General features: G+C 36.6%; 1 protein-coding gene across 3 annotated transcripts; it reads right to left on the reverse strand.

Moving 5' to 3' along the window:
- Positions 1 to 13,014: 13,014 nt before the first annotated feature.
- On the reverse strand, positions 13,015 to 49,792 carry SNX16 (sorting nexin 16). Of its 3 annotated transcripts, none has more exons than XM_068525642.1 (8): positions 49,655 to 49,792; positions 47,474 to 47,948; positions 41,678 to 41,764; positions 34,237 to 34,385; positions 19,040 to 19,109; positions 14,968 to 15,104; positions 14,328 to 14,447; positions 13,015 to 13,589 (listed from the first exon to the last, which is right to left on the reverse strand). In XM_068525642.1, the coding sequence occupies exons 2-8, from the start codon at positions 47,846 to 47,848 to the stop codon at positions 13,493 to 13,495; spliced, it is 1,035 nt and encodes a 344-aa protein (XP_068381743.1). In that variant the 5' UTR covers positions 47,849 to 47,948; positions 49,655 to 49,792; the 3' UTR covers positions 13,015 to 13,492. The 3 variants fall into 3 exon arrangements, with proteins under 3 accessions (XP_068381743.1, XP_068381744.1, XP_068381745.1); XM_068525643.1 differs by lacking the exon at positions 49,655 to 49,792 and adding an exon at positions 49,429 to 49,645; XM_068525644.1 differs by lacking the exon at positions 49,655 to 49,792 and adding an exon at positions 48,420 to 48,460.
- Positions 49,793 to 72,089: the final 22,297 nt, after the last annotated feature.

The following is a 72,089-nucleotide window of genomic DNA, read 5'->3' on the forward strand; positions in this document are numbered from 1 at the left end:
CCTCAAACGGAAGATATGGAGAAAAGAGGAAGAGTTTTATTTTTTCAAAATAAGGTGACAAAAAGTTTTCAAACATACCACTTTTAGAAAACTAGCTGTAAAAGGAATTAAAGCACAAGAAAAGTTTTGATAAAGGAATAAAGAGAATGTGCAAAAATGAAAAGGGTGATATTGGGAGTAGAATTATTAAAAATGTTTAGAGACAGGCACCTTTCAACATTGTGTAGCTGGCATCCTAAGTGAAACATAGGTAAACTAATAGAAATGGATACATTGCAAAGTTTATTACAACTAAAAAATAGTTGATAATGACTTTTAGCATTTCAGATATAAAAATGGGTAAGGCAAGGGTCAATTTTATGTTCTTACTTTATGAAGATAAAGGTAAAAATTCCCCAAAAATTCTACGGTAAATGAAATACATTCCTCTGTAGGCTATTTGAGATCTAGCTGGGATGAGTTCACTCATTCGGATAGTACATTTTCTTAGATGAGATAGTCTCTCAAGATAAATCTCCTTAGGATGTATCTCCTTTAGGTCTGGCAAACCCGTAAAACAACAGCCAGACGCCGAGATCTTCAATTTGCAGCCTCTCTGACATCTCCTCTGATAGTTTTTTCCTCCGCAGAATGCGAGGCTATCAAGTGCTACCACGCATCGTTCCCACTAGGCGGCACTCCAAGCTCATCGTCAAGCCGCGGATAAGCCGCCGGCTAAAATCTGCCATAGGCAGCTCGGTTCGTGGAAAATCGCTAATAGTTTGCATTTCATTCATTGAAACTTTGGAACTGATATATGCTTCTTTATAAGCTAGGCAACAAGGCATGCCATATGGTTTAACTGAGCCTGAAAGTAAGTCGTCTTTGGAATCCCTCCTCCTGCTTCATCTCACGCTCTGGGGCATCTTGCGCACCAGTAAGGTGAGGCTGCCAGTGACAGCATCAAGTTTGCAGTGATGCCTGGGGTGGCCCTCTCTTCCCCGAGCACCGGTGGCTTGGTACTGTGCTAACTGGGAGATGCTTTGGTTGACTGCTTCTCAAGGAATTGATAAGACCCAACAACCTTGCTCAGCCATGCACGCAATAGAGGTAACTTCTCTAACAAGCAGCTCAGAGGAGCAGGGTTTTCCCTGCTCACTCGCACAAAGGAACCAGGACTGCATGATTGCAGCAGCGCCTGAGGGGCTCAACAGTCCAGTAAATTCGGAGAAACAGCTCTCCTTATCTATGAGCTTCCAGGCATTGGAATGGGCACCGATCTTCAAAGACTTCAGGGAGGAGGATAGGACGCGTGCAGCCAGGCTCAGGCTGGAAGTCGTTGACTCCTGTTTGTTGGTATTAAAATGGGACACATGACCCTTCTTCACCAACCTCTTCTGTCACCATGAGCCTACAAGGTAGAACTGGAACCTGGAATCAGGGACAAAATTGAGAACTCTCCCTCCAGTAGCTGTGGGAAAGTTAACACATAGACAATGGCTATGGTCTATCATCCATGTCGTCTTTATGGATATAACCCAACACAGGAGAGGTTTGTATGCAATAAAGCAGCACTAGACTGGAAGCCAAAAAGACTTGTTTTCCACGACGCTCTACCACTCAAGTCACTGCATTCAGGTAATCTTTCTGGTTTGACTTTTTACCTGTAAGATGAGGGATTTGAAGCAGAAGACTTGACAGGCTCCTTCAGGCATAAACATTCTAGGACTGGAATCTAGGGAAGCAGAGTCTGTCTGCAAACTTCCATGCCACAACCGCTGCAGGAGAGCTGTCTAAATCACAGTCGCTTCTGGGGGAAAGGCAGCTTTGTTACCTATGGGATTTGTGCCCGAGGATCAGTTTAAACCAGGTAATTTCTAAAGTACTTCTAGTTATAATAGACTCTCTGAATCTATATTACTTGTGAGTTGTTGAGAAAGTATTAATTGGCTGAGGTCCAAATACCTTATTTTTAATTTCCAAGATTGGTCCCAATCCTTTCACATGCCACAAATATCCATATAGCCTCTGGCATGCATATGATTAGTGTCTACATGGGGAATGGACTTAAATGTACAGCCCAAAGCAGTAAGTACTCCACTAGAGGAATGTACAAGGTACTAGGGGTTCAGCTTCCTGGGCATCCCAGTGGCAATATGCCATGCAGAGCTGGAAGATGGCATGTCTGGAGTTGAGGACTCACAGAGGGCTCACCGTGTCTGGAGTTGAGGGCCTGGAGAAGTAGCTGGGTCAGGAAGGGCCTTGTTCATTGCAGCACATGTCAAGAACAGGCTCTACCACGCAAACGGCCAGTACTGTTTGCGGATTAAATGCCTGAACTCATACAGATTACAAAGCGTTGCGTAACTGAGAGCAATATCTAAAAAGTTTCTGCAATATTTCCCTAGACAGAATCTAAGGCCAGCATAGATTTTGTCTTTGTTGCTGTCATTTTTCCAGAAATTCCATGGACATGGGCAGGAATCTCAAATTGGTTAAATTTAAGGAAATTCTTCTTTCTGTATCTCAAAATACAAATTTCTTAGACTACATCTCTTCTCATCCCAGCAGAAGCTTGTGAAAAAAGAATGGAATAACGTTATTCAAATAATATTTATTTTCAAACATTTTTAAGTTGAAAACGCCCTATGTAATAAAATAAGGAACCTACTAAGGCACAAGGCATACAGTCTGTTTAGTCATGATGACCATTCTGTACCGTGAAAATAAATTTAGGAAGTGACTTCCATATCAGATTTTATGCCTTGACAGTGCACTAAATCAATATTATTCCTCTGACATATTTGAAAGGTGAGACTAAACCAAAAGAAAAATGCTTCCAAGAATAAGTCTGAGGGAATTTGATGTCTGACAACAAATAGATCAACTTCCTTCATTTCCCTATTTCTTTGTGTCCTTAAATAATATGCTCTATTTGCCTTATGCATTTACACTGGACAATTCATTTTAACTTTCAGTGTTTATAGAACAATTTGTAAGCATCACTCATGAAACAAAACTTATTGGAAAAACAGCAGAAGCAGGAAGTTGAGATATCTTAAGTTTTGGCTTTATGCTTCTATTGAAAGAAAATGTGGAGATAATGTTGTGTGTGAAGGTAAGGGGGTAGGAAAGCAGAACACTCCAGAAGCTGAAAAAGGCTAATATAACTCTAGGAAATGAGAAGCAGAGTGATAGATGACCTTGAGAGGTGAGCTCCAACTGATTGTCAACTTGGGTGCATTAAACGTGTATTTCCATGAAAATATCTATTCACACAGAGATCCCACTATCACCAAGTAAAACTATAAAAGGTAGGAATATGGATAGTCCAGGACTGCAGGTAGCTTTCTCTTCTCCTCTTAAGTCTCCAGACTGTGACTGAATTGTGACCTTTTTATAACACAGCTTGGTGGGCACTGGGTGAGGCAGAAATGCCTGACTGACACACAGCTTTACCTGTGCACAGAAGAGCATGCTTAGCACCTATGCCACACCCATGCTGCCCCGGGGCTATGGTGATATTTCCAGGCCATGGGAGATGCCAGGTCCACAGCTGCACACTTGACACACCCTTTCACATGTCCTCCTTTCAACAAACCAAATTGGTGAACACTATCATTATCTCCATTTTAAATGAGCACTGAGGCTCAGAGAGGCAAAGTAACTTGCTCCACTTGGTAAGAAGCAGAGCCAAAACTCAAACTTAAGTCTGTTAAATTTTAAAGTATATTCTTAACTAGTATTGGATTAAGAGGTAAGTGAACTTGGAAGGTTCTGGGGCTCCAAGAACTGGAGAAAATTAGGAAATATTTTGTAGATATGAAATGTTCAGAAAAGTAAACCCAACAGGTTTTTACAAAATACTTTGAGGAAGACATTGTAAATATATCCATGTTATCTATATCAACCTTTATCGAGGAATTAATGTATTACCTAGCTAAAAAGTGAAAGACATTTCTAAATGTATTTATGTCTTTCAGCACATACAATAAAAGTCTTATTTTGAACATAAAGTTGTTCATATACTATAAAAATAGTTTCTCCAAGACCCTACTAAATAAATCATTGAGTTTCTGAAGGATTGAAGTCTGACACAGTGAATTATCAGCCTCCTAGACGGAAAGCCCCTCTGCTTTTGTCTGTCCCAGCTTTGTCCACTGTATTCGTATTTGTCTGGTCTTCTTTCCTTCATTTCCGGGGCATGAGCCCAAATGTTGTAACTTGTTCTTCTTTTATCATGCATACTTTAATTATTTCAACTATAGGCCATCTCTCACTTCTTCCTCTGTCTTCCAATTCCTGTTCATTTTATCACAAGGAAATCATTAATCTATTCTAAGCAAAAACACAGCCCTCATTTTGATTAATGAGCATAAATTTAGAGCCGGTGATTGATAGCCTTTTGTGAAACATGAATGCATGAAGACACTAAAAATAGAATTAATTGTCAGATAATTATGGCACTGAAAGGGGTTACCTTGTATGGCAGTAGGTGGGCCTTTAGGGCTGACATGGCTTCACTCTAGCTAATGTACAGAAGGCAGGGAGGGAGCCAGTGGTTACTTTGCTTCCGTGACCTTGCGCCCCATGTGTGCTGCGTGAGTCACCAAACTAGAGGTTGGCCTCCATGAGAAACCTGGGAGAATTTGGAGAGCCATTTTTGTATCCTTATGGCAAATCTTTTGCACTGTTTGTTGGCTTTGGTGGGCTATTTAGTTGAGGTGGTCAGAGTTGTCATTTTTGAGCAGACTACAAATCTGTATCATCTCTTTGTGTTTGGCCTGGCTCTCTTTGAAGTCTCCCATTAGATTCTTTACAAAAGTCTCCACTTAGGTTCATCTGTACCATTATTCTAGATTCCACACATATGGAATAGAGACGTAGACATACAGAACGGACATGTGGACACAGTGGGGGGAAGAGGAAGGTGGGACGAATTGGGAGATTAGTTTTGACATAAATACACTACCATGTGTAAAATAGATAGCTAGTGGGAACCTGCTGTATAGCATAGCGAGCTCAGCTCGGTGTTCTGCGACGACCTAGATGGGTGGGATGGCGGGGTGGGCAGTGGGAGGGAGGTCCAAGAGCGAGGGGATATAGGTGTACATACAGTTGCTTCAGTTCATTGTACAGCAGAAACTAACACAACATTGTAAAGCAATTTTACTCCAATAAAAAAAGTCTCCACGTACCTTTCATCTCTAATCAAACTGTTTCCCTCAAGCCCTGTATGTCCACATAAATATTTGTTGTTAAATTATTCTTGTTTAATCACCAGTTCAAAACCATTTTGCCCCATTGCAAACATTTTACCCCATTGCAAACATTTTACAGATTTCCATTATCTTATAGATTAAAAAAGCATTTTAAGCTTAATTTGATAAACCGTCGCCTACGAAATGGGTCACGTGGAAGTATGGTCAGAACAAAAACCATTTGTAAACCAGACAGAGCCTATTCAAGCCTTCAAAATGTGAAATATAGGGTAAATGATGGAATAACATGGTTAATGAATGACATTCGGTCTGTCCACCAATATCAGTTTAATGAAGGATTTCCACTGTATTTCAGGTTTACGGGTATGCACCTGAATGGCCAACAATGATGGTACACAGGGTTGGATGTCAGAGTCTGTTCATTTATAAGTGCCTACTATGTGATAGACTGAGTTTTCACACTCCATTTAGGCCTCCACAGTGCTATAGTTTGAATGGCACTATCTTTCTTTTACAGGAGACAGGTAGGTTGAGGAATTTGCCATGAGTCAAACACACCGTAGATGGTGGTGTTAAACACACATCAGTTACCATTAGTTTAAAAATAATTTTAAAAAACTACAAAGTAATGCATGCTTAATGTAGAAAAGTGAGAGAATACAGATTCATGAAAAGAAGGAAATAAAATTCCTTTGTAATTCCATCAAGTAGATAACCATGGCTATGATTTTACATATTTATTCTTTATTTAATCTTTATTTATTCTTATATTTTACATATTTATTCTTTCTGTATACCAATGCATAAATGTATACCTTTTTTCCTTATAAAAGTGAGACCATACTGTCTTGAAATCTGCTTCTTTCAAGTAGTGGTATTTCATGTACATCTTTAAATCTTCTGCAACCTTGCTTTATTGGGTACAAAAGAGTCTACCTTCTTATCTATTATAAAATACTTAATAAATCACCTTAGCAGTGGAAATTTTGGTTGAAGTGTTTGAGATAAATGCGACGCATATCCCTTAAGCAAGATCTTTAAATATCACATATATTTCCTTGGTTTAAGTTCCTAGAAATGTAATTCCTAGGTTGAAGGCTATGAACATTTTTAATAGTTTTGCTGTATGTAGTCAGATCAGCTCCAGAAATATTATTCTTAAACCAATTCCCACTGCCACCAGCAATACACAGACTTCATTTCTCCAACTCTAGTAAAAATACCATTAAAAAAATATATACATATACATATATATAGCAACTATTTTTGATTAGTGAGGTCAAACTTTTCTCATTTTATTATATATTTGAATTTCTTCTTTTTCTTAACCTTTGCTTTAAATACTAAATATTAAAATTAGCCCAAAACAAGACAAAACTGTGATATTGTGCCATTATTGTATCCCCTCTGAAGGAAGAAGAAAAACATGATCTTCTCTGATAACAAATTACTTTTGGGATGAAAAACAAATTAACTGAATGAGACACCTGGGCCCATTAGGTATATTTCCGTGATGCTTGTCACCATAGTACACATGGAGTCATGCATTTCTGGTCTTCATTTTAGTACTGAAACATATGAGTCCCTGATAGGTTTTAGACTAATGTACAATGGGCAAGGGATATGAAAAACAATTAATCCTAATTAACCTGACTTGAGTTCCACAAGGCACACCGTTCCCCTGAATTTTGGAGGATTGTTTCCAAATGCCTGCTGGAGAGCTCCACTTGGATAACCTATAGTATTTCAAACTCAGCGTGTCCCAAACTGAATCTACGCCCCCCTCCCTAAACCTTCCCCTCCCTGCGTCACTCTCTTCCTCAGTTGGTAGCACAACAATCCACAGAGAGTGTCAATCCCCAAGACTTAGATTTTCCTTTCAAATACCTCTATTTTCTCTACTAGTTCCCTAATTTAGGTCTTTAATTATTCAATAAATATTTTTGAGCACCTACTATGTGCCATATCTTTCTAAGCTTGGTAGTGGTGGGGGCAGGCAAGGGTTAGAAGAAAGTAGACAAAGCTTCAGAGCTTCCTTTTGGAGGAAGCTCTGAAACAGACAATAAGAAAGTAAGAAATCTGCAGTTGAAGTGACTGTCTTGAGGACTATTTGAGGTTGCCTAAAAAGATAACATTTAACTTAAAATTTGGAGAAGAGCCAGACAGTTAGGATTCTGGATACAGCATTCTAGACAGGGGATATGGAAAGGTTAGGTGGCAGAAGACCTTAACAGACTCAAGGAACAGAAAGGTGGCCATGCGGGCTGGTGTTAGGGAGAGGAGTTGGCAGGGTAAAACCATGTTTGGAGGCCACATAAAGGAGTTTGAATGTTACAATACTAAACATGATAGGAAATCTTTGAAAGTTTTTAAGTACAGATAAAAACATTATGTGATTTACATTTTTCAAAAAGAACACTATGGCAACTATGGGAGACTAGATTATAGTGGGGCAAAGATGGAAGCAGGGAGATCAGTTGATAGATTCTCACAGTAGTTCACCTGAGATATTTTTGTGGTTTGGACCAGGGAGATGGCAGTGGAGATGAAGAGAATTGGATAAATTCAAGGTATAAGGTAAGCCATCTCCTCGCCACCCCCAAACTTAGAATACATAATTTACCCGCTGAAGTTTTCCATCTTCTCTAGAGAATGTGCTCATTGACACCCATGATACGCTGGATGCTCGTGGCTGGTTGGATCCTTCTTAGAACACCTGCACACTCCTGTTCCCTCCTAAGAGGGCTGTGTGATTACCAAGCATCAGTTTTGTTTCCAAAATTGTATCAGCTGTACTTAGACTAATTTTAAATAAATTTATTAATAGTATATAAAACAGTGAAATAGGAGAATAAATTATCATTTCGAGGAAAAACTAGGTCAGATGATACTTGGTAAAAGTGTATGTAAGATAGCAGTACAGGATTGAAAAAGAAAACCGTAAGAAATGTGCTTCCTGTCGCAGATTCCTTCATACATGTCTTCATTCTGCAGAAACCAAAGTTAAGATTTAGAAAATGCATTAGGGATATGGCTTAGCAAGAGAGAGAACCAGAAACTCTCACTAGTGAAACTATACTAAAGAAAAGCCTTGAACCTCTATTAGAACATTGGTAAATGAATATACACTTATGTGCATTAAGTTAAAATAATATGTTTAAGATGTGTATCATAGTATGTGTCTCTGATCTATCACATCAGGTAAGTGGACTTCTGCATTTTGTAGCTATAACTAATGTACGGGATAAGGGAAAAAGAATTATGGATAATTATACTTGTCACCTGCATAGGCTGGAGCTGACTCTTCGGCTTGGTGTGCCCTTCACATTCCACTTTAAGAAGCAGCTAAAGCACTAGACTTCTAATGCTTGCCAGTCTTCGCCCCCCTTTCCATTCCTCTCATTCTCATAATTCATCAAGAATATCACCACATCTACCTCAATGCCGCACCACATAGAGATCATAAAAAATCGTATCACTCTGAACTCCTTGAAGGGATCATGTGCCTGTCAATAATTTTTATAACCCAGAGCAGACACACAGTAGATACTCAGTGTTTGTTGAATGAACAAATGAAAGAATATGCTATATTTTTTAAGGCTATCTACTTTTATCTTTTGAACTGAGAAAAATCTTTGCAAGCATTTAATGATGTCATATTCATTCCATACTGTTATGGACTGAATGTTCGTGTCCCCCCCAAATTCCTACGTTGAAGCCCTAGCTCCCGAGTGTGGCTGTATATGGAAATGGAGCCTCTAAGAGAGTAATTAAGGTTAAATGAGGTCACATGGGTGGGGCCCTGATCCAATGGGACTACTGTCCTTTCGAGAGATACCAGAGAGCTTGCTCTCCACACGCACGTGCACTAAGGAAGGGCCACGTGAGCACACAGCGAGAAGCTGTCTGCAACCAGGGAGAGGCTTCAGCAGATACCAACCCTGCTGGCACCTTGATCTTGGCACCCAGCCTCCAGAACTGTGAGAGAGTAAATTTATTGTCTAAGCCATCCAGTTTGTGGTATTTTGTTATAGTAGCCCCACCAGACTAATACCTATATGTAGAATACTAGATTTTCTCTTTCATATTTGATTTGTCAAAAGCAGCCTCAAATGTAAAGTGACCTTGGATATGTCTAATAGATGCTTCTCTCCCCTTTAGCTTTCAAAAAGTTTTTTTTCTCCTTTATTTTTCTTTGCCAATATACAACATCATCACAGGAAGAAAGGCCTTTTATTTTCTCTTTAAGCTTATAATCCACAATCCAAATTTAAGATAGCTTTTATCTTGGTACAATTAACAAAAAACTATAATTTAGAGTGGTTTAACAAGTGGCTAGTCTCTGTGATTCTCTTACTCTTCCCCCATGCTTGTCACACCTCATGTTTGCAAGATGGCTTTCATAGTACCTCTGGATACCATCTGAGGTCAAAACAAGAGGAAGGGGGGAGAGGATGGGTCAGTAGCATGTTTACCTTCTTACAGGAAAAGCAAGAGATTTCCCAGAAGCTACCAGCAGACTTCCACTTGTGTTACTGGCCATAATGTGTCACAGGCTCAAACCTAGCTGCAAGGGGAGCTGAGAAAACAAGTATTAAGTTTCTCCAATTCTTATTTTGGAGGTGGCAAAGGAGATGAGGAATGCAAGCATCTGTCAGGTTTGTCAATGAATGGTGTGTGCTATAGAGGGAACCGGAAGACTGGACTGGCAGATCAGCTCATTCTAGAAGAGTCTTCCTGTCATGAGATTAATCACCACAAGGTGGGCTTTATATTTCACACTGTAGCAAAGGACTTTAGCCACCATCTGACTAACACTAATGCCTCTTTGATTACAATTAGCTGGGCTGCTAACATTACACTAGGGTATTTGAAGTCTGTACCTAGTCTTCCCTGTATCTAAAACACTACCTTTCATCTATTGAGTATACATTGGCTGTATTTTTTTTTTATTGTTGTTTGTTTTGTGTGGAGATATTAACACTGTTCTACTTTCCCATCAGTGATAAATATAAGAAAGTGGCAAGTAGGGTCTGCTCTAATTTGAGGCAATGGTTAAAGCCATAATTTGAGTTTATTGTGTTCTGGCCGAGAACCTACCAATAGCTTACCACTAGCCAGCATTTCTAAATTTGCATTTCATGTTCACTGATTTTACTAAAGGCATCTTTTAAAATAATTTGTATAATTACTGGCATCACTTCATGATGCAGTAACTGTTTTAGTACAGGCTATGACAAGTTCTTACCTAATGTAGTCTAAAACATCATTAAAATCTGAGACTTTACCAGAACAAAAATACATCTGTTCTAATTGAAGAACTTAAATAGGGAAGAAAATTGGAGTTAAGAGAAAATAAGAGGGAAAAATAGTCATCTTTACTATACAAAACGATAACTTATAAGGTTCTATACAGTAGCTACAGGTGAACCACAATTTGGCTTAGAGCTCCCCAGAAAACAAAACAAAAAAGAGAATGACAGTAATACAGTCTTTAAGATAAAAACAAATCAGTTGTTTAGGAGACGCACAGGTTTTACTGGAACTGAGACCTACGAGAATTTTCTCCCATGAGTTCTCATAAATGGTACACAATGTGATAGAGAATGCATCAGCTTTAAAAACACATGTATTGAAAATACAAGTTTTGATGATTGTTTTTGCTAGTAGAAGCTAACAGCATAGAAGCAAATTGCAATGGAGTAAAGCTAATTCTATGAAGAATCAAAATGTGGATCAAATATGTAGCTCTTTGAAAGTCTCCTAGAATATAAAACTTAGATTCCTTTCTCTTTCTAGTTGGGAATACAAACTTGTTTTAACAACATCTAAAACTTCCTCTATTCCTATAAGTAATACAAATCCATTTCAAAACCAGACTAATTATTCTTAGACCTAAGGCCACTGTTCCTTTCTAATCTCACAGACAGGTGAAGTAGACTACATGATTTATCTGAGGACCATGGTTTTCTGAATAAATGTGCTTTAAATGGCTAATCTTAGTAGATAGAACACATTCTAAAATGCTGAATTTTATGGTTGTACTTTTTAATACGTGGACTTAATTTTCAAAAGGTTAAGTTAAAAGATTATCCACAAAATCCTGTTTCAGTTATGTTCAAATTTTTAATCAATACTGGTTACATTTGAAATGCACTGCATCTATTTACAAAGACTTAAAATGATCAGTAATATAAAGTGTAAACTTAAAAAGAAAATCACAGACTCATTCCACATCTGTGAAATGCAGCAGTTAACTGTAATTAAATTTACAATAATCGTAAGGGATAGGAAGACGAACATAGAAACTGGAGGAGAAGAATAGTGTTCAAGATCTGAACAACACAGTTACTGTTGTACTGAAAAAATAATTTATTAAATGAGTATAACACTGGGAATAAGATGCATTATAAAAGTAAATTCTAAATATAAACAATAGTGGTTTCCCTAATTAACAAGAGTTTTTCTTCACCCATTCAAAGTTTTAAATACAATCTTCTGAAAGGCCAGATTTTGAAAGTGTAGGGTTCACTTTAAAACAGACATGTATGTAGCACTACAATATCTGGAATTTATCATCTTGTTTTATTAGACTAAAAATGATATTGATTAATTTAAATGATTGTTCTTTTTTAAACCTTTTTAAAGCCTAGAATAATATTTTGAAATGAACAAGTAGACCATTTTATTATACTCTTTCTGTCTCCCCGGACAGCACACACATTTCTAATACAGTTTGTGGAAAATATTGAGATAGAGCATACCTGTCCATTTTGATGAAGACTTTAAAAAATTTTGGTACTTTGGTAAAAAGCAGTCTCCTTTTTAGATCAAAGGTTGACAACAGCCATTGTATCTATTAATCTACATCCGTAGAATTTTAAACAACCACATCTTAATATGTACATCAAGATACTGATAAGCTTTTAGCTAGTGAAAGAAAAAAACGGAGACTGTTATTCTTTCCCCAATAAGTTTCCTTCAGTTTTTAGAAAGCATATGCAGTTCAATATACCAACTGGGATTTCAAAACGCCAACATTATTACAGTGCTTATTAACAGCAATATGCAAAACAATAGAAATGTAAAATAAATAACTTCATACTATAAAAATGAAACAAGGCACTTTCAACAACTATATGCAAAGCTGAGATAAACATTTTTTTCATAACGCGGACTCAAAGACTCTAGGAGACTTCTGTAAAGAGTGAAATAGTGAAGGCACTACATAATTCTTTTTCCTAACTCCACTTACTAAAGAAATTCACCAATTAAACTTGGCACAAAAGAGTTTAATTGTCATAAAGTGCATCACTTGGCTAAATATATTAAGAAGAAAATCAGCATCAATACATTATAGCAACATATTCACATATACAGAAATAAAAATGCAATGCCAGGAGTTGACATAGGAACTTTGCAGGATATATGGCTTTTTCTCTTTTATTTTTTTGTATAACTGCCTATTTGCTTACAATCTATATTTTCAAAAGGGTATGCCTTGATTAGCAAAAAGAGGTAGTGTTCTGACAAAGGCAAACCCACTGATTCTATAGGTAGAGATTTAAGATAAAGATTATGTGGAAAATATACAAGTATAACATATAATACACTGGTACAACATTTATTTTAGTATTTTGATATTAGTGAATTTGCTTTTAAAATCAAGGCTATTTTATCACTTTAGCTATGTTATTACAGCTCTTTCAAAGAGTTTTCCTTTGGTACTAGAAAGTTTTCTTCTTTTAAATAGTAACATTCCAGATAAGCAACTTTTATTTAGAGATGATAAACATGTCAACATTTAAAACTCAATTCATCTTTACCATTTATTTAAACCATTAATGAAAATATATCATGTCTGAGACACAAGGAAGTATATAACCAACAGACAGCAACATGCAATTTATGTCCACTTAACTAATGTAACTGGTGATTTAAACACACACACACACACACACACAAAGTGTGCACACCCACGTTAGTCTGGAGCAATATATTGGCAAAACAACAAAATAATTTATGCACAGTATTTCAGGATGTGGGCCTTGATGACAGAACTCTAGATTTTTTTTAGTGTGTTAAATACAAAGTTTGGCTAAAAGACAATGTAAAGCAACAGTGAATATAGTTCCTATACCAATAACTTAAATTTTTCTTTATGTAAACTTTATACATGTGCAATCTTGCTGTTTTCTGTAAATGCTTCAGTCTCTTTTTTTTTTTAAATATCTGCTACTCTATTCTAAATTTGCAGGAACGTAAAAATGGAAGGAACCACTTGAGATGCATTAGTCGTCTTCCACATTATATGCCACTTCTGCCACTTCTATGTCTGATATGGAATTTTCAGGTTCACTAAAACTTGAGCATTGCTTATTATCAGCTCTGCAAAAAAAAGAGAAACACAATGAAGAGACTGGATGCACGCTATTTCACTTCACTATTACCTTAAAAATTTTTAAAGTCATGTAAAGAATATTTAAATATTTAATGGAAAAATATTTAATGAAAAAGAACATTTAAATATTCAATCAGAAATTTAATATTTTAAAGTTGTCATTGCCAGATAACACCTTTGGAGATATATTTTTAACTCTTTCAGTTCTCTGAACTACCACTTTTCAATAAGAATCTAGTTTGTAATGACCTTTAACCAACAGAAAATTTGTTCTCATAATTATAGCTTAACCACTATCACTAATGTATTAATGGTGACCTTGGATTTATATGTAATAAAAATTCTATGTGTGTTCAAATATACCATCTTTTCATCATTCCTATTAGGTAGACAGGGTGGTTGCTATTACAGTGTCCCACTTTTTGCATGGAAAAGACTGACATTGAGAGAGATTAATTTGTCAAGGTTACAAAATTAATGAATTAACTGAGTCACAGCCCAGTTAATTCAGACATATCTTCAAAATAAGTAATGAAATTTATAGGCTGGATGACAAAGACTCATTTTTAGGGACAGCCTAGAATATCTATAGTCTTCCTCTGTTTGCTCATCAGATTCATGATACAATAACACTGAGTTCATAAAAACATACTCTACAGAGTATTATGACTGTTTCTCTCCAATTATTCAGATGGTTAGGCTATAATAAACCAAACATTATATACCTAGATTCTTCATCTAAGACATCTTGATCAACCTCAAGTGCAGAGGACTCCACCTTTAGGATCTGTTCACCTTCTGTTCCTGACACGAGCAGTGATTCTTCAGGTTCTAAACATAAGTTCCTAAAGGTAAAGTACAGCAACAAGTTATTTTCTATGAATAAAATAGGTATATATTTATTGTTCTGAATGCATGTAGCTTTAGTAGCCTTCAGCTGTTCTAAGTGTAGTCATATACCTAATAAACTGTTGACTCTGGGTGTCAACAGTGAAATCAGTACTTATGATTAATTTAAAATGATTTTAACATCAATTCGATATATGCTGACAAGAAGGCAAACTAGAACTTTCATATGTGAAAAGTTGGCATAAATGCCTAGAAACAAAGATACTATTTAAACAGATTAAAATAATGTTTGTCTTGGTGAACAGCTAGAGCTTTATTTTCCTGATATTTCCCGTCCTTCAAATTTTCAGGCTTCTAAATAAATAATCAAACAGACAATTTTCCCAATCTACAAGGATGTACACCATGAGTCTAAGACTTTTGGAGTCATAAATTTCCTAAATTGTAACGTACAAAGGGCATTTAGCCCAGAGTATCGAGCTGAATTAGACTGAAAATGCAAGCATCACAACACACCTGATTCTGTTTTCTAGCGTGTCTATAAGAAGTTGCTTCTCACAGAGCAGTTTCTTCAGTGATTCCAACTCTTTTTGTTTTTCAAGTAGTTCTTTTTGAAAACGGTAGTTTGTCTCTTCTAAAGTTTCACAGAAAGCCTTAAAAACAAACAAACAGCAAATAAAAAACATGCAGAAAGAGAATAACATTAATTACTTACGCAGTACCTTTCTCAAGGGCATAACTGAAGAGTCAAAGAACGTAGGTAACCAAAATAATGTGTATACAACCCAGATGATTTGTTCTCCACCCTCATCTTTTTAGGTCTCTGCTACTTTAGTACCTACTGGGGAACTTATAAATAAATATAAGTCCCTTTTCTTGAGAATTATTAAGTAGTAAGCCAGGGTGCCTGAAATGAATATGTGATATCTCTCTAGTGTATAACTGGGAAAAAAGTTACTAATAACCACTGTTTTAGCTTCTATTCTCCTTAGCCTATTTTTGCCCAGTCCTAGATGATTATACTTTAAAGAAAAAAAAATAAAAAAAAGAAAACTGCGGCTATTGATTCCATTTGTATTAGCTCAGAAGACACATCCTATAATAACGATTTCCTTCATAGTGCCTTCAATATTATTTTCCCTTGCTTATCCTTTTACTATATTCACTCAAAGACATTCTATCCTTTATACCCAGGAAGCTAAATACTACTGAAATAGATTAAAACAAAAACCAAAATCATATTGCCATGAAGAATGATGTCATGAAAAAAATCTGGGTCACTTACCTTGATGAGGCTTTCAGTGTTGCTGATCAATTCTTTTAATTGTTCCTAGTTATCTATCGTTCCCTGTCTCCTTTGTGACTACGTTAAAACTTCACCCCTGGCAAATCCCCTACAATATGTTACTACTGGTGAGCCCAAGCCCAGCAGATGATCTTTATTCCTATACCAGAAAAAAAAAGTTACTCTCCCAGAATCCTAACTACATTTGCATTCCGTTCTTGTCCTCAAGAACATGTGCCTCTTCAAGTTAAGCCCAATCTCCTTTGGAAGCCTGCCCTATCCCATACACTCTCTCTTAAATTTTCAACCTTTCCCTCTCTTTTGGCCCTTAGGTTTATTTAATCAATTTGACTGAAGTTGATTAAGCAAACCCTAAAAATCTCTCCACATAAAAACAAAGTCATATCTACCACTCCCTTGATAGGAGTCTCTCTAGCTACTAACTCATCTTGTTCTTTTCAAAATAAAAAAGATTTCCAGGAAAAAAGTTTTTATCATCCAAATTTAGCCTCCCCATTCATGGCTAAAATCATTAGTTTTACTCTCTTTTCTCTACTAATTATACCCAGGCAAATGCTAACAATGACTTCTAACTGTCAAACCCAAAGTACTGTTTTTCTCAACTTCATAGCATGTCACTACTGACTTAAAAAGTAAAAAAAAAAAAAAAAAAAAAATTTAATGGAATCCTCTTTTATTGTCCTCTGTGAAACTTCCTGGTTCCCCTAACTTTACAGTTACTTCTTAGATTTCTACTTGTTCTTTGCATGTGGGCATTCATCAGAGTTTTGTCCTTGATTATATATTCTCTTGCTCTGTATCTCATCCTTGGGCAATTACTGTTATCACTTCAACTATAACCTATACTATTTGCTATCGACTTCCAATTGTTTTTTCTGTTCATCTCCAGCCCAGACCTTTCCTGAGTACACAGATATCATTCATATGCCTATTGGTCCCCTTCAACTGTATGTACCAATGGTAAGTCAAAATGCACTCCCAACGGAATATCTGCTCTACCACCTCACCATCAAAGCCACCAGGCAAACATCTTAGATCACTGCATTTCGCTACTTTCTATGACCCAGGTAACCCAGTCTTTCCCACTTTCCCCTTCTCCTCCTCCCCCACTGCCTCATCAACATCTCGCTATACTCATCTACTCTATACTCATTTCTACTGTGCAGTATTGGCATAAGGCTAGGTAATGCGATCAGTGAAAGAGAAGAGTGCAGAAGCAAACCCTTCCTTTCATGTTCATTTGACTTTTGATAAAGGTGCCAATACAATTCAACACAGGGTACCGACACATTTTAATATCTATAGAAACTTAAGATCCTCACTTCACACCTTATACAAAATTAGCTCAGTATGGATGTAAGAGTTAAAACTATAAAACTTCTAGAAAAAAAAAATAGGAGAAAATCCTGGTGGCCCTGTGTTAGGCAAAGAGTTCTTATGATACAATACCAAAAGCATAAGCCATAAAGGATGTGATAAAATGACCTTCATTATAATTAAAAACATTAGCACTTCAAAAGGTACCATTAAGAAGATAAAAAGACACATAACAGACTATGAGAAAATATTTGCAAATCATATATTTGATAAAGGACCTGTATCCAAAATAACGAATTCTTACAACTCAGTAAGACAAACAACCCAACTAAAAAAATAAGCCAAAGGCTCAAACAGACAATTCGTCAGAGAAAACATACAAATGGCAAAAAAGCACATGAAAAAGCGATTAACATAAAAATCATTACGGGTATACAAATTAAAACTATAATGAAATACCATTTCACACCTACAAGAATGGCCATAATCCAACAGACAGATAATATCAAATGTTTGTGAGGACATGGAGAGACTGGAACTCTCATACACTACTGGTGGGAATGTAAAATGGCATAGCCACTTGGGAAAACTCTTTGTAAGTCTCTTAAAAAAGTTAAACATAATTTACCATATAGCCAAACATTCTATTCTTAGGGATCAACCCAAGAGAAATGAAAACATATGTCCACAAAAAGCCTTCTCTGAAATTGTTCATAGCAGCATTATTCATAATAACACAAAATTGGAAACAATCCAAATATCCCTCAGCTGGTGACTGGATAAACAAAATGTGGTATATGTGCACAACAGAAAACCATTCAATAATAAAAGTAATGAAATACTGAGAGAGACTATAACATGGATGATGCTCAGAAACATTATGTTAAGTGAATGAAACTAGATGCAAAGATTATATATACTGTATACTATTGCATATTGTATATACTATGCATATACAATATTATGCATATTGTATATATGAGATTATATATATATAGGCACACATATACACTTATATGCACATATATATACACACACACAGTATGATTCTATTTATATGAAATATCCAGAAAAGACAAATTTGCAGAGACTGAGAGCAGATCAGTAGTTGTCTGGGGCTGGGAGTGTGGAATGGCTGCAAAATGGCTTGTAGAATTTTTTTTGAGGTGATGGAATTTTCTAAAACTGCATTATGGTAATGGAGACACAACCCTACAAATTTACTGAAAGTTATTAAATTGTACATTTACAATGAAATATCAAATAGCAAATTTTATGGATGAAAATTTTACTTCAATAAAGCTGTTTAAAAAAAAGCTATCGCATTCCTCTAACACAAAGAACTGACTCAGTTTAACTGAAAACATTACAAATCTACCAATTAAATCTGTTCCATTTAAACACTATTAAACATTTGGAAGAAAAACTTGCATAAATCCTAGCTAATCCTAGCTGAATCTAGCCAATTGCTTCAAGAAGTAGGCTACTTTAACACGTCAAGTAGCGTAATTTGAGTAGCCTTAAGCTTGAGCTGAATTGATAACAAGACAATGACTTCTACTTCTGAAGATTGGTTTTTTAAATTTGATTTTAACTGTAGGTTCTTTACTTTGATACTTAGATGGAAGAAAACTCAGCATGCAAATGTTACTTTTAAATGTAAAATAAATTTCCAAGTAATTTTCTTTTTTCTGAAACGGTATAAATAAAGAGAATAAATGTAGAATTTAATTTTAGGGCTTCATAGACTATAGGACATGTATGAATTTTTATTTTTTCACTGAATTACGTTCATGTATTTCAATGAAAGAAAGCTTTGACTCAAACATTAAAAGCTTTCTGTGCAAAACTACCATGGTCTGAAATTATAACTCTGCTGTTTATTGTTCCATTCAAGAAACAATGTAGTTATTGTATGGTATTATTTGTTCCTCTTTTTCATGTGATATGTAATACAGCACTTACCCTGCTTTCTTCTAGGCTATCAAATGGACCTGGTGGATCATCCAGACAAAGAAATTCTCTCACTGCAAGGCTTTCAAAGGAAAAAAAAATTAGCTGGGGTACAAATAAGTTTACAAAAGATAGCAAGATAGCAGAAAGCAAAAGTTACTCTGAAGCTAGCTATAGTGTTTTAAGCAAGTTGGTTCTGCTGATAAATGAAAATAAGCAAGATGGCGTATGTGTTTTCACACAAGTAACAAAATACAAATATAAAATCTATAGAAGATACAAAGATTTTAGGTTATTTCTAAGATCTTATGAACATAAATAGATTGTGAATTTATCTTCCATATAAACTACACGACATAAAACATAAATCAGAAATGGTATAGGAAACCAAAGTAAATGGTGAAAAGACAGTATTATTTTCAAAGAAATATTAATTTGAACTAGTCTAAAAAAGTCATTATCTTTTTATGAAGAAATACAATTTCTAATTTATACTTCGTTTGTTTCTTCTTCAGGAGATGATTCTAAAGTAACTAAAAAGTATTTACTATGAAACAAGTTAAAGATTTTTCTTGCAATCATGTTTATTATATTAATTTACTTAAGTATTTTCCCTAGAGAATTCAAGAGAAAGAATTCTGATCATCCCATTTCTGAATTACCACGAAGTTCATAATAATGAACTAATATGATATTGTTATACTTTTCAATTATCAGAAACAGGTTAAGAAGGTAGAAAACTGAACTTCCTTGTTACAAAATACTCCTCTTTCTAAAAAGTAATCTTGGATTGAGAGACAGCTCTATATGTATGTTAAAACAAAAATGTGGAGACTTAAAGGATGATGATGAAGGGAGGGGGTGATAAGGAGATAAATGGGATTTTTAGTAAAATCTTTCCAAAGGAAAAAATGAATATAGAGAAGTGGTGTTAAGAAAGTAATCCAGAAGATCCCAAAAATAGAAAAAAGAGGAGCAAGTTTCTGGATTATAAAATCTTGATAATATAGATAATAAAAAAACATAACACTCAGGGAAACTGAGATAAAACTTGAGTATTCATAATCATGAAATAATAGAGATGGAAGAGATCATAAATGTGATCTAGTAGAACTATCCATAGTATGCTGCTTATATTATCGCTTTTACATGTTCAGCCAAGAATATGTCTAAACACCTCCAGAAATAGGGACTATAATCATCTCTTAAGATAAACCATCCTAAGTTTGAATAACACAGACAACTAGAAAATTATTTCTTCACTGAGCTGGATTTTTCTCACTGAAGCTTCTATTCATGAGTCTTAGTTTGGCTTTCTGGGGCCCTTCCAGGTAAGTCTAAGTCTTCTTTCACATGATAACCCTAAAAATATGTCAAGAATGTTATGTTTACTCTAACCTTATACCTCTAACAAGCAATACTAACACACTGACATTTCCTTTTCTTTTTTCATGTAACAAAATTTACTGAGTACTTAAAGCCTATATGGTCTTCTGCATTCATGGAGCCAACATTTTTTTCCAGTTTTACTGAAATATAATTGACAATTAAAAATTATATATATTTAAGGTACATAACTTGACTTGATATATAAATACATTATGAAATATGAAGTACAATCAAACTAATTAACATATCTATCACCTCACATGGTTACCATGTCTAACATTTTCAAAGTACATTACACACACAGGGCTTTCACATATCCTACTTTATTCAATTTCCACAACAATCATGTGAGGTGAGGATAGGCATTATACCTCCATTTTACAAGTGATAATAAAGTTCAGAGAGGTAAAATGACCCGCCCAAGGTCATCAGTGCAAGTGGTAGAGCTGGACCTTAAATCTGTCTTCTGAGTATAAATATGTGCCTTTTTCTCCTTTAAACTCTTTTCTCTTATGTTTTGGTTCATTTGGATTCTTTCCCCTTGCTGATCACTTCTTTCTGACCACATTCAATTTTTCTGTATCTTTCTCTAATCAAAGTCTCTAGAATACTGCAGTTGGTCTAATAGTATAGAGAAGAACAGGACCACCATACGTTCTTTTGGTTTAGATATTGTACTTTCTATCCACCCACTATTTATATAGGAAAACCAACTATTAGGCAGAATGAGGCACAAGAAATAAACTGATCTTGGGATTGACAGGTCAAAAGTTTGGATGAAACGCTGAGAGAACACCCTTTAAGGATGAAAAGGAAAGTGTTAAGAAGTTTATGGAAGAGTCTTTTTAATACTTTCAGTGTATGACAACTTAATGTGTGACATTATTTCTTACAAGTTTATACTCAGATTTCCTCATTCATTAGTAACATTTTTATGTTCACCATTACTCTAATTATTGGAATGCTGCTGCTAGGAAAGAAAAAGGGGGTAAAGGGATATATGTATTTCTTTTTATACCTTTGGTTTATAGCAGAAATTCTTTTTATACCTTTGGTTTATAGCCCAAGATCCACAGTGATGTTGACAATGTACCTAGTTGTAGGAAAGTTTTTTTAGAGTAGTTATTCCATTTCATTCTCCTTCCCTAAAAATCTTTATGATTTATGGCTCACTAGAGTTCTACTCAAATGAAATCCAATGGATTCTCTAAATTTTTTTTCACTACAGTTCCAAGGTTATATTCCATGCCCTACTTTGTTTAATCTGTAGCATAAGAATGAAATTTAAAACTGGCACTACAACTGTGATTTACAAAACACTTTTTTCAGGGGTTCACTACATTTCTTCTGTTTCAATAGGACTCAGTTGATGGAAAAAGAAAGTTAATACTCTTAAGCTCTTTTCCCATCCAAGGAAAGGGACACACAAGAATGTCTTGGCAGATGGTAGTGTTTGAGAAGACAATTTCTTTCTCAAAAATTCGGGTACCTTTTCTCCCCCCTAGAAAAGGAAGCCTTTACCCCTTCTTGAGAATCACTGACTAGAGAACTTTATTTAGATTTGATAAATATTTGACTGCCTACGTGTGCCATGGCTCTGCTCAGTGATTTCTTATATATTATCAATGTACAATTTATAAACAAATCAAGTAAATTCAAATAAAGTATAAGTACCGAAGAGTCTATATTATTAAATGGTCTATGGATTAAATAGAAGTCAATTAAAAAAAATTATTATTTATTTACTTGTTATCACTTGTTCAATACAACCCCCTAATCTCTCTTCTGTATTTGATCTTTAATACTTTTGTTTCCATTTGACCATGATAATGAAGGTAAGAAAAACATCAGAATTAGGAGAGAAACCCATCTAAGAGAAAATCCAACAATCTGGAACTGAAAAGTATGGAAAGACTATCTTTCTGTTCTCTTTATCACGTAGAGTAACTTCTTACTGTGGTTGGGAAATCTCTATTTTAAAATTGTGATCAGTTGTTGACTTAACTTGCCTGAATATAAGGAAACCAGAGATGGTACCCTCCAGCATTGTTTTTATCAGAGCAAATTTGCCCTATAGCTTAAACTCTTCCTTTGAGTCTCTTGAAAAAGTTTCCTTTAAAAGAGTTTTACTGTAATTTTTCTTAAAAAACTATTTCATCCAGTGAATCTTCACCTTTTATTTCATAATATACCTTCCTTTTTTTCTTTCATGGGTATGTATTTGTATTGTATGTTTACCAATGTATTAATGTATACATTGGTAAGTATTTTTGACATAATTTCAAAAATAACTAATCTAACAGTATGGATAATCCCTAGCTTCTCTCCAAATATGTCAAACGATTAAATGTGATTATTAAGTTAATATTATATCATCACACACTCAAAGATAACTTTGTAAGAAGATACAAATTAACGTATGTAGACATGATTTTAAAAGACCAGTAATTTAATAGCTAAATGAGCTCTTTATCTCAAAATTTATATTAAAAAAAAGCTAAAACTAATGCCTACAATTCATTAAAAGGTCAATAAAGAACTATGTAAAAAAAGTACTAAAAATACTAGATACTACTTCTGTCAAAACCAAATTAAGCACAAAAAGTCACTGCATGAAAATATTAATTGAGGGATTTCAGATAGAAATGTTTTATCAGTTACTATTTCTCTCCAGTATTCTCTACCAGTAAAAAGAAAATAACAAAAATTTGACATTAAATACAACCCCGAGGATAGGGACTCAGGGATCAAGGCTGGTGACAGTGAGGGTCACGGTGAGGGAGACGGGTTGGTGGGTGTGAAGCTGAAGGGCTCACGTTTACCCTCCTGGGGTGGATGTGCAGGTGAGGCTGTGGGCCTAGTTTATATCTTGATTATCTCTCACCTAGTTACTTTTAGTCCACTTGTGTCCCTACATTTAGTTTTATTCCTTCTAATACAAAAAATACTTCAAAAACAAATGTTTTATGTCAAACCCAGCTTAAAACCCATCTGTGCCTCCTCTAACAAGAGGGAACAAAGCCAAGGTCTTGGTGTTGGCATAAAACACCTGTGTACATTCAAGCTTTTACTGCCTTTCTTATTTGACACTTCAGTAATAGTACATCTTCATGTCTATCATGTTGTTTCATGCTTGCTGCTGTCATCCTGGCCCATCCTTCCCACCTTCAGCTGGCTAACTCAGACTTCATATTCATGACTTAGCTCATCTATTATCTCCTCATAGAATCTTCTCTGACTAAATCCCCCTCCCCTACACTCTACTCGGTTCAGTACTCTTATATGCATTACTACACCACCTTGAAGAGATCCCTTTCATAGGACTTACTACACTGTATTATTAGTATTTTCTGTTTACCAAGCAGTCTGCTTCAACAAAAAGTAGATGACAAGTTCCAGGGCTGTACAGAATCTGAATAAATTAGCATAGCACAGAATAAATATTCAAAAAATAATGAATTTATTTGTAAGAGCTATGCTAATTGCTCTTAAAAAAATTAATGAAACTATTAAGAGCATCAGAACAAATTTCTATCCACTGTTGTAGATAAATAATACAGCACAACTCTCAAATTTGGGATGGAATTTAGTTTTTAATAGATATGCCTACTTTGACGAGGGAGTAAGCTTAGGACAGCAACATGTAAGACCAAAAGTCTTAAGAGTTAAAAGAAGGTTAGAATCTGGCTGTTTCTGATGGTATGTCTTCAAGATTATATTATAAAGAAGCACAACGAAAGGAATAGCATATGAGAAACTTAGAGCTGAAAGAGGATTTTTAGAGAACATTTAGTCCAATTACTTCATTTTCTAATTGGAAACACTAATTAAAATCAGTTAAGTAGGGCTTCCCTGGTGGCGCAGTGGTTAAGAATCTGCCTGCCAATGCAGGGGACATGGGTTCGAGACCTGGTCCGGGAAGATTCCACATGCCACGGAGCAACTAAGCCCATGCACCACAACTACTGAGCCTGCGCTCTAGACCTGCAAGCCACAACTACTGAAGTTGGGGCACCTAGAGCCCGTGCTCCACAACAAGACAAGCCACCGCAATGAGAAGCCTGTGCACCGCAACGAAGAGTAGCCTCTGCTCACCGCAGCTAGAGAAAGCCCGCACGCAGCAACAAAGCCAAAAGTAAATAAATAAAATAAATATATAAAAAATAAATGCATACGTTTAAAAAAAGTCAGTTAAGTAATTGCCTAAAATTATTTCACTACTAAGCCCAGAAAACTGAATTTTGCATAAGGTCTTTGAGACCTAATTTAATAAGTTAAGAGTTTACGTGTATCTGAATACAAAATATTTAGCTTTATTACATTAAAAAAACTGTCCATAACTGAAGGTCTACCAAACTAATATTTTGTGGTAAAAATCATCCAACCAGCCTTAGCAATAATGTGTTCATTCTCATGAGCTGTCATTATATAAACTATTGCATATATAACTGAATTCTTTCATTTTATAAAAATACTAAGACTGACTCAACCTCTCTTGACAGTATCTTCACATATAAAAACAACTTACACATTAATAAAATTTCCTGTGAGAAGATGTGAAAATGTATACAAAATAGTTTCTTCACATATTCTTGTTCAAAAATTATAGATTTATTGAATTTTACAACTAGAAGAGACCTAAGAAGTCATCTAATCCAATATATCTCATGTAAATAATTCCCTCTTTAATACCACTGATAGTTATTTAGCCTAGTCTCTTCAAATATTGATGCTTAAGGTAAACTCACTTTCTCAAAAGGCAGAACATTTTTATACCAGACAGCTTGAAATGACATGTAGCTCTTTTTTACCTGAGCTGATGGGGGCTTCCTCTAATTGTTCACTTATTCCTAGTTCTACACGCTAGTCTTGCTATTCAAAATGAGGTCCCTAGGCCGGCAGCAACAGCATCACCTAGAAACCTGTTAGAAATGCAGAATCTCCACTCCAGACCTTGCTAATTCAGGACGTGCATTTGAACAAGATGCACACTATAGCTGGAGAAGCACCGCTTTAAAGCTAAATATCATTTGATTAATTCTTTTCCCCATCACAATCTTTCAAATACGTGAAGATGGTTATCATGTTCTTCCAAGTACTTTTTTTTTCAAAGGGTAAATTCTTACTTCTTTCAATTGTTTCCTCATGTAAATGTTTGGATACTATATACTACAATATATATTTTTTAAACCATGAACTGCTGTTAATCCAGATCTATCTGCACTTTTTTTCTTTCAACAGATGTAGCATTTAAAATACTGAATTTTGGCATGGAACTCCTTATAGATGAATGGTAATATAAGGAAAAATATGTAATTTTAACTCTTGTATTTTAAAGAATTAAGAAGAAAAATGTGGTAAATCAGGATATATGTGTAGTAATTCTGAAAACAGAGAATAGTAAGATATTTGGTGTGCTGATTAAATGATGTAATTATTTCAAAGTAGCACAAACCAGAATAAAACAATAAATAGCTAAATTTTAACTGTAACAGATTATGCAATATGAGAACTTCCCCCTCTATCCATCTTTACACATCCTTCACCTTGACAAGCTGAGTTACATGGTGTTTCGGGTACAGGACGTTGCCTGCTTGCTTCTGCATTTTGATATAATATTCCCTCTCATTTGGAAAGTCCATCGTTACTTTCTCTTTGTCGGTTCAAATAGCATTCGTTCTTTAAAATCCAGCTCAAATATCACCCTCTAGGAAGCCTCCTCTAATTCTCCCAGTCAAAAGTTCCCTCTCTTCCTCTTCTGAAAGAGATGGAGCTCTAGCCATTATAGTTCTTTTGGGTGTGTCTTCTTCCTATTCAGTTTTCTTGAATAAAGGATTAGCATCTAATGCACCTTTGTGTAGCTGTAATACCTTATATATAGTAAGACCTAAATAAACATTTATCAAACAAACAAAAACCAATAATAAATCCTTTATCATAAAAATACTAACAGTATCTGTTTTCTTACTTTGTATTCTCTAAATGCATCTGAAAACAACATTCTCTTAAAACATTTAAACCAACAATTCTTAACATCCCTTCAGTTCTTACTTCACTTCTGTTTTGTTATAGTTAGAGAAGTTGTAATATTAAGAGCTGCCAGTTGTGTACTGGCAAGCTCTTAGCCAACATGAAGGTTAACAAATAACTGTGTCATGAGGTGCTAAGGACTCAAAACGGAAAGTGAAATAACTGTATAAAGAATTAATATCAGATAATTACTTGGCCATATAAAGATAGTAATTTTCTATGCTGCCGTTCCAACTGTAACAGGATGCTAACAGGTATACCAATAGGTAATGTAAACTCACTGATATTTTAAGTAGTGATTCTTAAATATGTAGTTTCATGTTTTTATAAAGAAGTATTGGGATTTTGTCTTTATCCTTTCCTCCCTTATAAGAATTCATAAATGGCTGTTTGACAACCTCAGACTTTCTGGATATTCTCTAATTATTTGTCCTCCCACTCATAATCTTAATCTATTGTTCAAGATTCTCAAACCCCACTCCCTGCTTCAGTATTGCTTGATTCACTGCAAACAGGACTGATCTTCCCCTTCTCTGAATTCCTTTTACTTTTATAATCTGTATCATGCCAAGTAGGACTTCATAAACTCCATTATTTTGTTCAAACAGAAGCTTAATTTCTTCAAATGAATTAAGTTCAGTAGGTATATCCTCAGCTTCCTTTTTACCCTTCTTAGTATGACAAAGGGCAAATGCTTAGGATACAGATTAATAACTTTTCCCTCTGCCAAGTCATGTTTTAAACAGTAATTTATTAAGAAACTGCTTAAATTGTGAAATAAAAAATGCTATTCATCACTCACAAAAAATATAGTACCCTAGAACAAACAAGGTATACAAACCTTATTTAGAGTTCTATTTAAGTTATCTTACTTCTATTCCTTAAATGTCTGAGATACATGACAAAAATAAGTAAGCAAGTAAATGTGAGGCACAATAGAGGTTTTCATGCAACACATTTTAGAACCTTTAATATTCTAGGAATGTCAAATGAAACCTTTCCCCAACTTAGCTGACCAAGAAATCTTTCTGTCCCTGAAACACCTATCTATAAATTGAACACGATAATTATCACTGTTCTAAGGACTGCAGTTTTAGAAACAGGATCTTGAATGTTTAACATACAGATACAGATCTATTATCAATAATTTTTAAAAAAAAGATACATCTCAACTAAGATACACTTTTAATGTTTAAAAAAATCAAGAAATCACAAGATGAGTTCATCAACATGGTTCATACTATTTAATATTTCATTAAATAAAAAGAGTATAGTCATTTATAGAATAAATTTGATTTTAATTTACCATATTTGCAATATAGAGACATAAAGGTTTACTGAATAAGGAATAAGAGAAAGGGGATATGATGTTTTGACTTCTTAGCTGTAAAAGTCCTCTTTTATGGTATGGTATAAAATATATTTTCTTCAAAGGCTTTCTCTATGATTTTAGACTTTGTTGGTTTCTATTCCTGCTTTGTGTATCTGAATTAACACTAACCTTTTTCTTTTTTCTTTTTTCTTTGGAGAGATGTAAAAAATTATAGAAAAGTAGGGAGCATCCACCTCCCTACCACCCAGGCTGGAACACACAGTTGCTAAGTTTTGTCATATTTGTTTCAGTCTCTTTTTCTTATAAATAGTACAACAGCAAATATCAACAGTTCTGCCATTCTTCAACAAGTACTTATTGAGCATGGACTCTGTGTTGAATTGTGCTGAGCACTGCACACTGAATGGTGGGTAAACCAGACACATGACCTACTACTATGTATGCACCTTACAGCCTGGTAGGAGAACACAATCAAATAATCACACAAATAGTTACAAACTGAGATGTTGTGAAAGTAAAGTACCAAGCAGCCTTTCTCAGCTGGGATTCCATGACAGGATTAAACCCTGCTGACAATGATGTGAGTGACTATTTTCTCATTCTCTTAAGACTGGTACATAGCTAGTAGCATCCTAGAAGTATGTAATGAGAAGTTAATTCATTACATGCAATGGGTGTCTTAGGGCATTAGGAGTTGACTTTCAGAACCAGTAGAGAAGATACTATGAGAAGACCTGACCTAGTTTTTGGTGGTGGTGGTAGGTGAGGGGTTGGTCCAGACAGCCAGTTACCTAAAAGTCTGTGTTGAAACATGAAGGAGTTATCTAGGCCGGGGCTGGGGGAGCAAGGGCAGTAGTGTGAAATGTTGCCTTTCTAGGGAATAGCATATTGAAAGGTCCTAAGGGACAAAGGAGCAGGCGACTTTGAAAAATTACAAGACCAATATGGCTGATGCACAGAGGATGGGGGCAGGGAGGAATAACAAAACATGAAGTTGGAAAGACACGCAGGTGGTCAGGGACCAGAAAGGATGACTTAAACTGCATTACAAAAGATCATTGTGGCTCCAATGGACTATAGAAATAAGAGTGGATGAGGAAGATGAGTGATGGGAAAGGAGTAATTAAAGTGAGAGAAAACTGCTAGACTAGGTGGCGATGGCAGGAATGGAGAAAAGTAGGCAGATTCGAGTAGTGTTTAAAGTATAAAGGCAGGGATGTGTCCAGATGACCTGTGGGTTTTAGGTAGAGGATGATGCCGAATATTGGGGGAAAAGTCAGAGAGTAAGCATTGAAGTCTATCCTAGGTTTGAGGTTTGTCTGAAGGAGATGTCAAGGAGGCAACTGCAGATGTGAAACTGGAGATGAGAAAAGGGGTCTGGCTTATAGTTCCTTTATTAGAGGAAAGTGAGGGGGGATGGGCAGAGATCTTAAGCAGTCACTGAGCTTAGCACACATTAAGAAGCAAGATGTAGAAGCAAATTGGAAAAGAAGAAGTAAAACTGTCACTGTTTGCAGATGACATGATACTATACATAGAGAATCCTAAAGATGCTACCAGAAAACTACTAGAGCTAATCAATGAATTTGGTAAAGTTGCAGGATAAAAAATTAATGCACAGAAATCTCTTGCATTCCTATAAACTAATGATGAAAAATCTGAAAGAGAAATTAAGGAAACACTCCCATTTTCCATTGTAACAAAAAGAATAAAATACCTAAGAATAAACCTACCTAGGTCTTGTTTATGGTTGCCTTTGCTGTGCAAAAGCTTTTAAGTTTCATTAGGTCCCATTTGTTTATTTTTGTTTTTATTTCCATTTCTCTAGGAGCTGGGTCAAAAAGGATCTTGCTGTGATTTATGTCATAGAGTGTCCTGCCTATGTTTTCCTCTAAGAGTTTGATAGTGTCTGGCCTTACATTTAGGTCTTTAATCCATTTTGAGTTTATTTTTGTGTATGGTGTTACGGAGTGTTCTAATTTCATACTTTTACATGTACCTGTCCAGTTTTCCCAGCACCACTTATTGAACAGGCTGTCTTTTCTCCATTGTATATTCTTGCCTCCTTTATCAAAGATAAGGTGACCATATGTGCGTGGGTTTATCTCTGGGCTTTCTATCCTGTTCCATTGATCTATATTTCTGTTTTTGTGCCAGTACCAGACTGTCTTGATTACTGTAGCTTTGTAGTATAGTCTGAAGTCAGGGAGCCTGATTCCTCCAGCTCCATTTTTCATTCTCAAGATTGCTTTGGCTATTTGGGGTCTTTTGTGTTTCCACACAAATTGGGAAATTTTTTGTTCTAGTTCTGTGAAAAATGCCAGTGGTAGTTTGATAGGGATTGCATTGAATCTGTAGATTGCTTTGGGTAGTAGAGTCATTTTCACAATGTTGATTCTTCCAATCCAAGAACATGGTATATATCTCTCCATCTATTGGTATCATCTTTAATTTCTTTCATCAGTGTCTTATAATTTTCTGCATACAGGTCTTTTGTCTCCTTAGGTAGGTTTATTCCTAGATATTTTATTCTTTTTGTGGCAATGGTAAATGGGAGTGTTTTCTTAATTTCACTTTCAGATTTTTCATCATCAGTGTATAGGAATGCAAGAGATTTCTGTGCATTAATTTTGTATCCTGCAACTTTACCAAATTCATTGATTAGCTCTAGTAGTTTTCTGGGAGCATCTTTAGGATTCTCTATGTATAGCATAGTATAGTATAGTATAGTATAGTACAGTACAGTATAGTATATGTCATCTGCAAACAGTGACAGCTTTACTTCTTCTTTTCCAATTTGGATTCCTTTTATTTCTTTTTCTTCTCTGACTGCTGTGGCTAAAACTTCCAAAACTATGTTGAATAATAGTGGTGAGAGTGGGCAACCTTGTCTTGTTCCTGATCTTAGTGGAAATGGTTTCAGTTTTTCACCATTAAGCAGCTCATGCAGCTCAATAACAAAAAAACAAACAACCCAATCCAAAAATGGGCAGAAGACCTAAATAGACATTTCTCCAAAGAAGATATACAGATTGCCAACAAACACATGAAAGAATGTTCAACATCATTAATCATTAGAGAAATGCAAATCAAAACTACAATGAGATATCATCTCACACTGGTAAGAATGGCCATCATCAACAAATCCAGAAACAATAAATGCTGGAGAGGGTGTGGAGAAAAGGGAACACTCTTGCACTGTTGGTGGGAATGTAAATTGATACAGCCACTATGGAGAACAGTATGGAGGTTCCTTAAAAAACTAAAAATAGAACTACCATACGACCCAGCAATCCCACTACTGGGCATATATCCTGAGAAAACCATAATTCAAAAAGAGTCATGTACCAAAATGTTCACTGCAGCTCTATTTACAATAGCCAGGACATGGAAGCAACCTAAGTGTCCATCATCGGATGAATGGATAAAGAAGATGTGGCACATATATACAATGGCATATTACTCAGCCATAAAAAGAAACAAAATTGAGTTATTTGTAGTGAGGTGGATGGAGTTAGAGTCTGTCATACAGAGTGAAGTAAGTCAGAAAGAGAAAAACAAGTACAGTATGCTAACACATATATATGGAATCTAAGGAAAAAAAAAAAAAAAGTCATGAAGAACCTAGTGGAAAGACGGGAATAAAGACACAGACCTACTAGAGAATGGACTTGAGGATATGGGGAGGGGGAAGGGTAAGCTGTGACAAAGTGGGAGAGTGGCATGGACGTATATACACTACCAAACGTAAAATAGATAGCTAGTGGGAAGCAACCGCATAGCACAGGGAGGTCAGCTCATTGCTTTGTGGCCACCTAGAGGGGTGGGATAGGGAGGGAGATGCAAGAGGGAAGCGATATGGGAGCATATGTATATGTATAACTGATTCGCTTTGTTATAAAGCAGAAACTAACACACCATTGTAAAGCAATTATACTCCAATAAAGATGTTAAAAAAAGAAAAACCTACCTAGGGAGACAAAAGACCTGTATGCAGAAAATTATAAGACACTGCTGAAAGAAATTAAAGATGATACAAACAGATGGAGAGATATACCATGTTCTTGGATTAGAAGAATCAACATTGTGAAAATGACTATACTACCCAAAGCAATCTACAGATTCAATGCAATCCCTATCAAACTACCACTGGCATTTTTCACAGAACTAGAACAAAAAATTTCCCAATTTGTGTGGAAACACAAAAGACCCCAAATAGCCAAAGCAATCTTGAGAATGAAAAATGGAGCTGGAGGAATCAGGCTCCCTGACTTCAGACTATACTACAAAGCTACAGTAATCAAGACAGTCTGGTACTGGCACAAAAACAGAAATATAGATCAATGGAACAGGATAGAAAGCCCAGAGATAAACCCACGCACCTATGGTCAACTAATCTATGACAAAGGAGGCAAGGATATACAATGGAGAAAAGACAGTCTCTTCAAAAAGTGGTGCTGGGAAAACTGGACAGCTACATGTAAAAGAATGAAATTAGAACACTCCCTAACACCATACACAAAAAGAAACTCAAAATGGATTAGAGACCTAAATATAAGACTGGACACTATCAAACTCTTAGAGGAAAACATAGGAAGAACACTCTTGGACATAAATCACAGCAAGATCCTTTTTGACCCAGCTCCTAGAGAAATGGAAATAAAAACAAAAATAAACAAATGGGACCTAATGAAACTTAAAAGCTTTTGCACAGTCAAGGAAACTATAAACAAGACGAAAAGACAACCTGCAGAATGGGAGAAAATATTTGCAAATGAAGCAACTGACAAAGGATTAATCTCCAAAATATATAAACAGCTCATGCAGCTCAATATTATAAAAACAAACAACCCAATCAAAAAATGGGCAGAAGACCTAAATAGACATTTCTCCAAAGAAAACACACATATGGCCAAGAGGCACATGAAAAGCTGCTCAACATCACTAATCATTAGAGAAATGCAAATCAAAACTACAATGAGGTATCACCTCACACCAGTTTGAATGGGCATCATGAGAAAATCTACAAAAAACAAATGCTGGAGAGGGTGTGGAGAAAAGGGAACCCTCTTGCACTGTTGGTGGGAATGTAAACTGATACAGACACTATGGAGAACAGTATGGAGGTTCCTTAAAAATCTAAAAATAGAATTACCATATGACCCAGCAATCCCACTACTGGGCATATACCCAGAGAAAACCATAATTCAAAAAGACACATGCACCCCAATGTTCATTGCAGCACTATTTACAATAGCCAGGACATGGAAGCAACCTAAATGCCCATCGACAGATGAATGGATAAAGAAGATGTGGTGCATATATACAATGGAATATTACTCAGCCATAAAAAGGAACGAAATTGGGTCATTTGTAGAGATGTGGATGGATCCAGAGACTGTCATACAGAGTGAAGTAAGTCAGAAAGAGAAACACAAATATCGTATATTAACGCATATATGTGGAACCTAGAAAAATGGTACAGAGGAACTGGTTTGCAGGGCAGAAATAGACACAGATGTAGAGAACAAACGTAGGGACATCAAGGGGGGAAAGTGGCGGGGGGGGTGGTGGTGGTGGGATGAATTGGGAGATTGGGATTGACATGTATACACTAATAGATATAAAATAGGTAACTAATAAGAACCTGCTGTATAAAAAAAATAATAAAATTCAAAAAAAAAAGAAGCAATATGTATATGCATAGTACATGTGTAATATAAGGTGATATACATAAAAGAAAGACTAAGAAAAAAGGGTGAAAAAAGTAAGGGCAGTTTTCTTATTTGTTTTCCATTCCTATGTGAAAAATTGCTAAAGATAGTTACGGACACAGGTGTCCATACAATATGCTATTGCTTCTTTGTAAATGCTCTATAATTTTTTTCAAAATGGTTCTAATTTATCTGATAATGTAAGTTCCAAAATTAGATACCCAGATGATATTAAATCATATAGCAATTTTCTTGTAAATATATTCAGATACAAAAAACTCATATAGGTCCTTTCTTTCCCTTTTTAATGATTTCTGGTATTTTCACTTTACCCTCTGTATAAATTAACCTGACTTCACAATTTTCATATTTTTGCATTACTTTGGAGACATATAAATATTATCATCAAAATTATATAGTGTTATTTAACTAAATATCTACCAATATGTGAGCCACTCTGTTTAAGTTATTACTAAAATTCTAAAATCAAGTTTATAGCTGCGTGGTTTGAATATATGGCACACTGAATTTTCTGCTGACTTTTTGGAGGTGTTAATATAAATCAAACACCAAATAAAGTCCTTGCTGAAAAAAGGCAAGAAAATTACAGTTAGTGCTTTATTAGAGATAAATACGCCTACCTTATATTTTTGTGCTTGAATATATATGGTCCTAGATTTATTCTTTAGTTTAAACCAGTTATTGGAATGCAGTTATAACCTGTTATTCAATTTGTTACATACCAGTTAGCAATGTCCTTGTGAGCTACTAAATTTTGAAGAAACGCTTGTAATCCTAATTGTCTATCTTCTAAAAAGTCGGCATTGTAATTATCTTTAAACCAGCGTTTTGGTGGAAGTGCTAATCGAAAGCCTGGAAACATCTCTTTTAACTGAAAAAGAAGAAAAAAGAAGATACAATGTTCAACTCAATTATATGAATTCTACAAAATCTATCCCGTTGACTATGTGAAACTATTCACATAACAAGCTTACAATAAAAGAATTAAATTCAGCTATGCTTTTTATGCCTTGGTTGTTTTATTTCTTGATTTCTACCAGTTGTGTATGCATAGGAGTTACGGTTGCTCCCTGTCCCTGCTAACACGTGGCACTGCCTGTCTTTTTAATGTCAGCCATTCCACTGGGTGTGTAGTAGTATTTCATTGTGGCTTTAATTTACATTCCTCTCTTGACAAATGGTGTTAAGTATCTTCTCATGTGCTTGGATCTGCATATCTTCTTTGGTGAATTATCTATTTAAATCTTCTGGGGCTTCCCTGGTGGCGAAGTGGTTTGAGAATTTGCCTGCCAATGCAGGGGACACAGGTTTGAGCCCTGGTCTGGGAGGATCCCGCATGCCGCGGAGCAACTAGGCCCGTGAGCCACAACTACTGAGCCTGCGCGTCTGGAGCCTGTGCTCCGCAACAAGAGAGGCCACGATAGTGAGAGGCCGGTGCACCGCGATGAAGAGTGGCCCCCGCTTGCTGCAACTAGAGAAAGCCCTCGCACAGAAATGAAGACGCAACACAGTCAAAAATAAATAAATAAATTAATTAAAAAAACAACAACAAAAAAACCCAAAATGGTTCTTTAGTTTACTTTAAAAAAAAAAAATCTTCTGAACTCTCTGCTTTAAAAAAACTGGGTTACTTGTCTTTTGATTAAGTTGTCAGAGTTCTTTATATATTCTAGATAGAAGTTCTCTGTCAGATATATGTATGACAAATATATTCTCCCAGACTGTGGCTTGATTTTTCATGTTAACAGTCTTAACAGAGTACATTTAAAAAATTTTAATGTTACCTAATTCATCCATTTTTTTCTTTTATGGTTTATGGTTTTTTAGATACTATCTAAGAAATCGTTGCTCACTCCATGGTTACAAAAATTTTCTTCCATGTTTTTTCCTAAGATGTTTATAGTTTTAGCTTTTACATTTTGGCTTATGATCAATTTTGCATATTTGGCTTAAATTTTACTTTCTTAGGAAAGACTTTTCTACTTTTTAAGCTCGGTTAGATTTCTCTTTACACACTCTGATCAAGTGACTATAACTGGATAACAAGTTACCTCAAAACTCAGTGGTGTAAAATAACCATTTATTAGGCCATGGACTCTGTGGGCTGGTAATTCGTACAGGGAATGGTGAGGATGGGTTGTCTTGCCACAATGAATTAGAATCTCAGCTGGAAACTTGAAGTTGGGAGCTGGAAGCAACTGAAGTTCGTTCCCACATATTTATACTGGATCATGCTGCTTGTTGGCTGAGACATTGGCTGGGGCTGTCAGTCACAAGCCTAACGTGGCCTCTCCATGTATCCTGGACTTTCTTACAGCATAAAGTCTGGGTTTCAAAGGGGAGCATCCCAAGAGAGAAAGCCAGGATGAAGCTGTATGCTTCTTATGATCTAGCCTCATCATCCCACAGCATCAGTTCCACTGTCCTCTATTGGTTAGATCAGTCACAAGCTCACCCACGTTCAAGGGGGAGAGGAAACAGATTCTACTTCTTGATAGTCAGAGGCAAGATTCTGGAAGAGCATATGGGACTGAGAATATTGCTGCAAACATTTTTAGAAAAGACAATCTGCCACACATTCTCAAATCATTAATTTATTTTTTAAATGACATTTATCACGATGTAAATTAAGTAACATTTATTTAATTTTGGACTCTTCTACCAGACCAGTCTTCTAAACCTCGGTTGCACTTTGGAATCACCCAAGGAACTTTGAGTAAGAACTCATATAGACACTTTGTTTAAAAAGTTTTCCAGGAGTGTCCAAAGTACAGCTAAGACTTAGAATCGTTTTACATTGTAATGATTGTCTTATTCATAGTTGCACCCCCAGTGTTTAGCATAATGCCTGCTACATTACAAGCAGCCAACGATCTATGTTCAGTAAATGAATGAAATGAAATCATGTACTGTTCAAATTTCTATACTTAAATGTAAGACAAAATATCACAACGTAAGAAAAAAGACCAGCAAAAGAGAAAATTCACAGGGTAAAATGCCAAATAAAAATATAGAACATAAATTCTGTCTATATTTTTCTACTGAAAACTCTGATTTGATTTCAAGATGTAAACAGATAATTTTGGCCTTGGAGTCTGGTCGTTTACTGTGTTTGCAATGAAAGTAATACAAGCCATAAGGAGAAAATAAAAATAGTCTTTTTATTAATTTCAAGCTTTAAAATTTAAATGTCACATATGTCCACATGCATGGTTAGACTTTTTTCCCCTAAAAAAATAATCCTCAGAAAAGAGTGAGTTGTTCCACAATTGAGCCCTCACAAAGTGTTTATATTATGAGTGCTTACTCAATAACTTTATTTTGAACAAAGGACAATTTGGGAACTATCCATTAGCTTGAAATAACTTTAGTAAAGGCTAGTTTTTATATTTCATTAAATTAAACATTAATAGATTTCCTGTGAAATGACATCATAATACGCATTTGATGTTTCCATAAAAAAGCCTTTAAAAAAGTAATGCACATAATTTTTGGATTAAGTTGGAGAACTGAGTACACTCATCTAATTCTCTCTTTCTGCAGCCCTGCTAAAACTACAGTGAAGAGAAAAAAACATAAAACAACATACTGGAAACCAAAAAGTAGAGAGGAGAGTAGAAATTGACTCAGGAGAGTGAAGAAAACCCAAAGTGTAGAAAAATTTATACCAGGTTTATACTTACAGGGCCCTCAAATTGCTCACAAACTGGCAGCACAAGGCAGGAGATTGGAAAACACTTCTCTGGAGAGTCTGATCAATCCAACAGGAAAGACCTTAAGATCCTGACATCAGAAGTTCTCCAGCACAGCCCACCTTCCCCATTATACAGTGAATCTTAAAGTCAACATAAGCCTCACCCGTGGAGTAAGAGATTCCAATCAGCTTTTAGTACCCAACTTTTAATCATGACCAGACAACCAGAAAGAATTACTACATACTATTACTTAACATGGAAGACAAAGACAAACAGAAAAAAGTAACTCAGAGAACACAGACAGCACAAGGAGAAAAAAAACATAAAATAATAAAAATACAAATAAAAAAAATCACTAATACACTCAATGGATTAAGATACTACATTCAAGAAATAAGAATAAAGTGACCAAAAACAGGGACAGTCAGAGAATAAAAAGATGGTTTTAGAAAGAAATAAGGAAATCTCCTTCCAAATAGCAAAAAAGAAAAAGGTAGTAAAGAAAGGGGAGGAAAAGATCTGGAACCAGCCCAAATGTCTGTTTTACAAGAAAGTTTACAGAAAGAGGGAACTGACAACACAGAAGGGAGGAATTCATTAATAAAGCAGTTCAAAAACATTTTTCTGATCTGAAACACATGGGTTGCCCACAGAGTGTACAAGATAATAGAAGAAAAGAACTTTACAAAAAGTCATTGTGAAATTTCAGATTAATTACACAGAGAAGATTCAACAGACTTCTAAAGAAGAAAAAAACAGGTGACATACAAATGATCAGGAGCAAGAATAGCTTTGGGCTTCTCAAGGGTAATACTCAACACTAAAAGCAAAATGAAAATAGCTTAATGTCTTCAAAATTCTGAAAAAAAAATTCCAATCTATAATTCTATACCTAGCCCACATTTCAACCAAGTATGAAAACTGAATATTTTTAGACATGTGGGGTCTGAAAGACATCACATCCCATGTAATCTTCCTCAAAAAGCTACTAGGGGATTAGTTCTACTAAAAGGAAAGAGTAATTCAAGAAAGAAGACATGAGATAAAGGAAATAAAATCCAACAAAGGAAAAAAGTGAAAAAAAAACCCAGAAAGACAGTAAAAGGCAAACTTAGGACACTACTTACGAACTGCCTGATGTCAATCAGTTCAGGACAGTTCAGGACAGTGTGACCCAAGAGACAGACATGTTGAGGATTACCACTGAATTTCTTTTTAATGAGAGGATCAAATGCTTGGTTGAGCTTAGCCCAGATTTTCATATGAGCTTGGCTTGTCTTGACAGTGATCTGACAATGGTTCTGCTCCCTCCCTATGCTCTGCTGTGTGCTCTGCTTAGTACAGCTAAGACTTAGAATCGAGAGAATTCTAAGAGAATTCTAATTCCAACTGAGAATAATCATTTTACCTCACAGAAATACTCAGCTTTGACCTACTCTGCAAATTGGAAGTAGAAAATAGCGAGCTTTTAAGTAGAATATAGAGAAAACCCTACTCTCATGGCCATATTTCTGCAAATTATTCATCACCAGCCTGCCCTACAACCCTGCCAGATGTCTCAACTCTGAAAAGCTCTATGTGTTCCAGATCTTGCTCATGACTTTGCCCTCTCACTTTCCCAGAAGAGGCTCTTAAAAACTCCTAGAGAAGCTGAAGCCAGATTATAACCCAGGAAATTAAAAAAAGAGAAATTAAAAAAAGACTAGCGTTCTACAGAAAATTTTCTTTCTAAACAGTGTTATTTTAACTATGTTAAATAATTTTCATATTGTCAATTGACTATTTTTTTCCTCCTAGTATAGATAAATGGAAAACATAAACTCTTCAACGTTAGAAATCAGATCTAAATAGTTTCTATATAATACCAAATTCCTAGCACAGTGCTGAACTCAAACTACTCATTTCACAAATACTTCATGATTGGTTTTATAAAATGAAAGATCCTAAGATTTTACTTTATTTTTAACAATTATAAAAATAATAACTACCATTTAAATTGTGTGGCTGCTGGTGTTTGACACACATTTTTGATTCTTGCCAGTAAAATCAGGTGATGGGTGGAGCTCTTGCTGGTACCTAGAAGACTGACACAGACACTTATCAATTTTAAGTGCCCAACTCAGAGTATCAAGGAGATATTTACTAGATTCAAATTAAACTTCTACTAACATCTTTCTTCAAAAGCTTAAGAGCTATCTAAATCTCAGCTTGCCTAAGATAAATATTTTGGCAATAAAGATGAATCTAGAGAGACAAAGGGAAGTAAACACTAAATAATATTTGAGTCCTGAAAAGAAAAATAAGAAGTCATAAAGGATGAAATAGCTCAAAATTGAAACTATTAGAAACTGTATGAACAAAAATTATAACAATTTCATAAAAAAGCTAAGAATTCCACTTAAGTATCTGGTAACTTCATGAATTACTTTGGTCTTCTTGTTTGTTTAATCATTAAAAAAAAAATAAACAGAAGTAAAGAATTACAGGTTTTTAAATCGTGAATATAAGAAGAACTCAGAAACAGAAAATAAAATTTACATATAATGGTAGAAATATATTAGAAATAATACTTTTAAGTATTTTGACATGTTGCAAAAAGTCATCTTAACAATACCTTAATTAAGGATAAAATAGTTTAGCATTTTATATTTTACCTTTTCATTCAAATTGAGGTTTTCAGAAATGGTAGAAACTTTTTGGCATCCGGGCAGTTGCAAAGTCACATAAATAGAGTTTCCCACCACCAAACATTTTAAGAATATACCAACTTGAGAAGTTCTGAGTGTCCAGGAAGAAGGTGGGGGGAGGTGGCAGATGGGAAAGAATAGGACCAGTAAAGTTTCCTCTACTAAACATATGTCAAAATTAGGGAATAATTTGTGGTCCAAGTTCAGCTTACTTGGCCTCTCAGAAGTATCATAAATCACTTGCTTCTTTTGGAAAAATGCTCTTTCTCTTGGTTTCTTAAATACCAATTACCCCCACCTGCCCCACCTGATTTCTCTCCAGCTCTGTGAACGCCTCAGCTGCTGTTTTTCTACTGAACTCTTACTGCAATTAACTCAATGAATTCCCTAGTGTTGGAAATTTAGGTTGGTTCTAAGTTTTTAACTATTCAAAACAAAATAAAACATGAACAAAACAACAATACATAAAGCATCATGATAAGTATCCTTAGGGCTAAATCTTGCTCATATCCATAATTTATTATATAGGATAAATCCCAGAAATGTGATTGTGTCAAAATTATGCTCAGCTTTAGGGTGTCCTCTAGGAAGACTCATGTTTCCAACAATGGATAATACCATTTAAAGCCTGCCAACTTGACAGGTGAAAAATCGTTTAATTTTCTTTTCTTGGAGTACTTGTGATAGTAACTTATTGGTCATTTATATTTCTTCTGTGGATTACCCCATTCATATCATTTGCTGAATTTTCTATATTTTTTTTTTGTTACTTATTTTTAAGGGTACTTAATGTACTGAGGTTTATTATTATCGTCTTTGTCTATGCAGTGGGTAGAATTCTAGATGGCCCTATGACCTTTGCCCCTGGTGTTGCCTCTGTGTTTTGTTTTTACACAGGAAAAGAGATTCTGTAGATGCAATTAGGGTTACTATTCAGTTGACCTTAAGAAAGGAAAATTACCTAGGTGAGCCTAATCTTATCACATGAGCTCTATAAGGGTAAAGGTTCCTTCCTGGCTGGTGACAGAAGAGAAAGTCAAAGATATTCAAAGCACAAGAAGGACTTGACAATCTCTTCCTGACTTTGAAAATGGAAGGGCCATGTGCAAGAGCTGAAGAACAGTCTTTATGAGCCAAGAACAACTTTTGGCTGACAACTAGCAAGGAAACAGGGACCTTGATCTCACAACCACAAGAAACCAAACTCTGCCAACAACCAGAATGATACTGGAAGCTGATTCTTTTCCAGACCCTCCAGGTAAGAGGCCAGTCAAGCCAACAGCTTGATTTTGACCTTGTTTGATCTTAAGCAGCAAACCCAGCTGAGCAGTCCAAATCTCTAGATAATGAACAGGTAAGTTTTAAGCCACAGTTTGTGATAATTTGTTATACAGCAATAGAAAACTAACACAATGTGCTAAATTTTTCTTTCTTGTTCATTCTTTTGTAGTCATATGATTTAGGGGGTCTTATTATACATATACATCTTTTCAAACTCACAAGATTATATAATCACTTATATCTCTGTTGCCAATTTTAAGGTTTTCACATTTTTAACATTAAAAATAATTTTTTGTTTCCAATAAAAGGAAGTTATGCATAGAGACGGGACTCCGAACTATTAAAGTTAAATGAAACAGTTAATTTTGTTTGGAAATAGCAAAGACTTGACTTCGCTCAAATAATTAACAAGGAAGAAAAAACACAAATATAACAGCAGAACTCCAGGAACAGATAATTCAAAACTGAAAAGTCAGTTTTAGATTTATTAAAGTACTTACTTTATCATTAAGCCTAGAGAAGTCAGTGTATCTTCTAAAAACTACCCAGCTTTCTTCTTGACTCTTCTTTACTAGTATTTTATATACCTATGCAGAGACAGCGAGAAACAGAGAGAGTTTTAAAATATATTTATGTAAAAATATTTAAATATTCAAACCAAATAATTTTAAAACTTTTATTTGACAACCCAGATCATACAATTAATATATAAAAAATATCAGAAATTATTTAGACCATCAAATGTTCAAATAATCAAATGTAGGTACCAAAAGCAAGATTTTTTCCTAAGAAACATGACTGACATATTTGAGGCAAAATGCTTTTTTGCTGCACACTAATAATAAATAAACTTATCAGCCTCCAAAGTATATTTTATGCTAATATATTCTAAAATTAATAAAAGAATCAATCATACTTGAAAAAACTTTGAATAATCTTGTCTTATACAGTCAATTTAATTTTTAAACTCAGTAACTGCCAAGCAAAGTTTTCAAATAAATTAGATGTTTTAATCTTCAAGGCTGAAATACAAGGTAAAAAATACCCATATTAGATAAAAGTTTACATTTATATAATTATGTACAATTATCTAGGCTATTGAATAGAAAACTTGGTTGAAGCAAGTCAATATTTTAAAAAGCATATAAGAAAAAGCTAGATCCTATTTTTTATAAGTATAATTTTGGAAGTACTATTTATAACAATCTCAGAGAAACATCTCCTGGTAGTTTTTGGTACAGTGTTTTGAGCTAAACTATATACATGACATATAAAAAGTACTCAGTAACTATCTATTGAATGAGTGAAACTCTCTTAAAAAGAGTAACTTTTTTTCTTAAAGTCTGCTGTGCAGTAACTTTCAATTGTAGCTCTAGAGCTGCATTCTAACCACACGTGGCCATAGAACACTCAAAATGTGACTAGTCCAAATTGACAGGTACTATGCGTGTAATACAGACCAGATTTCAAAGACTTAGTATGAAAAAAGATGTAAAAATACATCATTCAAATGATTATATACTGGTTACATGTTGAAATTATATTTTACGTACATTAGGTCAAACAAAATACATTACTAAATATAATTTCACCAGTTTCTTTTTACTTTTTCTTAACATGGCTACTAGGAAATTTTAAATTACAAATATGACTCATCATAATCCTACTGGATGATCTAGAGACAATTCATTATTTAGGGACTGTAGATCATCCTTACCATTTGATTTTTCTCCCTTACAGACTTCTTTTTCAGCTTTGAAGGGAGTCAGCAAGGGTTAGGATGAATCCCTTTGTTTTGAAGTAAAACATAAGTAATTTATCTTTATAACATTTAAAGGTGAGGAAGAAAATTATTTGGATACCCTGTAAAGTCTCCAGACAGTCCTGATGTAAAAATAGTCACGAAGGGGATACAAATAAAACATTCTTTTTAGGAGTTACTAATTCAAACAAAAGGGATAAATTGACTTCAAAACTTTTGACTATGAATAACTGATGCATGATACAAGTCAACTTCATATGATAATTAGGTTTACCTATTCATAATACATACCAACTTTATTTTCCTGTTTTAAAAAATGAGCCCTTTTCTAACTAAGCCACTCTTTACAGTGGTCCCTAAACACTCTTGTTTCTCTAGGAAAAACAAAGAGGTTTTCATTTTATCTTTTCTAGAAAGCTCTCCTACTTTTCTACTTGTTTAAGTAGTGCTTTCAATGAAAACTTTATGGACAGTATTGATCATTGCCTCCTCTATGTTCTAATAGCAGTTATTGTCTCTACTCTTTATTTGAAACTTAGTATGTACTACTTTGTACTGTCTATCTTGTTATGTACTCCCTGTTTTAAGTAAACAACAACAAATGTAGATGTATACACTAATCATAAGATACATACAGAAAAGTGCAAAAATCTTAAGTATATAACTTAATGAATTTTCACAGAGTAAACACACCATGTAACTAGTACCAAGAGCAAGAAACAAAACATTACCAAAGAAGTCCACCTCACGACTCTTTCCCGATCCTACTCACCACCCCTCCTAGTCACTTTTTGTTTTTAAACACTTTTCAAAGGCTTGACACTCTATATAAGATCTTGCCAGTTTGTCCTAATACTTTCTTCAGTTAAGAGATCAATTTAAAGAAATATACCAAGGTAAAATTATTTTACAAACCTAAGACTCCCAAGCTTGTAACTCCAGCTTAGACTTCTACCCTAAACACAATACCGAATATATAGAGGTATAAAATACATATATGTGTGTACACACTCACATGCACATACACATACCTGGCGTCTCCATTTTGATGTCTAACAAACATCTCAAACCTAGCACTTCCCAAAGCAAATCCTGATCTTCCCCTCAAAATTTGCCATCTAGTTAAATGGCAACTCTATTCTTCACATTGTTTAGACCAAAAACTTCGGGATCACCTTTGATTTCTCCATCTACCACGTCCCAAGGCTCTACCTTCAAAATATATCCAGAATCTGATCACTTCTTAGGGCCTCTTCCACCACCTGGTCCACGCCACCATCATGTCTCCCATGGATTACTTCAGGAACCTAACTGCCTCCTGCCTCTAATCTTCCCCCACAAAAATCTAATCTCAATTCAGCAGCCAGAATGAGCCTTTAAAAAAATTAAGTCAGATCATCTGACTTTTCCTTTTAAAACTTTTCAAGATTCCCATCTCATTAGTAAAATTAGTAAATCATAAATTTACTTCATAAATTTTACTAATTAGTAAAATCAGTAAAATCTAAAGGCCTTATAAAGTCTATGTACTCTACTTGATCTGGGTGTCACACTCGCTTGCCTTTACCTGTTACCTCAGTTCGTACATTTCTTCCCATTACTTATTCTCCTGTCAGCCACAAGGGTCTTGGCAGTTATGCCACCTGTCTGGAAAGCTTTCCCCCCGGATATTCCCATGCTAAAATCTTAGTGCTAACACCTTTTCTGTGAGGCCATGACTGACAACACTATTTAAATTGCAACTCCAGTTTCAAGAAACTCTCTACTTCCTTCCCCTGTTTTATTCCTTCCTATTAGCACTTATCACCATGTGACATACTAGCATTAAAAAAAAAAAAACAAACTTATCTTTCATTCACTCAGTCGAGTTGTTGTCCCAACATTACCTGGAAGAGGGCCTGGCACATAACAGGTACTCCAAAAATGTCAAATTAATAAATAAACGACTATGACTAATTTCATATTTGCCACTTATTTCTTCCTCTGTATTGTCTTGAAAGAGTTTATATTTATATATCGCTGCCTTAAATTTGCCTATGAACTTTTCACACATGTCACCTCAATGAATGCTCATTCCTTCGTATGGAAGGTAGGTCAATGTAAGGAAATGAGCCACCAATTTATTATAATTTCCAAAAATCACTTGCAGAAAAGTCAGGTCCATGCAGATTTCCCATCATATCATCAGTCTTACAATATTTGAACTCTAAAGACTGCCTCTTCATAAATTATTTCAGTATTTTTTTTCTTGGCGGTCCTTCCATACTATCATAAACTTACAGCATGAAATGTTGAAATAAATAGGAAATCATTACTTCAAGAAAATCCAAGAGAAAGAACAAACTAACAGTTTGAAAGAACAGGCTTATAAATGAATTTAATTTAGCAAGGTCACTGGATGCATAAATATATAATAACATATGAGACCAAAATATATAAACTAGCAAGGAACAAATAGAAAACATTATGTCAAGAACCTCAAACGACATCCATAGCCAGAAATAAATCTTACCAAAAGATGTAAGACATCTGCCCTGAAAACTACAAAATATTATTAAAAGAAGTTAAAGACTTAAGTAAATGGGTTAGGTTCATAGATTCAAAGACTTAGTACCGTAAATATGTCAGTTCTCCCTAGATAGATTCAATACAATCCCAATGCAAAGGGCCAAGACAATCCCGAAGAAGAACAGCAAAGCTAGAGTAATTAAGTTACCAGACGTCAAGACTATCATCAGGCTTTAGTAATCAAGACAGTGTGGAATTGGTAAAGCAGGGAAAAATGGAACACAGAATCAGATCCATACATTTATGGTCACCTGACTTATGACGTAGGCAACAGAGTAAATGCAGAAGTGAAAGAGTTGTCTTTTCAATAAAAATTTGACTTTAGGGAGAAAAAAAATGTGTCTTGACCCTGACCTCACACCACGGACAAAAAGCAATTCCAGATGGTTTACAGATCTAACTGTGAAAGGTCCAACAATAAAGCTTTTAGAAGGAAACATAGGACAACATATTTGTAACCTAAGAGGAGGCAGATTTTATTTTTTTTATAGATTTTATTTATTTATTTATTTATTTATTTATTTATTTATTTATTTTTGGCTGTGTTGGGTCTTCGCTGCTGTGTGTGGGCTTTCCCTAGTTGTGGCGAGTGGGGGCTACTCTTCGTTGCAGTGTGCGGGCTTCTCATTGCGGTGGCTTCTCTTTTTGCAGAGCATGGGCTCTAGGCTCACGGGCTTCAGTAGTTGTGGCTCGCAGGCTCAGTAGTTGAGGCTCACAGGCTCAGTAGTTGCGGCACGTGGGCTCTAGAGCACAGGCTCAGTAGTTGTGGCACACGGGTTTAGTTGTTCCGTGGCATGTGGGATCTTCCCGGACCAGGGCTCGAACCTGTGTCCCCGGCATTGGCAGGCGTTTTCCTAATCACTGAGCCACCAGGGAAGCCCGAGGCAGATTTTAAAACGTGCTAACCATAGAAGAAATTTAATACACTGGACTATATTAAAACTAAGAACTCTTGATTATCAAATGCACCATTAACAAAGGCAAACCACAGAGTGAGAGATGATAGTCACAGTACACGTTCTGAAAAAGGACTTATGCCCAAAATGCACAGAAAACTACAAATCAAAGTGGAAAAGGCTTTCCAAAAGAAAAATGAACAAAGGTCTTGAACAGACACTTCAGAAGAGAATATCCAAATGGCCAAAAAAAAAGCCTTAAATGCAAATTAAAACCACAATGTGGTATCATTCTACCCACTAGAATAGCTAAAATGAAAAAGACAGAAAAATACCACATGTTGGGAAGACGTGGAGTAACTGGAACTCTCATACACTACTTAAAGGAGTATAACTTAGTACAACCACTCTGGTACATTGTTCATCAGTATCTTCTAAAGCTGGGCAGATGATCCAGCAATTTTACTCCTAGGGAGCTATCAAAAAGAAATGAGTACATGTGTTTACTGAGTGCCAAGTACTAAAAGGTTCACAGCAGTAGTATTTGTAAGAGTCCCAAACTGGAAATTATCTAAACGCTGCTCCTTAACAGTAGAATGGATGAATTGTAGTATATTCACATAAAGGAATAGCATCAGTAATAAAAATGAGCTGCCTACAATTACGTGCAAAATCAAGGATGAATCTTACAAACATAATGCTGAAGAGACCATATCCAAGAGTACATACTCCGTAATTCCACTTACATAAAGTACAAAAATAGGCAAAATTAATCTAGGCTATCAGGAGAGTGGGTATTGACTGACAGAGAGCATGGGGGGAGGCTTTTAGGCTGTTGTAATGGTCTGTTCCTGATTTGTGTGCTAGTTTCACAGCTGTGACTGGTTTGTGAAAATTCGTTCAAGTAAAGCAAAAGTTCACTACGGCAGGACAACTTAAGGGGTATAAACCATCTGAATTTTATGTTCAAGAAATTACACGTATAGGCTAACATCACTTAACACAAGTTTAGAACACAGGTTAATCAATTTTTCATCTTCTACTGATGTACAGCAAAAGTCAATACTCACAGTAAATTTAGCTCTTTCTTCCATCACCTCATAACCCAGGATAATAGGTGTAGAAGGTCTATCTTCCAAATTCACTGTTTCAGGATTTTGTTCTTCACTTTCTCTTGGTCTAGCAGAATACTCAATGGAAGAATCTGCACCTGTAAATTTAGTCCTAATGAGGGGACTGCTACAGACAGATGAAGTGCTTTCCATTTGATCAGGTACACCTGTCTGTTTAAAATTACCCATATTTGAGTCTTCTAACTGGCCTTTGGAAGAGTTTGAGCTTGTTGAGATACTCCCAAAAGAAGAACTTCTTTGGTTCCTGTTGGTTGCAAAACTGGAAGCAGAGTTCCCTATTGGCATAGGAACTGGGACATAAGGAGTTGCCATCTTCTTTTGGCTTTTGCAACAAACCTGCACACTTCTGAGTTCAAACAATTAGAGAACAAGTAATATGCAATCCATTATTTTCTTCTTAGGAATTCACTACCTAAAAATGAGAAGAACATATTGAAAGATTAGTCTTTAATCGGGAGCATTATCCAAAAAAAACCAAAATGCTCATATCCATTTCTTTTAATTTCGTGACACTCTATTACTTTATTTGGAATGAAAACATGCCCCAAACCTCTTCCTTTATTCCCAAAATATCAACTCTAACAACTCCCGTTTTTAAGGTAAGGAGAGCAGAAGTATTCACACCCTTTTTCTTGACCTTGATCCTTTTTTACCCACTTTATTTCTTCGTGATGGATTTCTATAACGTCCATTGTAACCTGATCTCATCTATATGAGTTGGAAAGAGGAAAAGTGATAAAGACCGTCCGGAAACTTTATTCTCTGCTTATGATCCTGACACTACTAAATACAGTACAGGGAGGGAAGGGTAAAGGGAAGGAAAGAAAGGGAGAAGAATTATTCATATTTCCTTCTGATTTAATTAGCGTAACTGAACAATTACCCAGAGTAATGATAGTGAGCCAGAAGCTTAGACACCTTGTAAGATAAATAATAACAGTTCTTAAAGCAACGGTTTATTAAACCCAGGATCAAATGGATTTAAAAAAAAAACTTAGTCAAATTACATTAATCAAATAAACCCCAAAGAACATTAAACTTATATCCAAAAAGATTAAATGAATAAAAGTTTAAACATTCTTCAGATCATCACTAATTCTGCTACGCCATAAAGTGCAGGTACGTAACAAATCTTCAAAACTCATACTCAGTAAGCTCTGTTGTCAAAAGGATGAGTTTATCTTGCCTCAGAATAATTTCGTAATGATACAAAGAAAAAAGCTTTACCACTAAGTTAACTAATAAACTAAGAAATGGCGATAACTACAGACCGGGGAAATGGCACATAACAAGAGGTCTGCCTATCCAATTACATCTACGCAACCCGACTGGTGAGAAAGGTAGGAAACAAGCCGCTCAGGCTCTGACAGATGCTGAAATAAAATTGTTAACCCAGCACGTGGCTCTGGGATACCTTCCCCATCATCAAAGATTCAGGAAACTTGAGCTGCTCGGTTCCGCCAGATGGCCTCCCCAAAAAGAAGTAAATAAAAGTCTGAAATCTCAACCTCCTCACCGCCTGTAAGGTCGCCCCGCCTCTAGCCATTCGAATACCTGAGGCCGCAAGGCTGGAGCGGGGGGCGCTCAGACCAATACAGCCATTGACCTTGCAAGGACGTGAGCGCTACCCAAACGTAAGAAAAACGTACTGGGCTCATTAAGAGTGTCTCCACTTTTGCCTTGGCATCGACACGCTCTGAGGACGAACATCTCAGGGCTACTCTGGAAAACCAAGGGCAGGTGAAGCGTCCCGAGCCTGAGCAACACGGTGGGCGAGAGAAGTCGGTGGCGAGAGCAAAGTGCAGAAGCCCGGGCTTAGCTCGACCCCAGGAGTGTCTGGTCGGTGTCTGATCAGGCCAAGGGTCTTCGGCTCGGTGGATGGCAAGACTCACCGCTCCCGGAGCTCCTTGGGGCCCCAAGACGGTCCTGCCTCAGCCGCCCAATGCGCAGCCAGCGCCTCCCAGACGCCGGGCGGCGTTGGCGGTGGCCTGAGGTTGGCCTGAAGCTCCTGCCGCGTACGCCCACCCTCCTGGGGAGCCGGCCCGCCGCCAGCCAACCGCGGGGGCGCAGGTGTCACTGCACGAGCGCCCAGGAGAGCGCCCGCTGCCCGGTCCCTACCTTAGCCCGCTCCGCGATCCAGCTCGGGCGCGCTTCCCTGGGACGGTTAAATCCGACCCTACTTAACCGCAGCTTTCTGTCTCCACCCACCACACCGAGAGGCCTCACGTGACCCCCTTCCAGAAAACAGCTGCTCCCTGCCTCTGCCCGCCTCCGCCCGCCTCCGCCCGGGCCGCAGGGCCCAGGATCCCGGCGAGGTGGAGGGCGGGGCTGGGCGGGGCCGCCGCTCCAGGAAGTGACGTCACGGAAAGGGCGCCGGCCCCCAGAGGCGCAGGCAGGAGTCGGGGGGCTAGGGGTCTTTGGCACCTAGGTTGAAACTAGTTTTGTGGTAAGAATTTTACCTTCTTTTCCACAGCTTTATTTTTGTAAGTTAACTTTTGAGAAATGGAGACTACGGTACCTAGTTTGCCCCACAGGTGATGAGAAGACTACAATTCCCGGGAGGCACTGCGGCCATCATTGGCCCGGGCTTCTGCTCTGCATCATGGGACTTGTAGTCATCACCAGTTTGGGCTGGTTCTACTAGGTTACAGATTAGTTTCCAGAATTAACAGCGTTTTAAGGGATGACAGTTGATTCTGAGTGAGAAGGTAGAATGCTCCGCTACAGCCTATTCGTCCTACATAATTCAGAACTCCTCATTGGCAGAGAACTGCTGAAATTCTTGTGTGTTAGTGGTGGATTTTTTTGTTTGTTTTTTTACTATCTCGAGAGCAATTTTATCTCAAATAATATGGTATTAGGCTTGTTAGACGTGCACATTTAAAGAGCTGAAGATTATCAGGAAAGTCGTTCTTTGATAGTAAAATACTGAAATTCAGACCAGTCTGCAGGTCTGTTTATCATTAGAATTGAGCAATTTGATATAAAAATCTTTCCATGATTTCTAAGGCTTTGGAATATTACGAAGACTCGGAAAAATTGATAGTCGTAATTTCAAAATGCACATAGGAAGCTAATCTGGCTTGTGGCATAATAATGGTTTTGAGTTGATAATGTTGCTCTTCCAGTGTGAATGAGACATAAAAAGAGAATTCTGTAGAAACAGTAGACTAAAACATGAGGTAGTTTTCAGGACAGACTTGGGAGTCTTGGCTGTGAGGTGGCATGATTTCTGTAAGTTAATAAAGGTATAGAAAGAAAAGAAAAAGGAGCTTTGCAATATTTTCCTCACTTGTGGTCAGGACTGCAGGTGGTAGCAAAAGATACTTCTGATGTGGGAAATCTGATAATCTAATATCAAGGAAGCTGAGGAATATTAAACTTTCAAGAAGTAAAGACATAGAGATATCCCAGTTAGGAGGAGAAAAAAAGATCTAGGAAAAATCATTGGAATTGTCCAAAAAGAACTTCCTTCACTAATTATTGAAAGGAGCATACAGAATATACATACTATATGTAACTTTTATCTTCCAGAATATCTGGTATAGATGAATGTCTAAATTTTACTTTTAGAAAATGAACTGAATATTTCTTAAAAATAATTTTAAAGAGATATAATTGACATATAACATTATATTAGTTTCAAGTGTACAGTGTAGTGATTCAATATTTGTATATGTTGTGAAGTGATCATCACAATAAGTCTAGTTAATATCTGTCGCCATACAATTACAATTTTTTTCTCATGTGATAGTTACAATTTTTTTCTCATGTGATGAAGGCTTTTAAGACTTACTCTCTTAACAACTTTTAAATATGCAATATAGTTTCATTAACTATAGTTACCATGCTGTACATTACATCCCCATGGCTGATTTATTTTATAACTGGAAGTTTGTACCTTGTGACCCCCTTCACTCATTTCACCCACACCTCCCACCTCTGGAAACCCCAGTCTGTTCTCTGTATTGATGAGCTTGGTGTTTTGTTTTGTTTTTAATTCTACATATAAGTGAGATTACATGGTATTTGTTTTTCCCTGTCTGACTTATTTCACTTAGCATAGTGCCTTCAAGGTCCATCCATATTGTCCCAAATGGGAAGGTTTCATTTTTTTATGGCTGCGTAGTGTTCCATTTTATGAGTGTGTGTGTGTGTGTGTGTGTGTTTGTGTGTATCACATCTTTATCCATTCATTTATAGATGGACACTTAGGTTGTTTCCATATAATAGCTATTGTAAATAATGCTGCAGTGAACTTGGGAGTGCCTTGTATCTTTCTGAATTAGTATTTTGTTTTCGTTGGATAAATACCCAGAAATGGAATTGCTGGATCATATGATAGTTCTATTTTTAAGTTTTTAAGGAACCTCCATATTGTTTTCCATAGTGGCTGCACCAATTTACATTCCCACCAACAGTGCAAGAGGGTTCCCTTTTCTCCACATCCTTACCAACACTTGTTATTTCTTGTCTTTTTGATAATAGTCATTCTAACAGGTGTGAGGTGATACCTCATTGTGGTTTTGATTTGCATTTCCCTGGGGATTAGTGATATTGAGCATCTTTTCATGTGCCTGTTGGCCATCTGTATGTCGCCTTTGGAAAAATGTCTGTTTAGATCCTCTACCCATTCTTAATTGGGTTGTTTGCTTTTTTGCTATTGAGTTGTATGAGTTATTTATATATTTTGGATATTAACCCCTTATCAGATAAATTATTTGCAAATATTTTCTCCCATTCATTTTCTTGATGGTTTCTTTTGCTGTGTAGAAGGTTTTTAGTTTGATGTAGTTCTTACTAGTTTTTTTTGCTTTTGGAGTCAGATCCAAAAAATCTTCGCCAAGACTGACATCAGGGAGCTTACTGCCCATGTGTTCTTCTAGGAGTTTTATGGTTTCAGGTCTTACAGTCAAGTCTTTAATCCATTTTGAGTTGATTTTGTGTATGGTGTAAGATAGTAGTTTAGTTTCATTCTTTTGCATGTGGCTGTACAGTTTTCTCAACACCATTTATTGAAGAAACTGTCTTTTCCTCATTGTATAGTATATTCTTGGCCCCTTTGTCGAAAATTAATTGACCACATATGCATGGGTTTATTTCTGGCCTCTGGAACATCCTTAATAATTAAGAAAGAATATCCTGTGGTTGTCAGAGTAAAAGTTGTATTATCACAGACAACATCTAATGGCTAATCTCTATGTATGGAATATTTTATTGATAGTTAAGCTTGGATGCCTCTATACAGTGCACAAAATCAAATTGAATTACATACATTTTAATTTGTAAAGTAACAGGTCTTTAATTTGTAAAGACCATTTTTCTGCCCTTTCAGTATTTTAATTGTATATAAAAGATATATACCTAGCAGGATGTATTGAGCCCACTCAAGGTACTATTTTATACAATGATATATATAGATAGTGGTACTTGGTGGTAGTGGGTTTAAGGGGCAGGGGAGAGGAAAGGTAGAAAAAAACACAACAGAAAAAAGTATGTGCAATTGTCAGACATCTCTTGAGGTAGCTTCCTAGATCCCAACATTTCCCCCTCCTCTGAAGCTTGTCCCTCTTCTACAAGGCTGGGGCCCTCGTGGCCATGTTTGTAATATGATACTTTTATAACAAAAGTTTTTTGTCATACTTGATTGTATCTGAAGAGGATATTTGACCCAAGTTGTGTCCAAATGATGCTCTCTTCTAGGAATTATTTTGAGGGCGGGTGGTGTGGATACAGGCTGGAAGTCACAGGAGCTAAAGTCAGACTAAGGGAAATTCTGTGGTCCATGAAGTCCCATGGCTGAGATCCCTGGAGTTGATCTGGTTCTTCCCCATTCTCCACTTTTCCTTAGAGTTCATGAGTAACTTAGTGTTCTTCCAATAGATTTGCTTTTTCCTTAAATCTAGCCAGAGTTGGTTATTTTGCTTATAACCAAGAGTACAACTAATACAGCAAGTTGGAATGAGGCAAACTGAAGGTGCAAAGTAAAAGCTGATAAAATGCAAACAATTCCTTCTCAATGATTTATAATAACTAAAAAACATAAAATGACTCTTTTTCAATTATTACTTTGATATATTCATGGATTCCCTAATTCATGTATGTTGTTTTCCATAGGCAGTGTTTCTGTAATCTTAATATTCAGGATCTGTACTCCACCTGCCCTTTATTTTCTCCCTGCCATGAAATTGTAAGAGTTCAGAAAAAGAACCACAAGTGATCTGTTCTTAGAGTAACAGGAGGTGTCCAAAGTTGTAACAGGGCAGCATGATAGCCAACTTTATTACAATGAATTTGTGACCTATGCAATTTCCTAAATCCAGGGTAGGAATTACATGACATTTATAATGGCACAAAGAAGAGACTTCAATACTGCTACCATTGATTAGTGATTTTCCACTCATCATATTACATAAGGAAGATTTTGAAAGCATGTGTGGAAATCCTACTGGAAATACAACAAAGAGACCAAATTCCTTCACCAAATCACAGTTACAGTCTTAGAACTGAAAGGGACCATAATGGTCATGAAGATAAGCCTCCATTTTAGAGCTAAGACTACTGAGGAAAACAGAAGCTAAAAGTTCTGCCTGTAATCAATCTCAGAGCCAGTGAACTCTTGACTCCCAAACTGGTAAACTTCTTACCATGCATAGTAAGATGCCCTTTTCTGAGCACTTTTGCACTCGTTATGTCCTAAATATCTTTCACCCTTCCAACAGTGTCTTGCCCCTGGTACATTCTCAGTTAACATTTGATACCTGGGAAGTCTTCATGGATTTTATGCATGAGGAAGGCCTGCATTGGGCCTTTAAGGATTACTAGGAATTGAATAAATAAAGGAAGCAGGAAGGGCACCTTAGGCAAAGTCAAAAACTTGAGAAAGGGCATAACAATGTGGGGTGCTGTGGGACACTGAGGAGACCAACCTGATTGGATTGAAGGGTCTTTGGATGTAGCTGGAAATAGCGATATGAGCTCCTACTCATCCCTCAAGTCCTTCTCCAATATAATCTCATGAGTAATACCTTCCCGATTTCCTCGGATGGAATTAAGTAAGCACCGCCTCTATGAGCCCATTGTATTTGTATTTGGTACATGAATGGAGACAATCATCACATTACTTTTGAGTACTTTGTTAAGTGTGCAGCCTAAGGGCCAGGATTATATATTGGACATCCATGTGTTGACAGCATTTTATATGATACCTGAATAAGGCAGGTACTTCATGTAAAGTCTCCATAATAACTGTTTTTTTATACCTGGCCTATCTTACTTATTCACATTTCCTATAATATCCCTCTAGACTTTTGCATTTTCAATTCCTAGTTTAGAGAATAAAATCCAAATTTTTTGAGTAGGCCCATGAGCCCCTTCGTGTAATGACTTTTATCTCCTTTATGGTCTATTTCCTACAGATTAATTAATTAGTAAATTAATTAACCAGCTATTTATTGAGTACCTATCACATGCAATGAATCTCAAAGTCCAGCTATATCAATTATTTCCCAGTCTAACCGTTTCATTTTTTTCTCTTGCTAGTATTTCTTGTAGCTTTTGCCTGGAATTCTACTCCTCTTGTCCCATTTCTGAGGCTCAGCTCTAGGTGACCTGCTCTGCAAAGGCTTGTCTGAATCCCCTTCACCATGCTCCCACAGTCCTCTCTACAAGCTTCTGCTGTGGTCTTGCCCCCACTGGATGTGGTTATCCCTATATGACTGCCTTCCTGACTAGAATATGTGCTCCTTGAGGCATAGGACATGTCTTTTTCTTCTCCACTGGCTCGCAGAACCTCTGGCGTATGTTGGGGCTAGACTGAATAAATGAATGAAAATGGGTGACTAAAGTTTTCTTATTGGATCAGCTTGGTGGTTTAAGAGAAACAGACACACATACAAACATTCTCAGTGGAATTTGGTTTCAAAGAGACATTAAAGGGAAATTTGCTCTATGAAACAATGTGAAACAACTCTGCTTAAAGAGAAATGATTCCTTCATTTGCTCAGAGTAATTTATAAATCACTGGACTAGATAGATGATTTCTAAGGTCCACTTCAGATCTAATGCTTTATGAGTTTATGTGTATCGTTTGAAACCTTAAGGAGATAACCAAACAAGTATCACAACCTGGTTAAGATCTATAAAAGGCATTATGCAGAGGAAAAATAAAATGAAAACCAAAAAAAGCTAAACTACCGAAATTAAACAGACCAATGGATCAGGTTTTATTGTACATTTAAGTCTTTGTCTTAATTAAGTTTGAGATATGCTGCAACTTCTGGGATAAACATAGAGAAGGAATTCTGGTTTCTGAGGTCCCAGTGCCAGGTTTCAACATCCCAGTGTGCAAGAGGTCCTTTCAAAAAAGAAAAAAAAAAAAGTTTTCAGGGGAAAAAGTATAGCCTTGGAAGAAGTAGCAAGTCTCTGATCCATCAATACAAGGATTCCTGCTCATCTCCTACGTGGGATATCAGCCTCTTCAGGGAGGGCTTAAATCATCTGGGTTTGCTGTGGTCTTTTGTTTGGATTGCTTCCAACTTTTTTCATCTGTAATATGCGACAATAATAGTTCTTCCTCATAAAGTTGTTGTGAAAAATAAAAAAAATGATCTTGCTTGCTAAGTGCTTAGTACAGTGCCTGGCAAAATGAACAATAGCTATTATTATTATCTTGAGTCAACTCGGTAGGTCAACTACTTTAAGAAGATAGACAATATTAATAGTAATGTATGTAGGTACTTGTTGAATGAATGAATGAACTATGAGCAGAGAACTGCACTATCGATTTTATGTACATTAACTTATTTAACCCTCAAAATAATCCCACGAGTCAGGTACTATTATCATAATTGATCCTTTACAGATTGAGTCTCTGAAAGGCCAAATAGCTTGTCCTTTATACACGAAAAGTTATTCTCTGAGAAGTTATCTTGTTTAGAAAGGTTAGGACTCAAACCCAGTTCTGTCTGTCTCTGAAGCCCAAGCTCAGATTTCTCCTCCGCCAGTCCTTCTCTGTCATTGCAGGGGGTAGAACCTAGACCCTCAGAGGGCCATACTTGACAAGACATAGATTGAAAACAAAGTCTTTGGACTTAGTTCCAGGAACTCCTGGGTTCCTCACTTCATTTAACAGTATGATAGCTGGCTCAGAAGATTTCATTTCTTTTTTCTCTTTGACTCTTACCTAGCTCTAGTATAATTCATACATCCTAGGTTTGGCTCCTAAAATAATTTGTCTTGATAAACTGATGTTCTCCTGTGCCTGGTCTGTCCTCAGATGCTTTACTGTTATTCTGATTTACTCTTTGATATTGGTTCTGAGGTCTCACTTCTCTCATCTTCCTTATTGAAAGACTGGATGGGCCAGAAGGATTGGGAAGGAATTAACCAGGTGAAGGATGTGTCTGGATGGGAAACGAGGAGTATGGTTGGGAGAAGGAGTATCCTAGGCAGAAAAGGTATAGAGGATTTTATGTAGAGATTGCTTAATAATGAGAGACAAAGTTGTTTGAATTGAAATAAAGACTTGCAGACAGTTTTAATTTTTAGGTGGTATCAAATAACCTCAACTCTGTGAGGAGCCAGATCTTCCTCTTCATTCAACAAATATTTTTTGCCTGCCTACCATATGTTCCAGTTATTGTTCTAAGCCTCCAGGAATTTGTCAGCAACAACATATGCAAAGCCACTCTTCTCATGGAGTTCACATTTGGTGAATGTTTACGTGGGGACAGACAATAGACATAACAAGAAATAAGTTTTAAGAATTTATCTAGGTTTATATTCTTTGAAGACAATAAAATAGAGTAATATGATCAGAGTGGCTGGGGTAGGGGGACGTGCAGCAATTATCCATTGAGACATCAAATCGGACCTCTCTGAGAATGTGAATGTCTAGAAGAAAACAACTTTGTAGACATGGGGGGGTGCAGAGCATTCTAGGAAAACTGCTTCATATGTTCTGTAGGAGGAAAACGGAAACCAGTTAGCAAAAGCACTCCCTTTTCCTTTTCCTAAGAACTCATTGTAATTCCAGGAAGTAAGATGCCAGATGTTTCTCCAATTGCATATGTGATCCATATGTCTCTGAGACATTGGATGTTAACATTAATACCCAAATCTTGCTAATTTCAAGCTCCCACTTCATTTTAAGGAGTTCTAGTCTCTTGTAAATTTTTCCTTTTCTACATACCCTTAAACTCCCCAAGAGATATCTTCTGTGCTCCCGGGAATCTGTTTTGGTCATTGCTCCCTGTCACCATTGCTGGATGAGCTGCTGTCACTGCTTTTGCCACTGATGGAGTCATGCTTGCATTGACAGCTCTACACTAGCCTTTCCACTAACAGAGCTGAGACATTCAGTGTCACTTGAGTCAAACTCTTACACCACGGATGCAAGCTGGAGATCTTCCAGTAATGCTACCTGCCCCTGTTGAACTGGAGACCCACAGGACAGCAGCCTGCTGCCAATTGAAACGGAGAACTTTCTTTCACTTTTGCTTGAATACTGAAGTGTTACACAGTTTGACAAGCAAGCCCTTTGAGTTTTGTTCACCTAGTCCTCTTTTCCCCAGGGAGCACCATACCATGTGGGTGGCTGAGTTGGCAGAAGCTCCTGTAACAGTTCTGCAGCAGACCTTATTGGATGCCAACTCTCTGAGTGTCTTTCTGAGTCTAGGGAATGCCAGTCTTATGAATCTGGGTGAGAGGTCAGAACCCATTTCCCCCTATAAAATTCTGAATTGCTGTATACTTGCTTTCTCAGCCTCCATGGCAGCTAGGGTACAGAACATGCCCTCGGCATTACCAATCAGATGAATCCTTTCCCATGCCGGCTGTGTTGGTCGTCTGAGGTACAGCGTCTAAAGCTCAGTGACCGAAGCATCCTCATAAGACTTGTTTTATGGTTTGGTTTTAGGCTTTGTTCCTGGCTGCATTGTCCCCAAGTGTCCTAGAGGTTCTGTGGGCTAGTCAATATCTTTAAAATTTTTCTTTTATCTTAAATTGGACAGAGCCACCTTAGGGCTGCTTGCCACATAGGCAAGTGAAGAGAAGGGTCAAGAGAAAGGCCAAGAAACGGGAAGGGTTTAATTTCTGTTCTTGGGGGGAAGTATTCCCTTCTTCTCTGCAATTGGCTATGAACAAGGAAGCACAGAGTCCTGACTGCCATTGGTCATCATCTTGCAACTGCAAGGGAATCACTTTGGGATGGAGCCGGTATGAGGATGGCAGAGTGAAGGGGGTTAAGCATCTTGCCGACATGATGGTACCTTTGATTTTACTGTGCCTAGAGTCTGCTCTGCTTCTGGTTTTGAAATTATCTGAGGTAATAAATTTCCTTATTGATAAGCAAGCTTAACTTGGGATTTTTTGTTGTTACTACCTTTACTATTATACAATAAATACAAATAATAATGCCTAGCCTTTACTGAGAATGCAAAATGTTGCAGGCATTTTTTATTCATTCAACAAATACCCATTGAGCTCCTTTAATTGCTATAACCACCCTAATGTTACAACAACGTACTGTTATGTATGCAGCTGGATATATAGACTTAGACATATGTATAGATATATATATATGTATATACTTTATAGATATACACATAAGCATGTATATAAATATAGTTATAGGTATGGGTGTAGATATAGATAGACATAAAGATATGCAACTAGCTGATACATGAGTTTTATCACCTATGGCAGCTAAGTACCAAAGATGAAGATATAAGTTGCTAAGTACTCCGTGTTCTAAGGATGCAGTACACAGGTAGGTGGAGCCAGCAAACTTCTCCAAAATTTTTATTGAGGGCTGCTAGTTCAGAGAATTATTGAGATGTGCCACCAACATCACCCAGGTAATATTTGAGAAGGCCTGAAGAGAGAGGATGAGGTGCCCTGGAGAATTCAGTGTTTGTGAATGCAGTGTTTCTTTCCCATCACAACAGCTAACAGTTTAACCAACAGTTTTTCAACCTTATTATCAGGATGGCCAGTTCCTCAGCCTGGGATATGCCCTGGACCATGCTTCTCTTATTCAGCTTATTTCACGTTTTAATACCAGGTTCTAAATTGGTTGGTATGACTTGGGGGTATAAGTAATAGAAAATATGGCTCACACTTGCTGAAACATTAATAATCAAATGTACTTACACAATTACCTGAAAATACAGAGGTAGGATGGATTTTAAGTTGGGTGATCTGATGACTTAATGGTTCTGTTCTATTTTCTGTAGTGTTAGGCTAAAAAGCCTCACGAGGTAGGATGGCTGCTGGTAGTAATGAAGTATATATGTCTCCTCGTTAATTCTTGTGGGAAAAAGAACTTCCATCTGAATATTCCAAGCAAATTCCTGAGATTTATCCTGATTGGATGGTTTAAGTCAGATGCCCAACAATGCAGCAGTGACTGTGGCCAGGGGAATAGAACATGTTTGTTGGCTTAAATCAACCAAGGTCCAGCCCTGAAGTAGGTGACTTCGAATAAGCTTTATGCAAAGAACATGGGTTGCATGGGGGAGGAGGGTGTATGTCAGCATAACAATCTGGATGCTGTTGGGAGGGGAGGATGGAACATGGATGCTGAAAAACAATCAATAATGGTCTCTATGAGGGTAGTTAATGACATAATGAGAGGTGATCAATGATGAGGATATGTGTAAATCCTAAATAAGAGGCAGAAGAACTTGGATGGTGTCCCAATTAGTGGGTAAAGATGTATAGCTTTAGAGAAAGGTTGGGATGGTTTTCAAGGATTCTTCCTCAATAAAGATCAGCTTATACTTCCACTGGATCTCTACTGATTTATGGAAAGTCAGGTTAGGTGGTGTCTAGTACAGATTGAGGTCACGTATCTTCCCCTCTAGCGATCCACAGGGAGAAGCACCCACTTAATTGTGGCTGCTGAGTGATGAGAAGTGTTTGCCTGTCAGCAACAGTCCAGCTGGAAAAATGGTAAAGCTGACCCCCCAATCCCAGTTTTTCCTTTTCTAGAAGTGAAGAGAACAGAAAAGGAAGGAGCATTCCACTTAAGCTTAGTCCCAAAAGCTGGTTGAACATTCCTACTTGAATGTCCCATCAGTACTTTAAAGTCATTATTTCTTCATTGTCTCCCTCCTCTCTACCTTGATGTTCCCCTCCCCTCTCTACTTTGGTTGGTGACAATATTCCTACCTACTAGATCACCTGAAGCAGAAAACTTAAGAATTGTCCCAGATTTTTATTTCTCCATTCCTTATACCCTGTCAGAAGCAGTCTCTATCAATTGTTTTTTAAGTTATCTTTCAAAACTGTTTTCTCTTCATTTATCACTACAAATACATTCCTTTGGGCATCCAATATATTGCCCTGGACCAATACAATTGGCTCCACATTGGTATCCTTGACATCAGACTTTCATTCTCCACTTTTGCTACTAGAGTGAGAATTCTGAAACATAGATCTACATGCATCATAATCCTTTATTATTAAGCATCATTTATGAGATAAAACACAAAACTCTTTAGCCTGGCAGCTGGCACGAAGGACTTTATGATCTGGCCCCTGCCTACCACTCTAATCTCCTCATTCCTGTTTTTCTTTTTCTCTCTTTTTAGCCCCTATACTGGGTGAAGCACTTGTTGTAAATGTGAAATGCCTCCTCTCCTTGGTCCATGCTGCTGCTTCTCTCTCCTTTGAAAGAGTCCATTCATAAAGCTTACATTTTAAATCCTTCATGTGTTTTTTCATAAGTTTCCCAAGCTTAGTTGGCATTTCTTCCTCTGTGTTCCTGTTTGTCCTTAGTGTAAACTTCGGCCTTTATCACACTGTATTGAAATTGTTTTCATATTTGTCTCCCCCTTCATTCAGTCAGCCCATGTTTGCTGAGTACCTTGTGTGTGTGAAGCATAACTCCAAGTGCTGGTCATTTAAAAATAAACACTTTATACTTAACAACTTCAGTTAGCAGTTAAGTAGAGATAGGCACTTAAATCAATAAATATGAATGTGTTCTAGATACTAGGATGGATCTCTCAACAGGGTACCTGATCAGCATAAAGAAGAGAGAGGCAGTTTTACTTGGAGTTGGGAATTAAGTGTCAGGTTCGGTGGTAGTCACTTTACATGTATTATCTCATTTATTCTTTTCACCAACAGATATTTATTGAACACTTATGGTTGCCATACTCCGACCCAAGAGATACAGTGGTAATAAAATCAGAATTAGTTATTGCCCTCATGGCATTTACAGTATAGTTCAAAGGCAACAGACCAAACAGGTGATTACAATGCAGAGCAGCAAGAACCATAACTCGGTAAAGTAGAGAGTGTTCATACGAAGGAAGTGGGCCAACCCAGGCTGTGGGGTGGATAATCAGTGATTACTTCCTGGAGAAAATAACATCTAAGTTCAGATATGAAGGATTATTAAAAGTTAGGCAGGTGAAGGGAATGAGGATTGGAAGTGGGGGGAGGGGGGCATTCCAGGCAGGACAGTATTTCCTAAGGTCTGGTGGTGAAAAACAGCATGGTAGAGTCAAGTGTATTAAGGGCAAAACATTATGAGTATATGAATATGTACAATTTTCCATGCACCCAAGACCTTAAAGTAAAGGAGTCAATCTTGCTTATTAGGTCTTTTGCATAATGTAGTAATGGGCTGATTTTTTTATATAAGTAAAGCAACCAAGAGGATAGCTGAGATTGCCTTTCCCAGGAAGTTCCATGTGTGCTTCCTTTCTGAGGACGTGAGAGAAGTCTAGGCGTCTGACTGCTAGGTTCTCTGTATGTCCTAAACCATTCTAGGATGGATTACCTTAGCTATTGGTCTTGGGTGGAAGATTGAGGATCAGGAGTGGTACATGATGGAGGTGGGATAGAATGGAGGGTGGAGCTACCTGACTATAAGAGAGCCATGTGGGGAAAAATATTTTTGCCAGCTGCTCAGAGTGGAAAACCTTCAGGGGAAGGAAAGGTGTATAAAGGCAATGCTTTGGTAGCTTTCTTTGAAATTCTGCATGAAACTCCTGTGTCACCTCTTTAAGAATGTCATACTTAAGATCTACCCTGTCCTTCAAGCTTTCAGACAAGCTCATGTTTCTGTGGCTGGAACACTACATAGAGACTTGACTGGGAATTCTTTGAATTTTAGAAGGAAATGCAAGAAGAGAAATAGAGGAAGTCCACAGAGCAAATACCTCAAATCATAGAGTTGGGAAGGCTCAGGATGAGGCCGAGGAGGTGGAAGACCAGGTCACAGAGGACCTTGAAAGCAAGGTTGAGGAGCATAGAAGTTTCCTCTTGGGAATGGGCAATGGGAAGACAGAGAAAAGAACCCAGGATCAGATTTGCATTTCAGACAGATTATTCTGTCTCTGGTGTCCAGAAGAAATAGAGAGGCAAGTCTCAAGGCAGGGAGGTGATTTGCTAGGGTATATAGAAATCCTTGAGGGCAAGTATTACTACCTTGATTTTTCAGATGCAGAAGCAGAGCTTAGGGAGGTGTTTGGCAGTAAACAGAGAGGATTAGGACTCTGGATTATCTGACTCCAAAGTCCATAAATTTTCTTAGTAGATCATACTGTCCCTGTGTACTCGACTGTACTATTCTTTGAAGGAAGAAGCTGGGTCTTCTTATTTATGGGTTCAGTGCCTGTCCTGGTTATTAATGAGTGACTAAACTTGGCACAACCTAGTGGCTTAAAGCAATAACATTTATTTTGCTCATGCCTCTGCAATGGGAACATGGCTTGGGAGAGACAACTCAGCTTTGCTCTACTCAGCCACACCTAGGGCGGCTTGAAGGCTGTGACTGGAACCACCTGTTGGCTCATTAATACACAAGTCTGCCAGCTGATGCTCACTGTTGCCTGGAACCTTAGTTGGAGCTGTTGGCCAGACACCTCTACCTGGACTTTCCTTGTGTCTTGTTCCTTGTTTCCTCACAACATGGTGTCTGGGTTCCAAGAGTGAGCATCCTAAGAAAGAGTGGACCATGCTGAGGTTGTATTGCTTTTTTAAAGTAGCCTCAGAAGTCACTGCCTTCTCTAAGGCTAGCTCATATCTAAAGAAAAGAACATTAGACTTTTGTTGGGAGGAGTGTCAAGGAATTTGCTGATGTGATTTAAGTCAACTGCAGTGCATAATAATCATAGCTAATACTTACCAAACACTTAAACATAGCAAGCACTCTTTTATACTTTTTACTTATATTGAGTATTTGATCCTCATGACACCCTTATATTATTGGACCCATTTCACAAGTGAGTAAATCTAGGTACAATAAGTTAAGTATTTTGCCTAAGAGGGCACAGATAGTGGGGGCGGGGGTGTGTGGACTACTATTGGAACCTAGACAATTTGGCTCCAGGGTCTATGTTCTTAACCACTCTGTTATGTTGTCTATTACAGAGTCTGGAATATAGTCAGGACCAATATATATTTGTTGAATGAATGAATGTTTTGTATTTTGGGCTTCTCCCAAATGCTAATAAAGACATTCCTTAAGTGAATTATTTCATATCTGACATTTCATATCCTGTATCCGTCATTGAATGGGACATATACTCTTGTACAAGTGAAATAGGTTAAGTCATGGATTTCCAACACCCCCCGGCCCCCCCCCAACACATATACATACAAAAATCATTGTAAGAGCGTGTAGTTGTACATATTACATTTTTTTTTCTCCTTTCCCAAACTGGCTCTAGTTGCGGCGAACGGGAGCTACTCTTCGTTGTGGTGCGCAAGCTTCTCATTGTGGTGGCTTCTCTTGTTGTAGAGCATGGGCTGTACAGTGTGTGGGCTCTACAGTGTGTGGGCTTCACTAGTTGTGGTGTGCAGGCTTCAGTAGTTGTGGCACTTGGGCTAGTTGCTCTGAGGCGTGTGGGATCTTCCTGGACCAGGGCTTGAACCCATGTCCCCTGCATTGGCAGGTGGATTCTTAACCACTGCACCACCAGGGAAGCCCTTCAGTGCTACTTACATGATACAGTTAATTTAGAATCTAGGAAGAGCCACCTTGTGGTAAAATTTAGCATTTCACAGTTATATATATTAAAGAAAAAGTTATAAGCAGCTTTAAAAGGAATCCATTGGCTAGCAAAACAAAAGGTACTGATATTATATACAAGTCACTTAATATGGTGTCTGAGATATATGGTTTGATTTTAACATTAGCAAATATTATCCAAAGGTATTTACTGAGAATTCAAAAAGCCTAGATTAGAGTAATTCATTAGTGTATGGACTAATTCATTACTGTATGAAGAACACTAATGGACTTATATTTAAAATGCTTGTTTCAAGGTTTCAGTTGTTTCCTAGTACACTGTTTCAGCACTGATTTGGACCTAAAAGTGAAACTTAAAAAGTATATTCAATTAGATTTTTTTCTTAGTATTTAATTATAATACAGCTTTTAAATTTTATTTTACATTTCAATATATTTATATAACAATATATAGTATTATTATGTATATAATATACATAATATATTCATGTATAGTATTCATGTATCAGTAATCAAGAATACTGAATTTCCTTTTTGGTTCAGTTATTACATTGACACCTTTGCAGTTTTTCCTAAATTTCTTTCTTACGTCCCAGCAATTCACTGAATTATCCGTCTTTCAATTGATTCTCACATGTTCATGTCTTCCATAAAACCTTCCCCATTGAGTTGAATGTGGTAGTAAAGAGTTTGAAACTCTCAGTGAGTATTCGTAATGTGTACTGAAGTATGAATTGCCACACCATTGTTGAGTTTCCTCTCTCTCCTTCTCCACTGACACTTTGAATATTTGCTGTAAGTTAAGAGGTTAATTCAGCGTCTTATTATCTGCCCTTCCATTCTCCTGCCACTTCTCATTTCCTTTATTCCTGTTCCCTAGATCTCATCTGAAAATCTGGTTCCTGTCTGATAGTGGTGGAATCGAGATAGGTGGTAATGGTCTAGTATTGCCATGGAAATGTGTCAGGGAGATCTGCAATCTAAAATATAGTCCATAGGGAAAAGGAGTAGATGAGTTAGATTGAAAAAAAAGAGAAAAGGAAAACACTGGGACATGCTGCTTCTCCTCACTAATAAAACCCTCTGTGGCTCCTGCTTCCTTTCTCATTTCCAAGCATATTTATCCCTCTCAAACCTCCAAGGAGTATGGCTTTTGTTTGGGCTCTTTTTGCTTATGTCTGTTGACATTTCTGGTTTGCCAGTTCTTCAACTCCAAATCTGGAATACATGAGGTTAAAAGAAAACACAGGTGACTCACTACCTTGTGGTTCCTTGGGTCTCCATGTCCCTAGCTGGTTTGCCTTCTCTCCACTTTCCAGAGTCATGTTTGTTTTATATACAGTTTCCAGGGTTTTCAGTTGTACTTAATGGGAGAAATAGGGGGAAGAAGATCTACTTTTCCTTCTTGAAGCAGAAGTTTCAAATTACTTTTTCTGTTTTCAAATTTACTTTTTATAAATCACTTCTGTTACTATGTGGAGAACAGATTCAGAAGGGAAGGGAATAGGTTCCAGTTCAAGATGGCAGTGTAGGAAGACCCTGAATTCACCTCCTCCCGCAACACATTGAATCTACACGTACTTATCAGAGCAATTACTCCTGAAGAAGAACTAAGGGCTGATTGAACAGCTTCTGCATGACAAATAATAGAATGACCACATACAGACAGGTAGGAGAGATGGAGACATAGTATCAGCAGGAATCCCACCCCTGTTATGGTGACCTCCAGTAGGGAGGTATATCACTGAGGGGTCTGCATACAGACTTGCTTGTCCTGGGGTATAGAGGAAGAAGAGTGGTTTAAAGGGCACCTAGACTATACATGAAGGAAATCTATTTGCTAACCCTAGAGCATCTGCCATATAGGAGGGGGCCTGCTGTAATTCTCTTGGGGCCCAGAGGCACTGGAGAGCACCATTTTTTTGTTTTCCCCCTCCACCTTAATAGTATAAGCAGGAACATGGTTCAGGTGCTCTAGCAGGCCTGCCAGGGCCATGCCAGTGTGCCCCAGGCCCCTGGCCCAAACCAGCTCCAGCTGTCTCCCAAAGGTGACTCTGGCATCGTGTGCTCTGAGGCCTCCCCCTAGTGTGTGCCCACTCCAGCCATCCTGCCAAGGTGGCCCTGATGTGGTACAGTATGGGACCCCCCCTAATCTGCACCTACTCCAGCTCTGGCTGTCCTGCCAAGGCAACCCCTGGACCCCACCCTCAGCTGGCACCCACTCCGCCTCCAGCCAGCCTGCCAAAGCCACCCAATACATGCAGTCTACATAGGGGACTCTTCTACACAGAGCCACAGCTTCAAGACTGGGAGAGGTAGCTGTTTTGCTTAATTCATAGAAACAAGCAGAGAAACAAAATGAGGAGACAGAAAATATGTTCCAAGTGGAAGAACAAGATGAAACCCCAGAAAGAAATCCTAATGAAATGGAGATAAATAATTTACCTGATAAAGAGTTCAAAGTAATAGTCATAAACATGCTCCCTGAACTTTGGAGGAAAATGGAGAAACACAGTGAGAACTTCAACAAAGATTTAGAAAATAAAAGAAAAAACCAATCAGAGCTGAAAAATACAATAATTGAAACAAAAAATACACCTTGGGGAATCAACAGCATATTAGATAATAAAGAAGAATAGATCAGTGCTCTAGAAGATAGAAAAGTGAAAAGCACCCAAAGAGAATGGCAAAAACAAAAAAGAACTTTTAAAAATGAGAATAGTTTAAGGAACCTCAGAGACAACATCAAGTGTACTAACATTTGCGTTATAGGGGTCCCAAAAGGAGAAGAGAGAAAAAGGGGCAGAAAACTTATTTGATAAAATAATAGCTGACAACTTCCCTAACCTGGGGAAGGAAACAGATATCCAGGTTGAGGAAGCACAGAAAGTACCAAATAAGATAAACCCAAAGAGATTCACACCAAGACTTATCATCATTAAAATGGCACAAGTTAAAGATAAAGAGAAAATTTTAAAAGCAGCAAGAGGAATACAACTAGTCACATACAAGGGAACCCCCATAAGGCTATCAGTTAATTTTTCAGCAGAAACCTTGCAGGCTAGAAGGGAGTGGCACAATGTATTTAAAGGAAAAAGGAAAAAAAAAAAATCTTAACAGCCAAGATTATTCTGCCTGCCAAAGTTATCATTCAGAATTGAAGGAGAGATAAAGAATTTCGCAGACAAGCAAAAACTAAAGGATTTCATCACCACTAAAATGGCCTTACGAGAAAATTTAAAGGGTATTCTTTAAGCAGGAAAGAAAAGGCCATAACTAGGAAAAGAATATATATGAAAGAAAAAAAAATCTCACTGGTAAAGGCAAATATATAGTGAAGGCAGTGGTTTAGCCACTTAAAAATCTAATATGAAAGTTAATAGACAAAAGTCATAAAATCAACTATACAATAAGTACATAAGAGATACAAAATAAAAAGATATAAAATATGACATAAAAAATGTGGGAAAGGGGAGTAAAAATGTAGTGCTTTTAGAATGCATTTGGATGTAAGCAACTATCAGCTTAAAATAAACTACTGCATATAGGTTGATATATATATGAACCTCATGGTTACTGCAAACCAAAATCTGCAATAGGTACACACATGCAAAATAGAAAGGAGCCCAAACATAACATTAAAGAAAATTATCCAGTCACAAGGGAAAAGATCAGGAAAAGAAGAATGGAACAGATAAGAACTACAAAAACAGTCAGAAAATAATAAACAAAATGGTAATAAGTACATACCTTATACCATACATATCAATAATCAGTTTCAATGTAAATGGACTAAATGCTGCAGTCAAAAGATATAGGGTGGCTGAGTGGATATGCTACCTACAATAGACTCATTTCAGATCTAGAGGCACACAAAGACTGAAAGTGAAGGGATGGAAAAAGATATTCTATGCAATTGGAAATGAAAAGAAAGCTGGGATAGCAGTATTCATATCAGACAAAATAGACTTGAAAACAAAGACTGTAACAAAAAACAAGGGCAGAACATAATGATAAAGGGCTTGAGCCAAGAAGTGGATATAACATTTGTAAATATTTATGCACCCAGCATGGGAGCACCTAAATATATAAAGTGAATAAATATATAAAGTGAAGAGATGTAAAGGGAGAAATTGTCAGTAATACAATAATAGTAGGGGACGTTAATACCCCACTGACATCAGTGGATAGATCATCCAGACAGAAGATCAATCAGGAAACATTCACCTTAAACAACACATTAGACCAGATGGACTTAATATATATCTATAGAATATACCATTCAGAAACTTCAGAATACTATTAAGTGTACATGGAACAAGCTCCAGGATAGATCACATGTTAGGCCTCAAGAAATATCTCAATAATTTTTTTGAATTGAAGTATAGTTGATTGATGATATTATATTAGTTTTAGGTGTACAGCATACTGATTCAATATTTTGTATAGATTATACTCCATTTAAAGTTATTACAAAACAATGAGTATATTTTCCTGTGCTATACATTATATCCTTGTTGCTTATCTATTTTATACATAGTAGTTTGTATCTCTTTTTTTTTAAATAAATTTTATTTATTTATTTTTGGCTGCATTGGGTCTTTATTGTTGTGCACGGGCTTTCTCTGGTTGCGGCGAGCAGGGGCTACTCTTCGTTGCAGTGCACGGGCTTCTCATTGCAGTGGCTTCTCTTGTTGTGGAGCATGGGCTCTAGGTGTGCAGGCTTCATTAGTTGTGGCACACGGGCATAGTTGTTCCATGGCATGTGAGATCTTCCCGGACCAGGGATTGAACCCGTGTTCCCTGCATTGGCAGGCGGATTCTTAACCACTGTGCCACCAGGGAAGTCCCAGTAGTTTGTATCTCTTATTCCCATACCATTATCTTGCCCCCCCCCTTTCCTCTCCCCACTTTGTTCTCTGTCCATATATCTGTGAGTCTGTTTTGTTATATACATTCGTTTTATTTTTTAGGTTATGTATATAATTGATAATATAGAGAATTTGTCTTTTTCTGTCTGACTTATTTCACTAAGCATAATACTCTCTAGGTCCATCCATGATTTTTCAAATGGCAGAATTTCATTCTTTTTTTTGGCTAAGATTCCATTGTGTGTGTGTGTGTGTGTGTGTGTATCACATCTTTATCCATTCATCAGTTGATGGACACTTAGGTTGCTTCCATATCTTGGCTATTGTAAATAAAGAATGCTGCTATGAACACTGGGGTGCATGAATCTTTTCAAGTTACTGTTTTCATTTTCTTCAGATGTATATGCAGCAGTGGAATTGCTGGATCATATGGTAGCTCTGTTTTTACTTTTTTTGTGGAACCACCTTACTGTTTTCAATAGTAGCTGCACCAATTTACATTCCCATCAGTAGTGTACAAGTGTTTCCTTTTCTCCACATCCTTGTCAACATTTGTTATTTGTAGACTTTCTGATGATAGCCATTCTGACAGGAGTGAGGTGATATCTCATTAAAACTTTTGCACAGAAAAGGAAACCATTGACAAAATGAGGAGACTACTTACTGAATGGGAGAAAATATTTGCAAATGACATGACTGAGAAGGCATTAATAGACAATATATAAAATAGGTCATACAACTCAATAATAAAAAAAAAAAAACTTGATTAAAAAATGAGCAGACCTGAATAGACAGTTTTCCAAAGAAGACATGCAGATGGCCAATAAACACATAAAAAGATATTCAGTATCACTAATCATCAGGGAAATGCAAATCAAAACCATAGTGAGATATTACCTCACATATATATACACACACAATGGACTATTACTCAGCCATAAAAAAGAATGAAATATTGCCTTTTCAACAACATGGATGGACCTAGAGGGTATTATGCTAAGTGAAATAAGCCAGAGAGAGAAAGACAACTACCATATGATTTTACTTATATGTGGACTCTAAAAAACAAAACAAATGAATAAATATAAGAAAAAAACAGACTCATAGATGCAGAGAACAAACAGGTAGTTGCCAGAAGGGTGGGGCGTAGGGTGACGTGCGACATAGGTGAGGGGGATTAAGAGGTACAAACTTCCAGTTTTAAATAAGCCATGGGGAAGTAATGAAAAGCACAGGGAATGTATTCAATAATATTGCAATAACTTTGTGTGGTGACAGATGGTAACAAGACTTATTGTGCTGATCATTTGGTAATGTATAAAAATATTAAATCACTGTGTTATATGCCTAAAACTAATATAATATTTTTAGTTCATTATGCATCAATAAAAAAGCTGTAAAACTAAATAGAAGGGAAAGAAGCAGTGAAGCAGCAGAAGCTGGGAGACCAGTTAAAAGTTGTTTGAATCAATTAAGAGATGACGTTGACCTGCATGAGTGTAGTGGAATTGGAGCAAAGTATATGTTTCTGCTTATATAATGATACATTCTTGTTAGATATTTATGTATTTCATGTTTTTATTTTTTCATCCAGCATATATTAATTGAGCACATACCACATGCTAGTGCCTGATTTAGTCTTTTGGTATAGAGTGGTAAGCAATATGAGTATTATCCCTGACTTTTATGGACCTTATTGCCTAATTTGGAAAGATATAATAAACAAGTAAATAAGTAAGTAAAAAAGTTATGAAACAAGTAAAGAAAAAAAAAACTAACTTGTAATTACAACTTGTGACAATGTTGTGAATGAAGTCAACAGTGCTGTAATAGAGCATAACAGAAGACTTACTTAATGGCATAGAGAAGGCCTCTGAGAAGATGGTAATTGATGTGAGACCTGAACAATGAGAGGAAACGAGGCATGTGAAAATTTGGGGTTTAGGTAGAAGGAGAAAGGAGGAGAATTGGATGAGGATGTAGAAAGCACTTTGGTTATGAGATAAAGGGTGACATGGGGGCTTGCACTTTTGGTGAAGTAAGAATATATGACAAAATGGAGTTAGTCTTGATAGGCTCTATGGGAGGATGTATACTTAGCACTTGGGCTGTGAACACTGAATAGTTTACTAAGCAGTAAGGAGTTTTCAGTGCAGCTGCTTTTCTAGGAAGCATGAACTATGATAGTTGAGAGGGCTATTGCTCATTCAAGTCCTCTCAGAGGGATCTGATCCTGATGGGCAACATGACTCCCTCAGGCAGCTGTTGTGGAACTTGTGCAAATCTTGTCAGATTCTTTTTATTTCCACTAAGTCTGTTTTTACCAGAACTCCACTTTCATTGCCTTGTTTAGCAAATATTTATTATGTTCACGAGTACAACATGTGCACTGTAATATTTGTACCCATATGGCAGTACCATGATCATTTAGCTTTGTTCATTAACTGAAGAGAAAACAAAACAGATATACTTGAAATATTGTGTTGGTTCATATGTGTGCCAATGATGAAGATAATGTAAATTACTAGAGAAGAATATCAACATAAATAGAAGATGCCTTAATATACAACTTATTTGTTTTAAATTTTGACCTCTTTATCTAAAATGCATTTTTAGGGTAAGCAGACTATTAAGGATTTTTTGGGGAGAAGAAGGAACTCCGCAGAAAACAAGTAGAACTCTTATGTGTTCT

This window comes from Eschrichtius robustus, chromosome 17 (assembly GCF_028021215.1).
Source record: "Eschrichtius robustus isolate mEscRob2 chromosome 17, mEscRob2.pri, whole genome shotgun sequence".
Taxonomy (NCBI): domain Eukaryota; kingdom Metazoa; phylum Chordata; class Mammalia; order Artiodactyla; family Eschrichtiidae; genus Eschrichtius; species Eschrichtius robustus.

Coding starts and splice junctions, on each gene's coding strand:
- SNX16 (XM_068525642.1), bottom strand. CDS start 47,848: ATGGCAACTCCTTATGTCCCAGTTCCTATGCCAATAGGGAACTCTGCT. Junction 34,386..41,677: donor TCTCTAGGCTTAATGATAAA/GTAAGTACTTTA, acceptor CTTCTTTTTCAG/TTAAAAGAGATGTTTCCAGG. Junction 13,590..14,327: donor GTCTTAGATGAAGAATCTAG/GTATATAATGTT, acceptor TTTTTTTTGCAG/AGCTGATAATAAGCAATGCT.